At 39.7% G+C, this 65285-nt stretch overlaps 6 protein-coding genes, 1 non-coding gene and 2 pseudogenes across 11 annotated transcripts in view; 2 read left to right on the top strand and 7 right to left on the bottom strand.

Moving 5' to 3' along the window:
- Positions 1–9185: 9185 nt before the first annotated feature.
- Positions 9186–13869, bottom strand: LOC133726070 (probable terpene synthase 9). Of its 3 annotated transcripts, none has more exons than XM_062153536.1 (7): positions 13457–13865; positions 13015–13285; positions 12530–12911; positions 12152–12370; positions 11888–12026; positions 11535–11786; positions 9186–9679 (listed from the first exon to the last, which is right to left on the bottom strand). In XM_062153536.1, the coding sequence occupies exons 1-7, from the start codon at positions 13727–13729 to the stop codon at positions 9386–9388; spliced, it is 1830 nt and encodes a 609-aa protein (XP_062009520.1). In that variant the 5' UTR covers positions 13730–13865; the 3' UTR covers positions 9186–9385. The 3 variants fall into 3 exon arrangements, with proteins under 3 accessions (XP_062009520.1, XP_062009521.1, XP_062009522.1); XM_062153537.1 differs by lacking the exon at positions 9186–9679 and adding an exon at positions 10128–11116 and having other exon boundaries at positions 13457–13869; XM_062153538.1 differs by lacking the exon at positions 9186–9679 and adding an exon at positions 11022–11120 and having other exon boundaries at positions 13457–13867.
- A 977-nt stretch (positions 13870–14846) lies between these two features.
- LOC133732757 (respiratory burst oxidase homolog protein B-like) lies at positions 14847–31915 on the bottom strand (annotated as a pseudogene).
- On the top strand, positions 22032–27704 carry LOC133726069 (uncharacterized). The gene is made up of 6 exons (XM_062153535.1): positions 22032–22219; positions 23028–24404; positions 24898–25605; positions 25737–26527; positions 26641–26718; positions 27258–27704. Exons 1-6 carry the CDS (start codon positions 22150–22152, stop codon positions 27495–27497), a joined length of 3264 nt encoding a protein of 1087 aa, XP_062009519.1. The 5' UTR covers positions 22032–22149; the 3' UTR covers positions 27498–27704.
- A 1493-nt stretch (positions 31916–33408) lies between the features above and the next one.
- Positions 33409–38139, bottom strand: LOC133732747 (probable terpene synthase 9; annotated as a pseudogene).
- Positions 38140–40047: 1908 nt separating this feature from the next.
- On the bottom strand, positions 40048–41601 carry LOC133726068 (STOREKEEPER protein-like). Its single transcript, XM_062153534.1, has one exon. The coding sequence runs from the start codon at positions 41525–41527 to the stop codon at positions 40262–40264; it is 1266 nt and encodes a 421-aa protein (XP_062009518.1). The 5' UTR covers positions 41528–41601; the 3' UTR covers positions 40048–40261.
- A 13422-nt stretch (positions 41602–55023) lies between these two features.
- Positions 55024–60427, bottom strand: LOC133726067 (formin-like protein 3). Of its 2 annotated transcripts, none has more exons than XM_062153532.1 (7): positions 59826–60427; positions 58286–59066; positions 57768–58200; positions 57488–57678; positions 56878–57113; positions 55558–56720; positions 55024–55284 (listed from the first exon to the last, which is right to left on the bottom strand). In XM_062153532.1, the coding sequence occupies exons 1-6, from the start codon at positions 59988–59990 to the stop codon at positions 55587–55589; spliced, it is 2940 nt and encodes a 979-aa protein (XP_062009516.1). In that variant the 5' UTR covers positions 59991–60427; the 3' UTR covers positions 55024–55284; positions 55558–55586. The 2 variants fall into 2 exon arrangements, with proteins under 2 accessions (XP_062009516.1, XP_062009517.1); XM_062153533.1 differs by having other exon boundaries at positions 55024–55274.
- Positions 60428–62597: 2170 nt separating this feature from the next.
- Positions 62598–62670, bottom strand: TRNAA-AGC (transfer RNA alanine (anticodon AGC)). Its single transcript has one exon. It is a non-coding gene; the product is annotated as a tRNA-Ala (tRNA).
- Positions 62671–62694: 24 nt separating this feature from the next.
- LOC133726064 (pentatricopeptide repeat-containing protein At3g12770-like) lies at positions 62695–64938 on the top strand. Its single transcript, XM_062153529.1, has one exon. It carries the CDS (start codon positions 62821–62823, stop codon positions 64933–64935), a length of 2115 nt encoding a protein of 704 aa, XP_062009513.1. The 5' UTR covers positions 62695–62820; the 3' UTR covers positions 64936–64938.
- Positions 64939–64968: 30 nt separating this feature from the next.
- The window catches only part of LOC133726065 (beta-amylase), a 3779-nt gene continuing 3462 nt past the window's right edge, over positions 64969–65285 (bottom strand). For both annotated transcript variants that reach the window (XM_062153530.1, XM_062153531.1), the window contains exon 8: positions 64969–65285. This exon is cut by the window's right edge and continues 35 nt beyond it. In XM_062153530.1, the coding sequence (XP_062009514.1) occupies positions 65114–65285 (172 nt within the window). In that variant the 3' untranslated portion in view covers positions 64969–65113.

The following is a 65285-nucleotide window of genomic DNA, read 5'->3' as shown; positions in this document are numbered from 1 at the left end:
TTTGGCACAAAATAATCCATTAATCATCGATGTGAATAATCCATCTCATGAGAATATTCCGGAATATGGTTATGTCCAAGAGACATCATTGGGGGACGCTCCAATGTCAGAACCAACTCCAGAGAATAGAGAGATCTCCATAAATTACACTAGTGTACATGAGATGATGGATAGAAATTCTATGGCGATTGATGATGCATTTGCATATCATATTGCAAAAGGAATTATAGAATATGATGATATCGAACCTCGCTCTGTTGAAGAATACTGTAATAACCCGAAAATTAGAGTCAACTATAGAACACTATATTATTAGTTATATTCGAAAAGTCTTACTTTGTTTTGAGTATTTTCTTTTTAGAAATCAATATCATCACATACCGCACTGAGAAGATATGTAATTTTTTTAATACTAGACTTCTAGTAAACTTATCAAAATACCTTAGTTCGTATTTCTTGTGTACACTCGATATTTATTATTGAGCTCAATACTATTATCTATATTATTTTTGTGATGCATGTCATTTTAGTACTAATTATTGCTATTTTTACCTTAAGAAAGCACTAAAGTTCTTTACTTATTAATTGGGTAAATGTGCATATGGATGTGTGTGTACATACATACATACATACATATATATATATATATATATATATATATATATATATATATCTATATATATATATATAATTAGCAAGCTGATTTATGCTTTCTTTCTTTTATTATTTTTTTTATTTTATCTTTTCCTTTAATCATTTAACCTAAATAGTGATTAATCACTCACCTTACAATATTAAGTCACTTACTTATTTTATGCTTATTTCTAGCCTATATAAACACATGATCTCTATCATATTTTTCCTACAAGCTTAACAATCAAGTGCAAAACTGATTTGAAGCCTCCTTAGTTGAAGAGAAAACTCAAGATTCTCACACAAATCCTTCACTCTTTTTCTCTTAAGAAATTCCCTTTTTGTCAAAGAAGTCCAAGCTTGATTTCAAGACCAAAATCTTCACCTCACCTTCTGAGTTTCTTAAGTAAGTACATGAATACATTTCTATATTCTTTTGTCTTTAAGATTTATCAAATTGCATAATCAATGATAAAATGGAAAAGGATCTGCTTTGCTGCAAACCCGTATTTTCGTATATAACAAATTATGTTTTGTCAAAACTAATTACAGTATTAATTTCCTCATCAAAAGTTCTTCAATTTAGGCTTTTGAATCACTCAAAAAGGTTAAGAAATGAAGAAGTTATGGCTAATCAAAGTTTTCAACTTTTAAACTCGCTGGAAATCTCATACAGCCATCACAACTTCAAAAATTCATATCTCCCTCATTTCTTATCCGTTTTCTACAAACTTTATATCAATTTGAAGCTTAGGACCTCTACTTGTGATCTGGAAAGTTTGAGAATTAATGGTAAAATACACCGTACGTAAAGACTTAAACATCAAAGGGCAGTATCAAAAATATTGGTTTCTGCACTGTTATGGTTCTTCACCATTTCTGGACTATGTAACTTCGAACTGAATTACATGACTTATACCATTGAATTCCTTGTGAAAAACCCTTAGAAATGGTGTACTCATTTGACTAATTCGGACTTGTGATGGACAACATAACACATCTTGAAGTTTGATGACTCTAATTGGAGAAAGATGAACATGGTTGATGAACTTCAATGGATTTGGACATAAGGACTGAAATACTAACTATAATTTAATTTTGTTAAATTGTTTATAGTTACTTATTTAATGCTTGTGCTTTATTATTACCTATTTTACTTGATTTCAATTATGTATAAGTTTCTTTTTAATGTTTATACTAACTATAATTTAATTGTTTATAGTTATTTAATGCTTGTGTTTTATTATTACCTATTTTTACTTGATTTCAATTATGTATAAACTTCTTTTTTAATTATGTTGTTTACTAGTGAATTTACTTATTTGTGATATACAATTATGTTATACATGTTTTCATATGAGATTATTCCTAAGTATATGTATCTATATGTGTGAGTACATATACATATATTACGATCTATAATTCATAAAGATTGTATTTTGTGAATTTGATTATGTCCGAAAAGTACAGTTGTGAAGCCGGGTGATTAGTACTACCCCGTGCTTAAGTGAATTACTGGTAAAAGTGTTTTGTGTTATGAGAAGTTAGCCTGGGCCCTAGTCCCTACAAATAGTGCACTATTATACTCTTAGGAAGGGTGCTTACTTTGAGTATACATACTTGGGTATAGTACGTTGGACCCTAGTATGCTGCGGCTTTCCCGTACTTTGGGTATAGTACGTTGGACCCTAGTACGTGGATTTGTGATTTGTTACCAGTCAACCTGGCTTACTTGTGCTTTGGGTATAGTACGTTGGACCCTAGCACTTGTATTTATGAATTGTTACCAGTTAATCTGAAAATTCACTAAGAAGAGAAGTGTACTTATATTATTTTGATCAAATATCTATTTGCGATATATTATCAATATGTTATGGTGCTAAGTGAAAAGAGAATCGAGCATGCATTGCTTTGAGGTTATTTCATATTAATGCTGCAATAATTGTTGGTTCAATAAGGAGATGTGATTATGTGATTTATTACCAGTCTCATAAACCATTCACACGGATGAATATATTTGTATATATATGTGTGTGTGTATTGTGTGTATACATATACATATTTAAGAATTCGTATGAACATATAAATGGTTCTTGGTACATTTTGAATTGGTTGTCCATATTTGATTTCTTATTAGACACATTAATATAAGAATGTAAGTTGTGTACTTATTGGGCTTGTGTTGCTCATGATGCTACACCTTCTTGTTTTCAGGTATTGAGTAGATGCTTGGGGAAACGGGATGAACCTACTAGATAAAAGAATGTTTTTCTATTACTATCTCAAGAGAAATATTTTGTTCAACTTCAGTATTGTAAAAATAATAATTTCAATTCCTAATAAAAGTACTATTCAGACATGTATATAATTTCTTTTACTTTCTATTGACTTATTCAAGAAGAAAATTTTATTCGTTTTGACTCACGTCACAAATTCACGAGCCATATTTCAGTACAATATTGGCCTTGGATTTGGGGGCGTGACAGTCAACGAAGAGCAGATTGGCCTAAATGGAAAGATGCGATCCAGGTTGAATTGGATTCACTAACAAAGAGACAGGTATTTGGGCCTGTAACGCAGACACCCCCAAGTGTAAAGCCTGTTGGCCATAAATGGGTATTTGTTAGAAAGCGTAATGAGAAAAATGAGGTGGTAAGATATAAAGCCCGCCTTGTGGCGCAAGGTTTCTCACAACGCCCTGGAATCGACTACGAGGAGACATATTCTCCCGTAATGGACGTTATAACGTTCCGCTACCTTGTCAGTTTGGTAGTTTCCGAAAAACTTGACATGCAGCTTATGGATGTGGTTACAGCATATCTCTATGGGGATCTAGATTCAGAGATATATATGAAGGTTCCAGATGGACTTCAACTACCCAAATCAAGTGGCTCTAAACCACGAAGCGCGTTTTCAATAAGATTAAAACGCTCACTATATGGATTAAAACAATCCGGACGGATGTGGTATAACCGTCTAAGTGACTACTTGATTGGGAAGAGATATATTAACAATGAAATATGCCCATGCGTGTTCATTAAGAGAACAAGTTCCGGATTTGCAATCGTAGCAGTTTATGTCGATGACATGAACCTAATTGGAACTCTAGATGAGTTGAAGGAAACTGCTAAATACTTGAAATCCGAATTTGAGATGAAAGATCTTGGGAAAACACGGTTTTGTATCGGTTTAGAACTCGAGCACCGTAGTGATGGGATTTTGATCCATCAGTCTGCATATACTTAGAAAGTCCTAAGGCGCTTTAATGAAGATAAAGCAAAGCCTGCGAGTACTCCCATGATCGGCCGTAGTCTTGAGCCCGGAAAAGATCCGTTTCGTCCAAGGGATGAGGACGAAGAACCATTAGAGGCCGAAGTGCCCTATTTAAGTGCAATAGGCGCATTATTGTACTTAGCTCAATGCACAAGACCGGATATCTCATTCGCAGTGAACTTGTTAGCTCGACATAGCTCTGTGCCAACAAGCCGCCATTGGATTGGTATAAAGACAATCTTTCGATACCTAGGAGGTACGATTGATATGGGCCTATTTTATCCCTACAGAGAGAAAAGGAATGACGGAAAGTTGGGATCGGACCCCAAAAGGCAAAACGCCCCCGTCCATAGAATGGCCGCCGGCCATGTTGCCGCCGCCGCTCTTGGTGGCCGGCGTCCTCCTATCTCCCTCCATCAAAACGACAATGATGTCTTGATGGGTTTTGTTGATGAAGGGTACCTCTCTGACCCTCACAAAGGTCGCTCCCAAACTGGTTATGTCTTTACCATAGGAAGCACTGCGATATCTTGGAGGTCTACGAAACAGACCCTTGTTGCTACTTCCTCGAATCATGCAGAGATTATTGCTCTACATGAAGCCGTTCGTGAATATATATGGCTAAGGTCTGTGATTCGACATATTCAAGGAAGTTGTGGTTTGAAGTCTACCACAGATGAACCTACATGCATTTATGAGGATAATGCAGCTTGTATTGAACAAATGAAGTTAGGTTTCATCAAAGGCGACAACACCAAGCATATATCGCTTAAGTTCTTTTATAATCAGCAACAACAATCACTTCTAAAGGTTGAAGTGAGTCAAATCCGATCAGAGGATAATGTAGCGGACTTATTCACTAAGTCGTTACCTAAATCCACCTTCGAGAAACATGTGAAGAGCATCGGATTGAGAAAGTTATCCGAACTCCCACGATTGTAGCAATCAGGGGGAGATATCGACATCAGGGGGAGTTATGATGTCTACATGTTCGATCTCGAAGAGTGAAGGACGTGTTGTGCTCTTTTTGTCCTTCGACCAGGGTTATTTTTATCCCACAGGGTTTTTGTTACCCGGCAAGGTTTTTAACGAGGCAACGGATGAAGCGTCACCACCAAGTTTGAAGCGGCACAAGGGGGAGTGTTGAAGGAATATCGATTTAGTGTGCCTTATCAAACTAGGAGTAGCAATAGGAGAGAAGGTTCTAGATTTCCCAATCCTACACGGATTGGTATTCCTTGTAACATTAGAACTAGCACTTTGTAATCCCTATATATAGGGCTCCTATTCTCAATAATAATACACATCTCTCTCTACAATTCTCTCTCGAATCTATTTTACTTAAACACAAACGTATATAATATATATATATAGCAAACTGCAACAACTCTATCTTTTTCTCCCCTTTTCTGTCTTTTCACTCCTCTTATTATGTCGTCCCCTGACTCTCCTCCTCACCTTTTCTACCCTTTTCTCCTCTTTTCTGTCTTTTCTCTGTCGTTCCCTCCTCACCTCTCACCTCTCTTTGCACATCAGCGTCGGTCTCTCAGCTCTCTCTACCAAGTCACTCTCTCCTCTCCTCTTCGTCTCTGCTCTCATTTTCTCAACTTTATTGAGGTATGAATTTTTTTTTATGAAATTAGAATGTAATTTAGGTTAGAATTTGGGTATTTCTAGATTTCTTGATGTAAGTAATCAAATCTATTGATTCCTAAAAAAGAGATTGAATTTGTATTATTAATTTTGGTTTGGTTAAGTTTGACTCTTACATGGTACAAAGTGATTAAGTCCGTCTAGTGATGACTCTTTTTGTTCCCTCTAGTTGAATTTGTATTGACATTAAATATTTAACTTTGAATTGCTTTAATTTTCTATTGTTAGATTTGGGTAACAAAATGCATTTTGTGAATAATATTTTGACAAGTGTTATGTAATTGAGATATTCTATCTAAATGAAGTAGACTTCGCCAAATTTTTAAGAATAATTTTTCTTCCCAGCATAAGGTAAATATAGCCCACCTCAAATTTAATTCCTGGTTCCGTGCCTGCCCCTCATTTGTGACTTCAAACTAATATTCCAATTTTTCCTTAATTTCTTGAATAGGTGAAACAATTAAGGTTATGGATCTTTGAGTGTAGAGAGCCAAGCCATCCGGCATTCAAGCTAGGCTTAGGTGCAGCAGCACTTCTGGTTCTTGCTCATGTCATTGCTAACTTGCTTGGTGGATGCAACAATTGCATTTTCTCTCAAGAAGAGCTCCAAAAGGCTCCTCCTAATAGACAACTCTCACTCGCATGCCTCGTCTTCACCTGGTATATATGGTTAATTAGAATTAATTTCTAATTAATTAAACTAAATCACTGTTAATTTCTCGTTCTTAATCTGATCAATGTGTTTGTGATTGATGATGATCAGGGTCATTCTAGCCGTTGGATTGTCGATGCTGGTGATAGGGACTTGGTCGAACCCTGAACCACAAGTCAAGAGCTTCATGTGGTTTCACACACCATGACACCATCATTTTCTTTCCATTGGAGGCATCCTGTGCTTTGTTCATGGCCTGTTTTGTGTGGCATATTACATTACTGCCACTTCTACCGACTAATTAGTGATTAGTAGCATTAACAAAGCATGCTTTAAGGATTGTTTGTGCTTTTCTCAACTTTACTAATCCATCGCTTTCTGTTTCCTAACTCTGAAATGACAATTCTTCCCTCCGGTGAAACTTCTACCATTTGCGATATTCTCGACTATGTGTACACTGCTCTCTTTCATTTTTATTATTTAACATACAACTTCAAAGAAGAATTTGAGTATAAGAAAATGTTCTTAATCATTACAATTTCGAACAAAACTTCGACCTCACCCGTAATCTCAAACTAACTATACTAAAGATGGGAAAAAACACATTATTGGAGGTCTTAATATATTCATAACAACGGCAATGATGGCTCTCGCTATGAAAAATGTTGGTCTATTGGGACACTCCATGAATAAATAAAAACACATTATTGGAGTTCTTAATATATTCATAACAACGGCAATGATGGCTCTCGCCATGAAAAATGTTGGTCCATTGGGACACTCCATGAATAATAGAGCATTTCATAACTTACCAAAGACACTCCAACTACAACGAACATAGATTGGGAATTTTTTTTTCCTACTTAATTAACACTAGACTTGAAAGAGAATGCCAGAACTAAGTAACTAACTGCACGATGGGATCAAGGACCGCATACAGAAATTGAACCAAGTTACTTTTGATCAATTGGTGGTGATGGAGCAAAAAGCATGAGATACACAACTATTTTAGGATGAATAATTTTACATGGGGTACATGCAGAAAGAACAAATCGAAAGATGTATATAGAATTGTTCATGCAAGCTTTCGTATTATGCTTCCTTTCTTCAATATTAGACTGATGATAACGATTTACTTTATTTTTTGTTACATCGGAGGCAATTAAACTATTGACCACGACTTCCCATCCTCTTCCATAACTTAGGCTAACCCAAAAGGCTTTATTTTGTTTTTTTTTTTTTTTAATAACTGGTATTTCATTGTTTGCTACTCCTCTCCTCAAAGCTAACTTAGTTCTCCCACTATAAATTGCTTAATCTAGTTAGATGCATGTCCTCCCTTTATATTCTACGGTTTCATTAATTAATGATCAAGACTTGAGAGTATTGGGAATCAAAGTATTTCATCATAAGAATGAATGTAACGTGTCTTAATCGTAGAGGTTCAATTAGTGAGATTGATTAGAAAGCTTAGCTGGTTATTATAGTATAAGACTTGCTTAGTATTTTATCTCTTAACCTTGAGTTGTAATTTTCTAAATTTTCTTTGTAACTAAGACAGGAGCTTAAGGCCATTCATGGCTTCCACTTTGCGACTCTCGTATTACAACATTGCTCAATATAGATACAGGGTTTAGGGGTTTTTTATGGGAGGGCCGCCGTTTGGCCCCTTTCTAAAAACAATATAGATATACCACAAAAAGTGACGTCACTGTATATAAAAAAAAATAAAAAAGTGTGGTCCAATGTTTTGGACGTACGGTGGTCCTTCACCAATGTTTTGGACAAGATTGCAAATTTGCAACTCCTTGGAAAGCAAATACATAAAACATCTATAAGAATAGTGATTCACTCTAGAGAGAGAAAATTTCGAGAAAATTTCTAGAGAGAGAAGGAGGACCCTCTCTCTAGAAATCTTCTCTATATCTGCCATCATTTTGAGAGTCCACCGCCACTCCCACCCCACCCACCACCACCTCCACCACTGCCTCCACCACCTTCACCCAACCTCTCTACTCTACCAGATCTGCCTATTTCTTCATCATCTACCAACTTCCTCTCTTTCCTCACCTAAGATTTCCGGTGATGGAAAACTCCATGTTCACCACCATCTTCACCTCCTCTCCATCCCACGGTTTCTCTTTCTCCACAGACCAATCTTTCTCTCAAGTCACCAGATTTTTCTCTCAAAGTTCTACCACCAAATCTGTTCATGCTTTCTTTGGACGGGATTGACTATGGTTGTTTCCAGATCTGCTTACTTCTCTACCACATTTAGGCAAGCTTTCGCCCGTTGGCGGATTTTTGTCCACTTTACAGAGTTTGTCCTCATTGCTCCGGCAATCACACCCTCTACGGTTACTTTGTTTCTCTTGGGCGTTCTTGAGCCCTGTGTGTGTTCCAATAGGTGGAGGAGGCGGCATGGTTCGGTTCCACGGTGGTGGCTTCTGTTCATGGAGCGGCATGAATTCGGCGGTGGTAGTCCTTTGCGGCAGTGTATTCGGTGGCTGTTTGATAGGATTAGGGTTTGTATTTTTTCTCTGGGCTTTTGGTGTGTAACTGGGTTTGACCCATTATCGGCTTTACTTTATGTTTTCTGGGCTTTTGTGCCTCATCTGCTGGGCCTATGTGTCTCTTTATGTGGGCCTGTGTGCCTCTTTTGCTGGGGCCTCATGTGCCTTTTTTGCTGGGGTCTTATGTACCTCTTGTATTTTGTTTGATCATTTGGATCTTCTAATACAATCATTGACAAAAAAAAAAAAAAAGAGTAGTGATTCACACACACTTGGATAGGCCATATTAAAAAAAAAAAAAATTATACTAACAAGGATTAGGCCATATTAGCTCTTCTGTAGCAGTCTAAAAGGGTGACCAGCATTCACACAACTCCAAAGGAGACCGCTATAACCGGGAGCCCACCGCCCGTCATTTGCTAGACATTTATTAAACCAAACAAACATACACACATAGGAGGGGGACCAGATCAAAACCTCCCTAAAAGGTGAGATAAAACCCACACAGTACAAAATAAGAGTAGCACAATGATGAAGCCAAAACCGAAAAAGTGTAACAAAGCAAAGAAATACGAACAAGTCTGAACTAAGAGAAGCGATAATTAACTTGTTGGGACTTGTTGTGCTTATTACAAGTTAAACAAATCTTTCGGCGTCATGATCATCTGAGGGGGATAGGATTTGCAATCAAAGAGATCAAACGATCCTTAGTCACCCCAATTGAGTTTCCAATACCATCCCCGTGTTCAAAAATGCAGTGAGCAGTCCGAGCCATATTCAGACACATGTTTACAATAGATTTTGGTATGCTAGGTTTGGCACTCTCTTGGTTCATTTTCTTCCATGAATAGCTGATTAAACCCTTTATGTAATCCTGTGCTTCTTCTTCCGATACGCCTTTTTCTTCCATGTAGCACTGAATGGATTTCGCGACATCACCTCTCTCACCCTCAGCCTTTAAGCGATTAAAAAAAAAAAAAAATAGTACAGACTGTCATGTTTTATAAGAGAGTCTCCACATATTATATTATAAGAGACTATGTACATACATTTGAAACATTATTTTAGATGGAATTTAATTCAAGTTTGTTATCAGATTGACAGTATTGTATGTAGAGAAAACTTCAGCTACCGTCCCCAAACTATGCTGCCAAGGCCAATTTGATACCCGAACTCTCAAAAGTATCAATGTGATACCCAAAGTCGTATTTTGACATCAACGTGATACTTCCGTTAAAAATCTCTAACGGTTCCGTTTGTTTGCTGACGTGGCAATTGCACGTAACCCTCCAAAAAAAGTGCAATGACCAATTTACCCTTTTTTTTTGTTAATTCATTTTTTTTCTTTTCATTTTTTTCGTTTCAATATTTAAAAATTTAGAGCTGAAATTAAAATAATGAAATGCTTTGAATTCTGGGTTTGATTTTATGTTAGTTTATGTTTAAGAATGAATGTGCTTCAGGGTTTGGTCATTGATTGTGAATGCATACCAATCCCCCACTCTTTCCAAAACCTCCTTCCCAACTAAACCATAAACTTCAACTTCAACTAGCTCTTTGACGGAAATCCCAGTAGTGAATAGAATAAGCGATTTCGAGTTGCCTAGCCCGTCTTTCCCGTCGCCGGCTTTCTCCATTTCCGGAATCGAAAAGGTCTACAGTGCCTGGACATGGGGCGCTCTAATACTCGCCGTAATAGCTTCCTTCGGCACCATCATCACTAGAATCAACTTTGTTATCATCCGACGGCTCCGCCACAAGACCGCCGAGCCTCTCTGCCTCCGAGAAGAAGACGATTTCTCCGATATCGACGACGACGATGACGAAACATATTCCATTTCCACGTCATCGTCGGTTTCCGACGAGGACGAGGAAGAAGAGGACGACAGAAGAGACGAAGATTTCAATGTCTCGGGAGCTGACCGGGGACAGAACCGTAATTTGAGGCTCCGCCGTGGCAGAAGCTTCGCGGGCTTGAACTTAAACCGGTTCTCTTGGTCCGACTTCGCCAGCGGCAAGAGCGTCGTGAAGCTCTGGGACAACTTAGCTTTAGGATTGGACCTTGATGACGACAGCGACGACAGAACCGTCTCCGTCTACGACATGAACAAACAGAAGAAGATAAACTCCTTCTTCGCCGGCAGATTTTTCTACAAATAGAAAAATCTAAATTTTTAAATTTTTAAATATTCAAAGCACCTCCTCTTCCCTCACCTCCTCTTCGCTGTCGCCGGCGCTCTCGATCCTCCGCCTGTCGAACTGCCCCTCCGATTCCCCTCCCCTCCTTACCCTTCTCCCCCACCGCCTCGATCCCCTCTTCTTCGCTGTCGACGACGCCGCCGCTTCGCCATCGGAATCCACTTTCATGCACCGCAGGTGCTTCTGGTTCGATCTGCCTTTTTGTGATAGAAAGGAGAGAGGAGTAGATTGGGAAAGGAAGAGAGAGAGAGAGAGAGAGAGAGAGAGAGAGAGAGAGAGAGAGAGAGAGAGAGAGAGCGATCGATCCCAGAAGGAGAAGAAGAAGAAGAAGAAGAAAAAGAAATGAAAAGAAAAAAAAAGGGTAAATTAGTCATTGCACTTTTTTTAGGGGGCCACGTGCTTGCCAGGTCAGCAAACAAACGAAGCCGTTAGAGATTTTTAACGGAAGTATCACGTTGATGTCAAAATACGACTTTGGGTATCACATTGATACTTTTGAGAGTTCAGGTATCAAATTGACCTTGGCAGAATAGTTTGGGGACGGTAGCTGAAGTTTTCTCTTGTATGTATACCACCATAATAAATTGATATTACGCCAATCTGATATATACCTTGGAAGTGCCCAAATCATCGCTGAGTCGAGTCATGAGAGATGCCCAATATATCAGCTGAGAGCCATGGTTATAGGACTCAAGTGAAGCTTTTGTTAGTTGGGATCCTTGCGTTAACAAATAAGCATGGAGCATTGCTCCAGGGCCACCCACTGAAGTCCATGAATTCTTTAAATACTCTTCCAGAGTTGGTGTGTATCGGCCGTAGAACCACCGTGCTTCCACCATATAGGCTGTACAAAGATTAACCCACTGCATGCAGAAAACCATAAAAATGGATCAATTTTGCTTATTGATTAGTTTATGAAATTAACCTTTTGAATGTGGTTTAACTATAGGAGTTAGATAATTACCTCGTTCTTAATATAAGGGAGGGTGTTTAAACCATTATTTGTGAATATATTATCAGCCAATTCATTGCCAAACTCGAGCATGGCAACATAGATTGGCTTCATGTACTCGGGAAGTTCCTCCGTTGCTTCCATATTCCATCTGCATTGAAAACACCAGAGACAAGAGAGAAGCCTTCAGAAATCATGAAAAGTGACGTTAAGGCCCGTGATTAGTATGAGATCATCACTTCTTAACTTAGACTCTCAAGTTACTAAACAACTTACTGAATTACTGCATCTGTAAAGCACTCAAGCTCATCCAGGAATCCATATACATCATACATGTCATCAATGACTGTTAATATGCACACAAACTTGGTGAGGCCTATCCTGCATTCTGAGAACTGGGGCTCGTGACTAATCCCCATTGCCCACAAGTAGTTCTCCATCAGTCTGTCCCTTGAGAAACTTGCCTTCGATTTAAAATCCAACTCTCTCCACCACCTGTACATACGTGAAATTATTAAATTATTTGCTACGCGACAATGTTATTTGCTAAACAACAAAACTCGCACCACAAATTAAAACAGGAGTCAACTAATAGTCATTCTGGCAGCAGAAGTTATATAACATTTCCATGTAATTATATGATGCATATCTTGCCTAGAGAGCTCTTTTATCTCAATTTGATATACTGATTGAACAAGATTATAGTCCAATTTAGCCAACTCCAGCAGTGCCAGGTTCTTAGAGTCGTCCCTTATTTGGTAGATATCGATGAAGTTCAGAGCTTCTATCCTAGGCATCCTCCAGTGTACAGGGCTTTGCAGTGATTGCTCTACTTGCTTCAGTAGATTATCGTCGTTCAATATTGTTGCCATGGATTGTTTCAAATTTTTTGAACTAAATCTCTTGGCTTCCTCTAGAACATCTTCTCCTGGCATTCCGAGGTGTGAGGCTTCATACAAACTCAAAAGTCCCTCCACATCGTTGCTTAAGCTATCTTTGAAGCTTCCTTCTCCACTTCTAAACTTGTTAAACAAATCTGTTGAGTTTCAAAATAGCATTTCAGATATCTGGAAACAGGACATTGTCGACATGTACGTACATATGGTTTTTATATGCATGTATGTATGTAAATTAATTACCTGAGCTTACTGATATACCATTTTCTCTTAGTATTTGAAATTGCAAGGCTGCTGTATGAAGGTCATTTGTGGTACTAAGGGTACTAGTGGAAGAAAGAAGAGTAACAAGAGCTGCTTGGATCTCCTTTCGGAAGTGGTATGCTACTCCCAACCGCTGCACCGAGGCTATAAGCTTCAAAATGGAGCAAGCATCGTCTTTAGTACTGGATGCGACTAAGGCTTTGGCTACATTCTGCTTTAGACCCTCCCACCGTGTGGCATGTGATTCATGCTGCATCAAATTGACAAAACATGCATTAATTAATAATTAAGCACATATTACGTGAAGGTAATAGGAGGTTGTTGCATACAGAATAGTAGTGGATTGATAACACATTCTGAGTAGACCGAGTACTGTAACTGTGAACCCAAGTAATATACATTGCAAGAAAAGAATACGTACAGTGTAGTGAGTCGTGAAGGAATCGATGAGGTCGGGACCCCAAATGGTTGGATGGTATTGAGCTAATCGGCGTTGAGCTGCAGGAGGATGATCAATGACCTTTGATGATGATGAGTTTGAGACAATGGCTTGTCCTCTTCTTGTCTGATACGCTTGTACCAGCAGTGCTGGAACAAGCATTCTTGGATGACTAGTTCTTGTGAGCTTTCTGAGCAAGACTGAGGGAGAGGAGGAGGAGGAGGAGGAGGAGGAGGAGGAGAATACAAGATTCATTGCTACTTTCGATTTAGAATTGATTTGGAAAGCAATAGAGTCGTCTACCTGCTTTTATATGAGTTACATTTGGTTTTATATAAATAAATAATTAGAACCTTTTTTAAGTGTGGGAATCTAGTTTGTTAATATTGAATGTTCATCATCTAATCTGAATTAGAACCATAGAGAAGCATATATGATCTTCGGAAAGATTTCATATGCATGAGAATAATATTGCGTATAGGTCGTTTTACACGTTTTGTAATGAACAGTGTGAAATCATAGTGACATAACGATCTTTAATCAGAGTACATCTTCACATGTTCGACAAAGAGACTTCCATGGACCAAGGTCCACCTGCACCTAGGCAAAAAAATCAGATATTTTGCCACCAAATGCCCCATTCTGCCCTTCATTTTGCCTATGGTCCACCTACACCCAAAAAATCAGATATTTTGCCACCAAATGCCCCATTCTGCCCTTCATTTTGCCTATGGTCCACCTACACCTTGGTCCATATTAGAATTTTTGATGTTCGAAAGGAAAAATAAGAAACACAAGTTCTTCAATATAATTATTGGGGTTTCTTGAACCATGTGTACTGAGAAGTATAAATGACATTTGCCAAAAACAAGACAAAAAAGGACGTATAATAAATGAATTTTGTTGCTTTGTTCAGTGTGTGTGGGGCCCTTTTAGTGATGATTCATTTTTTTAATCATTTTATGCCAGGTTCGATGTTTCCACAACATGCCAGCCTTTATAAAATGACACCTGGAGACGTAACTTCATCTGTTGGAAATCATTGGCAAAAATTAATTGGAGAAATAGGATCCTGATCAGCTGTCTTCAGGGGCCACTAAGATGAGTCGATTAGTTCAAGATATTTTTTTTGAACAGTGAATAGTTCAAGATATGTTATCTTCTGTTCATGTCTTTATGAGGACCAGAGAAAATTGTCTGTGATTAACCGAGTTTTGCCAGAGATCAAAATATCCCTGGTATAATTTTTTTTTTTTTTTTTTTTTTTTTAGAGAATTTGGATGTCAATCCATTGATGAATATAGAAAATATTACATATAATAGCTCCCTCAAGAGAGGGCTACGACAAGATTGAGTCATTCTTAGGGAGCCCTTAGAGGGCTAAACCTGAATTGGAACAATAGAATAGGACTACCTAAAATGCAAAATTATCCAACATCACCAGAAGTAACTAATAACCTGACACTAGGGAAGGTTCCGGAACGAAACTAAGAACTAACCCTAGTATTATTCACTGAACCCTAAGATCACCCTATGGCAGAGGAGGATCCTAGAGAACAATGCTAAAGGAAAAAACCTAAACAAATCTAGATTTAAAACCCTAAACAGACTGGGCCCAAAACCAATCAAGCCAGCCCCTAGACAATCCAACAAGAAGAAAGCCCAAGCAAGGCTAGCACCCCACCCTCTGACCCTGACCCTGACCCATGTCTAGAGCAACCAGGATACCAGCCGCCGCCTACCATCGCCACCTGCACCGCTTGGACACCCGCCTCCGCCTACACCTGCATACCCCACGCGTGATCCAGATCAGACGATCGACGAGCAACTGCCCTCCGCTAACCAACGAAACCAGATCCAACGAATCATATCCATGAGGACCACGACGGCCCAGCCACTCCCGGCGAAACTACCTCCTCCACCCCCCCCCCCCCCCCTAACGTGCCCAACCTCACCTACGCCACCAACTCACGAGCCTTAATCTAGGCTAGAATCGATCCAGCCGACATGCCGATGCGTCGAGACGCTTATTTCTCTCCCAAACCCCACCTCCCACCCCCAGCAGGGATAGCAGATTGGTGCTGAGACTAGGAAGACCCGTCCAACGACGTCGCCTTGGAGACTTGCTGTCGGACGAGCACAAAAAAGAGTGGAGGCTGCTTCTCGAGAGAGAGACGAGAGAGCAACCCCTATACTATGGTTTCCCCTGGTATAATTCTTGATTTGAAGAGAATTCATTACTTTGAAGTTTTAGAGGTGTCTGAAGTGCCTGAAGTCTAGACCGGTCAAGCTGGGTTTTTCTAGTCATAATGAAGCAGGGCTTTTCTAGTCATTATGTTGTTGATGCTATTGGCTTTTCCGGTGGTTTGTGGATTCTTTAAAATGCAAATTTGGTTAGTAACGATTCTTTTTTTAATAAAAAAAAATAAAAATTATAGTAAGTAATCGAGGAATTAACTAAAACGACGTTTGACTGACTATACTCTCTTCGGGTGAGATTATGCAAATAAAATGAATTTAATTACCTGAGAGAAAATGTATTTGAGCTCAGATGTCCAGTCACCCAATGTGCGAATATGAACGCTTAGATAATCGTCTCCGGGATCGAGCTGAAGTAATCAAGAAGGGATGCCTATAAGACACATTGATCGTTATAAATTATGACGATAACTAAATAAAAGTCTAAAATGATTGCATATTAAGAAAAAATATATATCAATGGCTCTACTAGGGTTTCTCTTTTGTAGGGTTGCTCTTTCGCTCAGCCTTGTTTGATTGCTGTAATTTCTTTCCCCGATTTCATTCACGACTACGATGAGCTCGATCTGTCCATGGTCGTTCTTGGATACTGGGACGCCCGGGTCTCCTCGCTCCTATGCATATGTGGTTGAGAAACCAGCAGTCTCCATAGCAAGTCTTTCGCCTCCTGAGATCCATGATGGCAAAATGACTGTCACGATTTCTAAAGAAGGGTATCAAGTCAGTCTGGAAAAGTGTAAGCACATGCTCCTGGCTCGCCTCCATTTAGTTTCTGGGGAAAAGTATTCTCTTACTGACATGCGCAAGAATTTGTCCATTGTTTGGGTTGAGATTGGTAATTGGAGCATCATTCCAATGGGGAAAGGGTACTTTTGCTTCAGCTTTTCTACAGATGATGTGCTTTCGATGGTTTGGGGACAAGGAGTGATTGCCCTAAGACCTAGTGTTCTACGCTTTATGCGTTGGACGCCAAACTTCTCGCCGGCCATTCAACGGAACACCAACGCACAGGTGTGGGTGCGCTTGTGGGATCTAGGGCTGCAATTTTGGGAGCCAATAACACTGTTTGAGATAGCAAACGAAATCGGGGTTCTAATGAAAATTGATGAGAATACTTTGGAAAGGAAGTATGGGCTTTATGCTAGGGTTTTGGTGGACGTGGATTTGTCCTCGGATCTTCCTTGTGATTTGACTGTTCGTAGAAAAAACAGGGAGGTCGTTGTGGTTGAAGTTGAATATGAACGGCTCCTGATACGCTAAAAGTAGCACGTGTCAATCCCCGACAATAGCGCCAAAAATTGACACGCTAAAAGCAGCACGTGTCAATCCTCGGCAACAGCGCCAAAAATTGATATGCTAAAAGCAAGCGCGCAATTTAACCCTGCAAAATGTAGTTGTTAGTATAGAATAAGTAGGGATCGTTCTAGCCGGGGATTGAGGATACACCTGTAATTGCAAAAACAAATAAAGAATTAAAATAATAAAGTAAAAAGTATTATTACAAAAATAAAACAAAGAATAGAAATATATACAAGTTAATGTAAAAGGTCCTTGACCCATAGCCCCAAAATGAACAAAAATTATCCCATTTACCCCACCAACAGATTTTTGTTCCCACCTACCCAATTTAACACCAAATGACCATTTTGCCCTTAAATCAATTAATTAATTACATCCACGGCCACTCTATCTCTCTCCTCCTCCGATCCGATCTCTCTCTCTCTCTCCCCCCCCCCCCATCCAAAATCTGATTCCGGTGCCGGACATATCCAGCCACCCTCGAATAGCGCCTCGCTCAGCCCCACCGCAAATCAGTCCTCTCCGGCGAGATTCCCCGGAGCATCTCCAACTTGCCTTTTCTCTCTCCATGCTGGCTTGTCCAGGACCACGCCTCCAACCGCCATGGCCTGCACGTCGTCGGCGCCGGCAGTCCAAGCTCGAAGACGACGAAGAAGCTCCGATCGAAGCTCCAGCCACTCCGACGTTCGATTGATCGGCGATCCCGAGCCTCCGTAGCCTCGCCGTCGTCGCTGTTATCGTTACGGCACTCACCGTCGAGTAGTTTCCCAGCGCCACCATGATCGACGTTCTCAGTGCAGCTAGGTTGGAGTTCCAGTTCGTGCAGCAAGCTTGGAGGTCGCTCTATCCATCACCGGCGGCGAGTTCGTGTTGCAGCCTAAACTTCGATTCTGGTGTGCCTGCTTGTGTGTCTCTCAAACTCACCCCATCTGGAAATCAAACAGCACCGTTGAGCTGGGTTTCTCACAGTGCAAGTCTACAACCGGCGAAGAAGGAAGAAGAGAATGGAGAGCAGCCGGATCTCTCACAATACCGGTGGGTGCCCAGATCATTTTCTGGGTGCTTTTTTTTTTTTTTTTTTTAAGTAATGGGACAGAAGGAAAGAAACAAAATGTTTTAAATGTCTATTGGGGGGCAATAGACGTTTTTAAATTGATATAATCTCTTCGTTTTTTTCTTTAAACAAAGTTTTATTGTCTAAATTTTAGGAGATCAGTTCATTGGGGGTTTATGAGACGTCTATTAGGGGGCAATACATGGTTGATAGACGTCTATTGGGGTGCAATAGACGTCTATTAGGGGGCAATACATGGCTGATAGACGTCTATTGGGGGCAATAGATGGCTGAAAGTCGTCTATTGGGGGCCAATACATGGCTGAAAGTCGTCTATTGGGGGGCAATAGACGTCTATTGCCCCTCTATTGGGGGCAAAAAAACTTTCCGGTGAGATTTTCAGCAAATTCCGGTGGGCGGCAGCCGGTGACCGGATTCCGGGGAAAGTTGGCCGGATTCCGGCGGCCGGTGACCGGGCTCCGGCGAAGTCTCCCATGGTTTCTCTCTCTTCCATTTTCTCTCTCTCTCTCTCTAAGTAACAAAAGGGTGAGGGGTAAAATGGTATTAAAAAAAAATTAAAAACAAAAAAAAAATCTTAATGGGGTATTAGGGAAGACTCCCTTAGAGTGTATTGGGTAAGAGAGAATTAAAAAAACTTAATGGGGTAAGTGGGAAAACAATCCCTAGAAATGGGGTAAATGGACAAAACCCCTAATGTAAAAAAGGGGGATTAGGATTTTTAAAATTGAAAATTAAAATAAAGAAAATACAAAAACACCTATACAAGAATGGAATGCAAGGAACAAAGATCAAAACCAATTCCATGTAATCAAATTCGATTCAAACCCTATAATTGATCATCCAAGTAATGAGAAAGAAGTTGATCATGTGAAACATTCGAAGCAAATGATTTCCCATATTTTACTTTCCTTAACTAATTAATCCAAATGAAAGCACCTAGATCAATCCTATTAAACATGCAATCAAAATCTAGAAAGCTAGCTAATCAAAACATGTTCAACGCAATTAAGAAGCATATAGAAAGGATATCAACTTAAGTGTACAACCTAGTTATGAATAAGTTCACCCATTTGCAATCCTCTTCAATTGAATTCGACCTTTGTCCAAAGCCTTTACTACTTGTGATTTAGGTTCACAAAACTATTAGGTGAATCGTTTACCAAAATCTAGCACCAATTATATGCAAATCCTATAAGTGTCAACCCAAATAAGATAAACATATAAAAGTTTTTTGTCAAGCAAATTCAATCGAACAAACTCACATAAGCAACTTAGAATCACAATTATGGAATTCGAACATAGAAATCGGGCTTAAACTTTGCCCTAAACGTTATTGTTAACTACAATTCATAGTTCTACAAATCCAAACAAAGAAAACCAAAAGAAGTTACAAGGAAAAAGATAGAATTACACCGTGAAGGGAGTGGATGATGAAGAGCCTGAGACATTGATCTTGAATCTTGAAAGCAAGACTTCACTATCACGGCACAAGGTGGATGATGACGGCTAGGAGGCTTCATGGCTTCTTTTTCTCTTCTTCTCTTTGCTTGAAAATGCAGAAACTTGAAACTAGAGGATGAAGAGAAAAATGGAAAGGAAATGGAGAGACAAAGAAGATGAAATGGATGAAGGAATGTGTTTTTCTTCTTTGTTGTAGCCTCTATATATAGGCTACCAAGCAAAACTATTTGGCCTTAAACAAATGATGATGAGTTAGGTTTGAGCATTTAAACATTAATGGAATTTGTTAGGTTTGAATATTTAAACACTAATGGAATTTGTTAGGTTTGAGCATTTTCTGCTCATTTTTCCTTCAATTAATTCTCCACCAAGACTTCAGATTTTGCCCGTGACTTCTTCATATGAAATGATCCACCATGAGTGTAGATCATGCTTCCATGCCTTTAGACCGGAATTGCTGCTGGACTCCTTACATGTCCAGTTTTCCAGTTTTGCTTCTGCAGAAAATTGGGCTGACTGTTTGAAGGCCTTCCACTTCTATTTGGCTCTTGCACTCTTCATAAGAAATGTTTCTTAGGATGTCTAGAATGGATCTGGAAGGTTTCAGCTCATTTGAAGTTTATTTGGTCAGGTGGTCGCTCCTTCTTCCTTGCTTGGCTTGGTTTCTCCTAGCCGGAGTAGGAAAATGTGTAAAGTTGACATTTTTAGTGCATTTCCATTTTTCTCCATCATTTTATGGACCTAACACTTATTTCATCATCATCTACTCCAATGTACCAAAAAATAAAAATTGAATTAAAAATCGATTCGTTAAGGAATTAACTAAGCAAAATGTGAGGAATTAACTATTAAAATATCACATTAAAATGCTCCTATCAGCTCCCTGACTATTATCTCCATTGTGGCAACATAGGTCATAGGGTTTCAGCTTGTAAGGTAGTCCAGAAGCCTACATGTTCTATTCCACCAGAGAAGGCCGATGGGGGTCGTGGACGCTCGCGCAAGCCTCGTCGCTGCCGCCGGCATAAATCTATGAAGAAGTATGTTCCAAAACAATCAGTGAAAGAGACTGGGAAGCTGGTTATAGTTGACAGTACTCCTCCAGTAGTGGAAGATCATAGAGAGGGTCCTTCCTTTTCTAAGCAGACTCTTTCTCAGGTTCCTTGTCAAGTTCCTACGTTGGAGCCTACATTAGTGAATGGCTCTACAGATGCCACTGTCACTGTGGTTCAGGAAGTTGTGAGGCCAATTGGTTTGGCTACCGACACCGTTGTAGTGGCTATGGCTGAGAACTCAATTGATGCACAACAGAATGTTGTGGAGGTCACACTTCCTAATGTTAATGGACAGATTGAATAAGTTGGTGATGGTGGCCCTCGATGTGCATGTGAACGATGCTACTGGTGGAAATGGGAGTGATTTTTCTACTAGTGGTTCCGAGATGAATGAGGAATTTGATCATGATGTTAATATTACTTCTTTGGTTCGTATACATCCAGAGAGTTGGTATGAGGAGGCTGAACGTGAAGGCCCTTAATTGGCTAGTTTTCGGAGATTTTAATGCGGTGCTAGGAGCTCATGAAAAGAAAGGAGGCGCTCCGCCTTGTCAACGATCTTATGCTGAATTTCAAGCCATGTCAGACATTTGTGAACTTGTCCACGTTGATACTAAAGGGGCTGAGTTTACCTGGGTTCTTTGGCGTGGAGTCCAAGGTAATGTTCAGGTGCGTTTGGATATGAATCTTGCAAGTTTACCATTATGATTTTTGTACTCTACCTAGGAGTCTTGCAAATTTATGCTTGGTTTCGAAAAATGTGGTTGGAGCACAAAGAATTTCATGGTTTTTGTTAAGCATTATTGGTCTTCCATTCCTTCAATCGGTTGTCCCTTGTCAATGCTTCAGCATAAGCTGCGGGTTTTGCGAAAGACTCTTCAAAACTGGAACTGGGAGGTCTTTGGGGATATCCATGTTTGGGTCAGCTATAATCTTAATGCATTGGAAGTTCTACAACAAGAAATTGCTTCATCGGGGGGCTCTGATGATGATTTTGCTGAAGAGAATGAGCTTCAAGCCAATTTGAATAAATCTATAAGGTTGCAGGAGTTATTCTGGCGGGAGAAGTCTAGGTTAAGATGGTTATCAGAAGGTGATTGGAATACTTCTTTTTTGGGCTAAATACGGGTTACTACCCTGTACTTTGAGTCCGAAATCAATTCAGTCCCTGTAGTTTCAATTTCATCAAAAACACCCCTGAGGTATCAAATTTTGTCTAATCGATCATTCCATTAGCCATCTGTCAATTGGCATCGTTAATCAGCCTATGTGGCGTGCCACATCAGCTCATGTGGGACCCACCAATCAAGTAAATTTCCAAAAATGCCCTTGACTCTTATCTGACCCAGAACCCTATTACAGCCCCCCAAACCCAATTACCCATATCTTGTTTCGCGACTGACCTCCTAAAACTGTCCCAAATCCAGAAATCCTCACTGTCGTGCTTTCAAATTGAAAAAATCGAGAAGGCTGATTGAAGGCTCAAAGAAACAAATGCGTCTGCCTTGATTAGAAGAAGATTCGACATGGCCGGCAATGAGATCGAAGTTTGGATACCCAGAAAAACGAAGGGTGGAGATGATATTCCTCGTTACGGTGAGTTTGGTGTTTGGGGTTTTGGATTACGGTTTTGGTTTAAGATTTTGGATTACTGTTTGAAATCTGGTAAATCGAGGTTGGGTTTTTGAAATTTTGAAATTGGGGAAAAAGGATCTGGTGTGTTGGGTTTGAAATCTTCGATATTGGGATTAAAAGGTTTTAGGTGTAGATTTTGTTTGAGGTACAGGGTTTGAAATTTAGGATTCGAAATTTTGATCTGGGGTTTGGAAGGGTTTACGTTTTCTGGACCTGGGTTTGGTTTTAGGGTTTGATATCTTCTTCGGTTTAGGACCTGGTTTTAGGGATTTAGGTAGAATAGAAGTCTGGCAAACTTGAAGAAGTAGGTCCTTATGTAGTGGAAAAATGATTCAAAGACAAACATGTGTGGAATAGAAAACAATAGTTTCACCATTTCTAGAAAAAATGCTTGCTTTTTTCATTCAATTTGTCTCATTTGATAGACTTGGTGCTTATTCCGATTTTCAGCGACCTTATTATCAATATTATGTAGAATATATTATCAATATTGTTTGTTTGTGTTGGTTGGTGGCTAGGAGATTAAATTATGTTGGTGCATGTGAAAGCTGTTGGTATAATGAATGTGAAAGTTGTCTGTTTCTTATCTTTTGGTTGTGGTCCTTGTACTATTGGTTATAGTAATTGTTTATGGCCTTAGGGTGATGGATGTTTTGGTGGATATTGCCCTTTATTATTTGGTAGTATCCACTGAGCTCTTGTATAAGTGGTCCACTTTTGAAGGTTGACTGACAACATTTTTTTTTTCCTGTTTTGTGGTTTCATGCAGAACACCGTGATTACTTTACCATGAAGATTTATCATGGAGGGAACATATTCGGGAACAAGTATGTAGGTGGGAAGATCTCATATTATGATTACGTGGACAAGGATAAGATGTCTTTGACCGAGGTAGATAACATGGTAAAGGGGCTGAACCCAGATTATGGTGGGAGTAGGATAGATTATTGGTTTAGAATAGGTTCAGAAGATGATGCTTTGACCAAGTTAAATTCAGATTTGGATGTGATGACCATGGTGTGTTGTGTACCAGATGAGAGGTTAGTGATTCTATACCTAGATCACATATATGAAGGTGATGAAGAGGATAATGAGGAGGATGAGGTGTACATGTATCCAGCTGACTTTGACTTTATGTTTAGTCAGTCTGGATCTACTGGTGTGGTGATTGAAGAGCTCCCTGATGAGCCTAGACAGAAGCCGACCTGTGTGATTGAGGAGATATTTGATGATCCCAAGAAGCCTACTAATGAGACTAGGAAGCCAAAGAGAAGTACTGGTATAGTTATAAAAGAGGTTGATGATTGCACTCTTACGCAAGGCAGCAAGGTTTCTGATGCAAATCCGAAAGAGAAGGGGAAAGGAAAACTGTTTCCTGAGGCTAGGGCAGATGAGGTTAGTGGTTTAGATGAAGAGGGTTTACATGACATAGACATTCTTGACTATATGCAGTCTTTTGGTTGCATGCCTAGTCAAGAAGAGAGAGTTGAAGATGAGTTTGAGGAGGATGATAGTGAAAAGGATGAAGACTACATACCTGCTTTTGAGGATGAGGATTATGATTATGGGATTGTTGATGATGAAGATGAAGTGTTAGATGAACAGAATATAGGGTTGGAGGTTAATGCAATTGGTGAGTGGTTGGGACCAAGCATACATGGAAGTGAAACACATAATGTGGAGTTCGATAGTTGGGCGGAATTTCAAGATAATGAAGAGATGTTTGGAGTTGCAGATTCAGATGAAGAAAGACCTGGGCCAGCTTTGAATTCTGATGGTGAAGAGGATGTCATTTTTCCAGAGTTTAATCCCAAGACAGATATGCAAAATCCAGTTTTCTGTAAAGGGATGATATTTGGCACATCTGCAATTTTGAGAGAGGCTATAAGGGAGAGAGCTATTAGAGATGGCTGGGAGGTCTACTTCATTAAAAATGACAAAACAAGAGTGAGGGCTATATGTAGGGCACAAGATTGTCCATTTGAGCTCTATGCATCTAGAATGCAGCACGAAAGCTCTCTACAGATCAAGACATATGAGCATGAACACAATTGTTCTAGAAAGTTTGAGTCATGCATGTTGAGCGCTAAGTACTTGACCAAGCGCTTCATGGAAAGAATCAAGCTAAACACTGGATGGAAGACAGGTACACTTGATACTTCATTTATATTTTTCAAATTTTCTTCTAATTTTGTAGCAAGGATTGTGTTTTCCATTTGATGATGCTCCGATTATACATTCAATTTTTTTTTTCTTATTTTGGTGTACTGTTTTCCATTTCAGGATGCTCCTTTGGCCGGCTTTATTTTTTTTTTTTGCTTCTTATTTTGCAGCAAGGATGTTGGATTTGGATTTCAACTTTGTTTTGGTTTTTTTTTTCTTCTTTTGGTTTACTATTTAGTTTTCCATTTCATGATGCTACTTTTTTTTGTTTTGCTTTCCCTTTTATGATACTCAAATTATATTTTTTGTTTTGCTTCTTATGTTGCAACAAGGTTTCTGATTTCCATTTCATGATGCTCAGATTATATTTTTTGTTTTGCTTCTTATGTTGCAGCAAGGTTTGTAATTTCCTTTTGGCTCAGACCATGTCTTCTTATTTTTTGTTTTGCTTCTTATGTTGCTTTGCTTCTTTGTAGAGTCTTTGGCTCAGACCATGTCTTCGGAAGTTAGAGTGAAGGTCTCCAAGCAGATGGCATATAGAGTGAAGAAGGCAGCCATTTTGGCGTTGGAGGGAACAATTAAGGAGCAGTATGCAAGACTTAGAGATTATGGGAATGAGCTGAAAAGGGTGGACCCCTCAACAACCATTGATATTAAGTGTGACTTCAACAACTCTAACAAGGATCCGGTGTTCAAGAGGATGTATATTTGTCTTGGAGCTCTGAAAAAAGGATTCAAAGCTGGTTGTAGATCTGTGATTGGCTTGGATGGTTGCCATTTGAGGTCTGCTTTTGGTGGCCAACTATTGATAGCTGTGGGAATAGATGCCAACAACACCACTTGGGTAATTTCCTATGCCATGGTTGAAATGGAGAGCAAAGACAGTTGGATTTGGTTTTTAGAGCTTCTATGCAAGGACCTCAGTATAATGGAGGATGGAGCAGGTTGGACTTTCATCAGTGATAAGCAAAAAGGGCTTCTCCCTGCTTTTGAAGAGGTTGTGCCATCTGCCCACATTAGATGGTGTGCTAGGCATATGTGGACTAATTTTACCAAGTTATTTCCTGGGAAGGTGTTGAGGGATCAGATGTGGGCTTGTGCAAAGTCAACTACAATTCCTTTCTTTACAAAAGAATTGGATGAGATGAAGCTGCTCGATAATGAAGCATACAAATGGATGATGCGTGAGTTTCTGTTTTAATTCCATTCATGATGCTTCATTTATATTTTCTGTTTTGGTGAGCCATTTTGTTGTTTTTTGTTAACATTTTTGTTAACATTGAGATAATGGTAGCCTACTTTTGTTGTATTGCAGATGAGGACAGGCCGGCCAAGCATTGGTGTCGAGCACACTTCAACACATGTTCGAACTGTGACATTATGATCAACAATTTATGTGAGAGCTTCAACAGTTACATATTTGACGCTAGAGGAAAGCCACCTGTTAGTATGTTTGAGGAAATTAGGGGGAAACTTATGAAGAGGATACAGTTGAGAAGGGGAAAGATGCAATCAATGGTGGGAAATATATGCCCCAAGCCGAGAGATATACTAGAAAAGAACAAGGTAAAGGCTGCCACTGATTGTATTCCAAATCTGAACGGTGGTGACATTTGTGAGGTGGAGAATATTGAAGGCTCAAAGAATGTGGTTGACCTCAATGCAAGAACCTGCACATGCAGAAGGTGGGAATTAAGTGGTGTTCCTTGCAAGCATGCAGTCTCGGCTATATACCATAAGAGGCATAATCCGGAAGACTATGTTGCTGATTGTTACTTGATCAAGACTTACATGTCTATCTATGACAATCTAATCCAACCTATTAATGGAATGGAGATGTGGAGTAGAAGTGAAGAGGCCTGCATACTTCCTCCACAGTATTCAAGACAGCCCGGAAGGCCAAAAACAGTACGGAGAAGGGATGCATCAGAGAAGTTGGCTGGAAATGGAACAAAGCTTGGAAGAATCCAAAAGTCACTTAAGTGTGGGAACTGTGGAAGAGTTGGCCACAACGTGAAAACATGTCACAGGCATCTTCCTCCAAAGGATAAGAATGCTGCAAATAAGAAGAGGAAGATGAACAGTGGAGATGCTTCTTCATCTCAGGTCTTGGTTTACTGTCATTTCACAGCTTTCTGTTTATGTTTCTATTTCAAAAGTTTTAGTTTCTGTTTTCAGTTTTTGGGAAAGCTGATACCTACTTTTTGGAAATTTTGCAGCCTAAACCTGGAAAAAGGCCACCATCGAGTAAAAATGAATTGAGGAAAAAGCATTTACAAGTGGCAGAATATCAAAGGGTATGGAATTTCAATTTTAGCTGGTTAACTTTGTATGTTTTGGTTGCCGAAAAAGTTGTATTGGTATGGATGAGTTGATGAAAAGGTTGTTTGCAAGTTTGGATTAAGGTATTGATGTTCATGAAAAAGTATGTTGCAGATTTGGATTTCGGTTCATGTATTGTCTTTTAATAGTTTGAAAGTTTGGATTATAATATTGATGTGTTCATGAAAAAGTAGGTTGTAGATTTGGATTTGGGTGCATATGTGTTATCATTTAATATATAGTTTGAAAGTTATTTGGACTATGGTATTGATGTGTTGGTGAACAAGTAGGTTGAAGATTTGGATTTTTGGTGCAGATGTGTTGTAATTTAATAGTTTGAAAGGTGGAACATTTTGGTGCAGATGTGTTGTAATTTAATAGTTTGAAAGGTGGAACATTTTGTTATTGAAATATTCATGTAAAAGTAGGTTGAAGGTTTCGATTTGAGTGCATATGTGTTGATTTATAAGTAGTCTGATGCATATATGTTTGGTCATTGTTTATGTGAGTGTAGAAGAAGATGGCTGAATTGAAGGCATCAAGGAAACAAGGAGCCAAAGCTACTGCTGCCACAACTGCCAAAGCTGCTGCCACAACTGCCAAAGCTGCTGCCACAACTGCCAAAGCTGCTGCCACATCTACCTCAACAAGCACAAGGCCTCCAACTTCAACCAAAGCATCAAAGGGTCAAGCTCCAATAGCTTCCAAATCATCTCAAAGGATCAGGGACAATTCTAAACGAGGGGGAAAATAGGAAAGAGAAGTAGAATGTCACATTAGCAAGCTCTACCATTTTTTGTCCAACCATGTTTTGTGTAACTTGGTTGGTAGCTCTAATGCCCTTTTTGTTAACATGATTAGAGCTATTTGAAATGCAAACCTATGTTATGTTGCAAGCACATTTGAGCTGCTAAGTCTTTTGGAAATTTAAGAAACTTTCATGTTTCGTATGAATGTTGTTTAATTTTTTTTTTTTTTTTTTTTGGAATGTTGTTTAATTTATGGCCCTTAATTCTAACTTCAAATGTGTTCCCCTACAAGTTGTGAGTTTTGCGAAGTTGTCTTCCGAAGACAATACCTTTTGTTTGATGCTAATCAAGTATATTTCAATTATGGAGTATGATTTTTTTTTTTCAAGTGTCCAAGTTTTTGGCGGGAAAATTTAGGGGAAAAAAAAAAAGGGGTTTGGGGGGCTGTAATAGGGTTCTGGGTCAGATAAGAGTCAAGGGCATTTTTGGAAATTTACTTGATTGGTGGGTCCCACATGAGCTGATGTGGCACGCCACATAGGCTGATTAACGATGCCAATTGACAGATGGCTAATGGAATGATCGATTAGACAAAATTTGATACCTCAGGGGTGTTTTTGATGAAATTGAAACTACAGGGACTGAATTGATTTCGGACTCAAAGTACAAGGTAGTAACCCGTATTTAGCCCTTCTTTTTTTCATGCTCAATGTCGAGCCCGGAGGATGCGGTTTACAATTTCTTTGCTGCGTGATGGTGGTGAAGTTTATGAGGATCCTAACTCAATTCAAAATCACATTATTGATTACTATTTAGATATTTTCACTAATAATGCAGTTTCTAATGATCATGGTCATGTTGGTAGGGCTATTCCCTCATTAGTCACTGATGAAGAGAACTCTTCACTTACCTCAATTCCTACGGCTGAAGAAATTTTTATGGCAATGAAAGCTATGGTTCCAGATAGTGCTCCAGGTCCAGATGGTTTTAACGGACATTTTTTTGTTTCATGTTGGGACATAGTACGTGATGATGTGGTTAATGCAGTCCATTATTTCTTTATTAATGGTGAGCTGACAAGCTCCTTCAACTCTGGGCTAATTATTTTGATTCTAAAGGTTGATCATGCAGATTCGATCAAGCAATTTCGCCCAATTTCTCTGACGAATTTTGTTTTCAAGATTATCCCAAAGATTCTTTCTCTCAGACTTGCTTCCATTGCGTCTCGAGTTATTTCTCCCCAACAACATGCTTTTGTTCCGAGGCGAAGTATCTCTGACTGCATATTGACAACTTCAGAATGCTTTAATATCTTGGATTTAAAGAGTTATGGTGGCAATGTGGCGATAAAGGCAGATATCACTAAAGCTTTTGACACTCTCTCTTGGAGTTTTCTTCTTAATGTCTTTAAGGCCGTCGACTTTCATCAGAAGTTTGTTTTATGGGTGAGTGCTCTTCTTCAGTCTGCAAAGCTTTCACTCTTAATAAATGGTAAGTCAGTGGGTTATTTCTCTTGCGGTAGGGGCATGCGGCAAGGTGATCCTTTATCTCCTTTGCTCTTTTTCATAGCGGAAGAGGTTCTAAGCCGCGGCCTTTCCGAGATGGTGGGTTTAGGCAAACTTAAACTCATCTCTTCTCCCCGTGGTACACAAGCTCCATCACATGTCATGTTTGCAGATGATGTCATTATTTTTTGTAGAGGGGATAAACGTAACCTGAAGCAAGTTATAGGCTTTATGGAGGAGTATGGTAATGTTTCAGGGCAGATCATTAACAAGTCCAAGTCTCAGGTTTTTATTGGAAAGCATCTTTTTCATCGGCGACATTCAATCGTCTCATCTTAGGGCATTCCTCTTGGCTCAGCTCCATTTATGTATTTGGGTGTTCCTATATTTCATGGCAAACCTCGAGTGTCTCACTTTCAGCCGGTTGTGGATAAAATCTGCTTACGACTCTCTAGTTGGATGGGCTCGTTATTATCTATAACGGGACGGCTTCAATTGATTAAATCAGTTATATATAGTATGCTTGTATAGCTTCCAAGTCTATGAATGGCCAATTTCTTTACTACGTAGGGTGGAGGTATGGTGCTGAAACTTTCTATGGTCTGGTGCAATTGATAAACGTGGAATTCCTTTGGTGGCATGGAAGTCATGTTTTACTTCATTAGACGAAGGAAGATTGGGTCTTAAGCAACTAGTGTTGCTCAATCGTTCTCTGCTTTTGAAAAGAAGTTGGGAAATTTATTCCTCTACTGCTGTTGGTTGTGCTTTTATTCGGGCTAGATTTTGGAATGAAGATTCTATGCGGTGTTCTTATGCCGCTTCATCCATATGGCCCGGTGTGAAGAAATTTTGGCCTGTAATAATGGAGAACACTCAGTGGTTAATTGGTTCGGGGACAAAGATTTCTTTTTAGAAGCATAACTTCATGGGGCGACCTCTAATTGATTTTTTTTGTGCTCATGTTAGTGTGGATAATCTTCAAGGATGTGTGGGGGATTATATTATTAATGGTTCTTGGGTCCTTCCTGATCTCCTTCAATTTCACTTCCCTGCATTGTGTAAGTTGATAGAGAAGGTGCCCATTGCGGTAGACCCATCGGTGGAAGATACAGCAATTTGGTCTCCTTCTACATCGGGTGAGCTCACAACAAAAATAACTTTTCAATTTCTTCGGCAACCTCTTCCTACGGTGAATTGGAGTAAGTGCATCTGGTCTAAATTTATCATTCCTAGAATGTCTCTGCCTGCTTGGAAAGTGTTGAGGGGAAGAATATTATCCGATGATTTTTTTGCAAAAAAGACGTGTAGCTTTTGGCTTCTAAATGTGGTATGTGTGGTTGGCTTGTTTTACTGCTACTCTGTGGTTTATATGGCAAGCTAGGAACAAATCTAAACATGAAGTTTATGTGCTCCGTGTGTCTTATGTTTGCCAGCTGATCTCTGGGCACATTTAATCTACAAGTCGTATTGCAACTGGCAGCATGCATAACACTGTGAATGATCTTCAGGTTTTGAAGAGTTTTGGAGTTCAATGCAAGCCTCGCCGTGCTCCTAAAATTGTTGAGGTTATTTGGCATCCTCCACCCTTGGGATGGATAAAAATTAATTCTGATGGTGCATGGAAGCAAGATTCTGGGCTCGGAGGCTACGGGGCTGTCTTTCGTCATTACAAAGGGAATTATCTTGGAGCTTTTGCCTCTAATCTTGACATTCCAAGCTCAATCGCAGCGGAGGTAATGGCAGTGATTAAAGCAATTGAACTTGCTTGGGTAAGAGATTGGAAGCATATATGGTTAGAAGTAGACTCCCCTATGGTTCTTGATTTCATTCGCTCTCCTCATTTGGTCCCTTGGAAGCTTCGTATAGAATTGGGTAATTGTTTGCATCGAATGTCTTAAATGCATTTCAAATCTTCGTATATATTTCGAGCGGGTAATCAAGTGGCAGATGCTTTAGCGAATTATGGTTCTACCTCATCTAGTTTGATATGGTGGAACTTGGCTCCACCCTTTATCCAGGCACAATGTAATAGTGACTGTTTAGGTCTACCAAAGTTTTGTTTTCAGTAATTGGCTTGTATAGTTTCTTTTTGATTTCGGAGGTTGGCTTTGTCTCCCCTCCCTTGTATTCTTTTTTAGTTCAATAAAATCTGGAACTAAGAAGGCTATTTGCCTTTGCTTAGTTCTCCAGTTTCAACCCAAAAAAACATAAAAAAATGTCAAATCCAAAAAAATAATGATGAACAAAGTACCATTGAAATGGGAAAATAGCAGAACAATTTGTGTAAATGTACTATCCACTGGTGTATTTAATCCTTGTGGTTTAGACATATATAGTGCCAATACATTCCTGGGTAAATTGCAACCTGTAATAATTGAAATTCCACAAAATATTTTTGATCATTTAGGTTTTTGATAAAGCAATAATGCATTAGCTATTACTAGAAAGAAATTAAACAACTTTCAAAAACAGTAACTATACCTTTAAAATTTTTCATATCGAGACCTGAAAGTACTAAGTAAACACTCACATGCATACATTATAACTGGGAAAGCCAGATACATCAATGTCTGCGATGACCATTCGTGAAAACAAGCATGTTGTGATGAAGCAGAAAGTAACAAAGGGCTTTGCCATTTATAAAATTTGCTTCATTGGACTAGTACAATAATTTGAAGGAGTGCTTACTGTTTTCTTGTCCCATAGACGTAGAGAAAGTATCCATGGATAATAAAAAGGATGTACACTATGACAAAGAGGTGGTGGGAGTACCAGAAGGAATCGAACCAGGTAAGTTTCTTTATGGTTTTAGGGGGTTTTCTTAGTCGATTGCGACGGAACCAAGGTTGAGCCAATGTATATGCCATGAGCATTAACGCCACCATAACCACCCCGGTCCAGCCCTCGGTGCCCTTCATGAACCACTAGTAGTCGTCCGGCCGAAAAACGACTTCATCTTGTCATATTGATCATTAGTTGAGTGTAGTAGCATAGGGAAGTCGCATATCAGATGGGAAAAAATTCTATGAGTAAAATCATGGGTGTTGGTACGGTGCAATTAAGGATGTTTGATGGCATTGTGAGAATACTTGAAAATGTGAGGCATGTTCCCAAAATTGAAGAAAAGCTTGATTTAACTTTCGGAGCTTGATTCTCGTGGCTACAAATACACCGGGCATGGTAGAGTTATTAAAGTCTCAAAAGGTTTTTTGGTTGTCATGAAAGGTATTCTGGTTGGAAACTTGTACAATTAAATTGCTTAGAAGCACGGTTGTTTGATGGTGCACAAATGGTGATAGAACATGATGAATTTCCGGTCCAAGTATGGCATAGAAGATTGGCTCACGTGAGTGAAAAATGTATGGATATCTTGATGAAAAGGGCACTTATTCGATTCACCAAAAAAAAGAAAAGGGAACTTATTCTCAAGATGTGCTTTGGTGACAAGGAATTTTGTAAGCATTGTGTAAAACCTCATTAGAACTAGACATCAACATTCTTTAGTTAAGTTGATATTTTGGGAAGTTTAGAGTTTAAATAAATACTAACTAGCTTTCTTCACTTCATACCTGCTCTGCATTTGTAATAGTTTTTTTTTTTTTAAATGAAATAAAATAGCTATTGCAGAGAGAAAATAGTGGGAGAGAAAGTGGTGTTGTGGGATCATTTATTTTTAATTTTCTTAATAAAAATCTATTTTATAATTTTCATATTTACCTTTGTGATTTAATTTATTCTTAAATTTTTTTAATATTTCATGGTTAAATCTGTCAAAATTTTTGTTTTTTTTTTTTTTACTAACAAAACTGCTTCTCTTAATAATAGTATAAATAAATTGTATATATAAACTTGTAATCGAAAATGGTTTTATATATATATTGAAATCTGTTTGAATTTGAATTTCAAATTAAGTGGTTATCAACATGAATCCAATCTGACAAGGATAAGGAAGTTATGCAGCAATTTCTTAATGGATGGAACTTCATAACTGTTTTGTCTGATATAAAGGATATAGCATCGCCTGCATTGATCCCTGCTAGAACACCACACCTCAATCAAGTTGTCCCATTAACAATCAAGGGTGGATCTAGGAGAAGAACAATGGAAGGAGGCAGTGAATCGATCTGGTTAGTATATCTACACACCCTTTATCTTTGATTTCAATTTATATCGTTTACTGCCATATATATGTACTTACTGTGTTATAGGATTGCAATGATTTACGCATCCTAAATTAGGATCAGAACAACATATCAATCCTATATTTGTTATAGTTGATTTTTGTTCATGTAAATATACATGTTATTCAGTTTACTTCTTACACATTGTGTATATGGGAAGCATCATAAGCGAAGCTTCAAGGCCGGGAGGCGGGAGTCACACTAGTAAATTCATATTTGAAACAGAACTACAAGTCGAGCAAATTCATATTTCCCTGAAACTGGGGCCTGCTACTCAGTTATTCAAGCCATATCTATACATTACAATAATTCTTTTGTGTCTAATTACACACCAAACAGGTTATTGTGTGACATGATTATCGTCATCAATAGGGATAGGATTTGCAATCAAAGAGATTAAACGATCTTTAGTCACCCCAACCGATGTCCCAATACCATCACCATGTTGAAAAATGCAGTGTGCAGCTAGTCCGTGCCATATTCAAGGACAGGTTTACAATGGATTTTGGTATAGTAGCTTTGGCACTCTCTTCATTGATTTTCTTCCATGAATAGCAGATTAAGCCCTTTACGTATTCCTGTGCTTCTTCTTCCGATATGCCTTTTTCTTCCATGTAGCACTGAACGGATTTCGCAACATCTCCTCTCTCGTTCTCAGCCTTTGAGCAGTTGAAAAGACAAAATTAGTACATATGGTCAAGTCTGATAAGACAGTCCAACATATTATGTCGTCAGAGACCAACATTACGTAAATTTTATTCATTGAATTTGTGAAGTTTGATTCAAGTTTGTGGTTCAGATTCCTAGTTTGACAACATAATATGTCGGATATCACATAATAAAATATGTCAGATCCATACGGATTTGATATATATATATATATATATAATATTTATCCAGAGCGAGGCGGCCGAGGCCTCGCTCTGAAATTAAAGTGCGAGGTTAGAGTTTAGGGTCACTTTTCGGTCTCATATTCACATCTCGACCGTTCAATTGATGATCATCTCTGCAAAATTTCAACCAAATTGATGATCTTTAAGGTATCTAACTCGCTTAAACTAATTGACGAACTCAATCTGTACGACCATCAATTTGGCTGAAATTTTGCAGAGATGATTTTGCCACATGTACCTAAAAACTGAACGGTCGAGATGACCCTAAACTCTAAAAGCGCACTTTAATTTCAGAGTGAGGCCTCGCTTTAGATAGAATCTATACATATGTATACACACACACCTTAGAAGTGCCCAAATCATCGCTGAGTCGAGTCATGAGAGATGCCGAATATATCAGCTGAGAGCCATGGTTATAGGACTCAAGTGAAGCTTTTGTTAGTTCGGATCCTTGCGTTAACAAATAAGCATGGAGCATTGCTCCAGGCAGTGGCGGATCCTTATAGGGGCGGGTGAGGGCCATGGCCCCCCCAATGTTTTCAAATTTCTTTAACAAACCGTGTATAACATCAATAAAGTCAGCAATTTTGTATATATATGGCCCCCCCCATTGCCCCAATTTACTAAATTAGTAATTTTTAAACCTTTTATTTGCTTTGCTTTTTAGGCATGGCCAGCCTTTGCTGTTCACGTTGTTGGTTTTTGTCATACAAGAACATCACGCTTAGTTTTTGTCAGAAAAGAATCTCATGCTTATTCATATTTTATTATTATAAGTGACTAAGTAGTCATTAAAGAGCAACAGTCAGTCACCCTATTTCAACTTCAACACATCATCTTCTAAACTTCTACAAAACAACTCTGCAAGGTCATCTACTACTGGTACAGACTACAGTCTACAGTGATCAATTATCAGTTCAATTTCAAACCACAGAGAGCTCAAGGTGAGTACAGACTTTTATTTATTGATTTCAGTTTTAATTTTTTATCGTATTCATTATTGATTTGGGTATGAATTATGATCATGTTTGGAAACTAGGCTCATGAAATCATGCCCAAACTGAAAACAATTGATTCATTCTTTAAAAGAAAAGAAGTTGAGGATACTGCAAATAATACAACTTCTGGTGTTAATGCTTCATCGAGTTCAGCTGAGCCTCCTTCAAATCCTCAAAATACTGAAGAACATCAATTGGAAAATCTTGGGCATGATTTTAATGACGTTGATATTGCTACTATTGAACGAGATCATGGAAAACGTTTGAAGATGTGGGAATATCCACCCAACAAGCGCGATGAGATTAGACGTGCTTATTTGAAATTAGGGCCATATCAAATTCACCTTACGGAATATCCAAAGTCTGGAAAGAAACATCCTCGTCGCTTTCAAGAGTCATGGTATACCCAATTTTCTTCTTGGCTTGAATATTCTCCTTTTGAAGATGCAGCGTATTGCTTACCATGCTATCTTTTTACAATGAAAGCAGCTTGTCGTCCTGGTTGGGACGTATTTAGTGTCAAGGGACGTATTTAGTGTCGTCCTTCCACAATTATGTCGGAGGTTAGTGGAGACTGAAAGGGTATGTAGATATTATCTTATTGATAGATTAATTCGTCTTATATTAACTCTTCCAGTATCTACTGCAACCGGTGAGAGAGCATTTTCGGCGATGAAAATCATTAAAACAAGGCTTAGAAACAAAATGGAGGATGATTTTTTGGCAGATAACTTGGCGGTCTACATTGAGAGAGAAATTGCTAAGAGCTTCAATTCTGATTCTATACTTGATGGCTTTAGTTCTATAAAAGAGCGTAGAGTACTATTTAAATAATTTTTGTACTTCTGAGTTCTGAAATTAGTTGTATTGTGATTTTATGGACGGGGTTTAGGTTTCAAGTCCCCCCACTGTACTTAATTTATGCAACTAATAAAATAGGCGTGGGGATGAGCCTCCTAGCTTGACTGGGTTCCAAACCCCAAAAAAAAAATGTTATTGAAGTCTTTTTTTTTTTTTTTTTTTTCCGGCCCCTCCAAGATTCGGCTCCAAGTTCCGCCACTGGCTCCAGGGCCACCCACTGAAGTCCATGCATTCTCCAAATACTCCTCCAGAGTAGGTGTGTATCGGCTGTAAAACCACCGTGCTTCGACCATATACGACTTACAAAGATTTTCCCACTGCAATACACAAACAAAAGTTGTATTATTTGGATTCTCTTTTTCTAATGAATTAGATTCCTCGTCATTTAGTTTTATATTTGAGGAATTATATAGTAAGGGCAACTAACAAAGATGCCATACTATTTTGACTTTGACTTTGACTTTGAACGTGATTAAAAGACTTTGACTTCACCTTAATTATATAGTAAAGGGAAACTACCAAAGATGCCTTACTATTTTTAATATGTATAACAGGGACTTAAGTAATAAGTACGTACCTCTTTCTTAATATGAAGAAGGGTGTTCAGACCATAATTTTTGTCAGCTAAGTCGTTGCCAAATTTGAGCATCGCAGAATAGATTGGCTTCATGTACTCAGGAAGGTCCTCATTAGCCTTCAAATTCCACCTGTTACAACAACAAATTAAATTAGGATATATAATCCATTAGTCTTTGATTAGTCTATAAACAACTTACCGAGTTACTGCATCTGTAAACAGCTCAAGCTCATCCAGGAATCCATGTACATCATACATGTCATCAATGGCTGACAATATGCATATGAATTTCGTGAGGCCTATTCTGCATTCTGAGAATTGGGGTTCATAATTAATCCCTATTGCCCACAAGTAGTTCTCCATCAATCTGTCCCTCGAGAAACTTGCCTTGGATTTGAAATCCAGCTCTCTCCACCACCTGCACATAAGTGAAATCAACTGGTAGTTACACACATTTGTCAAACTATGAATCTTGCACCACAGATTAAAAAATAAGTCACAAAATCAATCAATGTATCTTGCCTTGAGAGCTCCTTTATCTCCATTTGATGTACTGATTGAACAAGATTATAGTCCAATTTGGCTAACTCAAGCAGTTCCAGGTTACTAGAATCATCCGTTTGGTACATGTTGATGAAGTTTAGAGCTTCTATCCTAGGCATCCTCCAGTGTATGGGAGTTTCTAGTGATTGTTCTACCCGCTTCAGTAGATTATCATCATTCAATATTGTTGCCATGGATTGCTTCAAGTTGTTCGAACTAAAACTCTTGGCTTCCTCCAGAACATCTTCTCCTGGCATTCCAAGGTGTGAGGCTTCATACAAACTCAAAAGTCCCTCCACATCGTTGGTTAAGCTATCTTTGAAGCTTCCTTCGCCATTTCTAAACTCGTTAAACAAATCTGTGGATTTGCAAAGTAACATGTCAATATCTGGCAACAGAATGTCACTTGCGAGTGTATATGTATGATTTTATATGCATGTAGGTATAGTTTATTACCTGAGCTAATTGAAATACCATATTGTCTTAGTATTCGAAATTGCAAAGCAACTGTTTGAAGATCAGTTGTGGTACTAGTAATACTGGAAGAAACAACAGTAAGTATAGCTGCTTGGATCTCCTTTTCGAAGTGGTATGCTATTCCTAACCGCTGCATCGAGTCTATGAACTTTAAAATAGAACAAGCATCGTCTTTAGTTCTCGATACAAGCAAAGCTTTAGAAACATTTTGCTTTAGACCCTCCAATCGTGAGGCATATGATTCATGCTGCAACAAGAATAACGCAAAGTGTTGTGAGTTCATATTTCATAACACTCTTATTGTGTAGCCTGAGTATGTGTCGAACAAAGTAATATGAGAAAAGAGTTACGTACAGTGTAGTGAGTCGAGAAGGAATCGATGAGCTTGGGACCCCAAATGGTAGGATGATATTGAGCTAGTCGGCGTTGATGAGCAACCGGAGGAACAACAATCTTGGATGACGAGTTTGAGAAAATGGAGGAGGATTGCTTTGTTGCTGTTGTATGATGTACATGCACCAGTACTGGTGCTGGCATTAGCATTCTTAAATAACTAGTACTAGTGAGTTTTGTGAACAAGAATGAGGGAGAGGAGCAGAACAGAAGACTCATTGTTCCTCTTAATTTAGGATTGATTGAAATCCGTGGAGCACACTGCCTGCTTTTATACAAATGCTTCTTTGTTTTTCTCGAGTGAAATATATTTTACAATTGGGAACGTTCTCAACGTGATCGGGACTTAATTAATTAGGTAATCTGTAAAGCTTATCAAGCAGTGCGGATAAGACACCCAGAAAGATATGGCCATTAACCAATTTGAAAGTGGGTTTAAAAGGCATAGTGCAAATCTAGAATTGCGTGAACATCATCAGAAAAAATCAAAAAACCAAAGAATTTTTTTTTTACAATACTTTTAAGAAATACCATCACATTATATATTAGTAAATTGATCATCAAGTTTTACTAATTGGTTTATCATCTTACCTAGGTCACATAGTTAGTTACACAGTCACAGTTGTGGATCCATTCAGGAAACCTATAAACTGAATTACAAATGAAGATAATGAAGTTTACGTTTTGTCTATGAATCATCATCTTAAATATCAAATGAAGTGGGTACAGACATAAGAGGCTAGCAAGTAGGAGCAGATGTACCAAAGAAGGATCAATAATTATAAGTGCTGGTATCTCTGATTCAAACAATCTTGCAAGAATGTATACATGAGTATGAAACCTTTGGTAGCTTATTCAAAATCTTAGCCAAACCAACTTTTTCTCACAAGTAGAATGCCTGAAGTACTGCTCTGCCAAAATTTTATCTGAGCATGCTGAGTCATATAAATCAGCTCAGAATGAATGTAGTAACAGAGACTACTATGGCAGAGTGGCCAACTAAACCGAAAAAGTTGTTTAGGAGGGAGCTCAGCTCAAGGAGAAGCAGAAATATTCATCGGGGCAGAACTATCAAGCTAGAGCATAGTTGTAAACCCTAAACCCTAAAGCTGTTTAGGAGGGGGCTCAGCTCAACAAGTAGCAGAAATATCAACGCAGTAGAACCACATCAATAATGCTAAAGCTAGAACAAGCTCAACTATGGTAGAGTTGCCAATTAGAAACGAAAAGAGGGAGCACAGCTCAACAAGTAGCAGAGTTATACAACTGGGCAGAAGCACCATCAATACCGATGAGAGTGAGAGCACGACACACAAAATGGACTGAAATTGCACTTTATACAGAGCTCTTGGAGCTCTTGGCTATTTAAGAGAAAAAAAAGGCCTAAAAATGTGCCTAGGTCTAACTCAAGCATCCTCAAACTTCTGATTGAGGGCACAACAAAAATTCCATATTTAAGGGGTTAGTAGCCAGCATATTTGAAATCATGGACTTTATACACACCGTCAACCATCATATTATTAGCTTCTGAAACAGAAGCCAAATACACTAGATTTCGCCTGAAAATTGGGCCAGCAAATACAACACTAGAATGACATGAATGACAAAGAAAGCTCAATCTAAGCATCATGAGCCAGCTTCTGGCCAGTAGAAAAGTCCTCTTTGCTATCTTAATTACCCAACAAGGGATCCAAAACAAAGGAATTTAAACTGCATAGTGAAGGCAAGATGAAATTTAATCAATTAAACCAAGTCAAATTGTACCCGAGTCCTGTTTTTTTACAAGAACTGGAAGGCCGCCTTAAAGTTTTACATGGGACACATACATGCGCCACAAAATATGGCAAAGCAACATAGGGCAGCAAGTTATGTGATCCCGCCTCCAATTATGGGACTATAGTATGCGAACAATCGACACCCCTTTTTGAAAGGGTAGAAATCTTCCCAAGAGCATATAAGCTTGATATATAGGTCAGATTAGTTCCCATTTTCTACCCTGGAATTAGGGATTAGGACTACAAATAACCAAGGGGGCAATTTAGCAGAGCACAAACCAGTCAAATAATTAAAAGGATGGCAATATCAAATTAGCAATGAAGCTAAAGTGCAAAAGAGACCACTACAATGTCAGGGAAAACTACTTAGAATTATAATTATAGGCAAATAAGTCTCCAATTCTTCATGTAACAGATGTATACCAAGGCTAATAGCAAAACAAAACTTGAGAACCTCCATGGATGAAACAAAACAGTCCCACCATCAGAAACCTGTACTAAGTTTTCAACTCAAAATATTATCATAAACTCCAACAAAACCATAAGTTATACCTCCAAGCAAACATCTAATCCTTCCGCGACTTTATCCCATCCAATAAAAGCTTGGCCTGTTCATGCATCAAATCAAGCTTCTTGACAGATAACTCCATCTCTAAGACCTGCAACTTCCTCCACCTATCATCCAACTCTTTAGCCTTTGAGCTCCCAATTGAAGGCATTTTCTGACTCATAACTCTCTCCAAACCCTCCCACCTCGATGAGCAATTTCCAAGCTCCAAAGAATCACTCAGCGATGGGTACTTGGACCAAAAGTCATCCGGCTCAGCCTTAACTCCGCCATTAGCAACATTCATCTCCTCCGCTTTTACTTTCTTCTCCACACTCCTCTCAGCCCCAGCATCCGAAACAGGCAATGCCAAGACTGTAGAAGAGTTGTTGTTGTTGTTAGCCTTGGCACTCTTCCTCGGCTTCTTCCTACTGTTCTTTGCACTATCATCTCCCCCATTAGCCTCAGCACCCCAAATCTTCTTCGACAAATCAAACGACTTCGACTCGTGCGCTTTCGAAAACACCGGGCCCTCCCCATTCTCGCCCTTCTCAGCATTGGTATGGTACTTCTTCTTCAACCTCCTGGTCTTATCCATCAACTGGTTCTTGCTGACGTCAGCCTTCAAGCTTCTCTTCAAGAACTCATGGAACGCGCCCATATTACTAGACGGGTCGATCCCCTTCTTGGCCTTGAAGTCTATCATCCCCTTCAGGATCGCAATCTCATCGTCCTCGCCCCAAAGCCGACCCTTTTTGGTGTCCTCATCGTCTCCGCCGTTGGCGCCGCCCTTCTTCTTCTTCGAGTCATTCGGAGTCGGATCGCTCTCGGCCGGGCGCTTCGACCCGGGAGCGGGCTTCGCCGGAGCCGGAGCGGACTTCTTGGTGGGCTTGGCGGAGGAGGAGTCATTCACGGGCTTGGAGACAATGGGCTTGACGGTGAAATCGGAAGCGGATGGAGAGTGGTTGATGTCGTCGGACTCGGTCTCCGACCCGGCGGCGTCGTCGTCGGAGGAGGAGGCCGATTCCGATTGAGGGTTTGGAACAGCTGATGATGAGGGAATCACAACGGGCTTCTTAGCATTCACATTCTCCTCTTCCTCCTCCTCCTCCTCTTCTTCTTCTTCTTCCTCTTCCTCTTCCTCATCAGATTTTTCTTGAACGGCGTCGTTTTGTTCCTCTTCTTCTTCTTCTTCTTGTTCTTCTTCATCCAGGGTCTCTGCGTCGGAGTCTTCCTCCATTGATGAAGCAGCGGGAGGGTCTTGGAGGAGGCGCTTGGGAGCCATGGGAGAAGAAAAGATCGAGTCTTCGATGATTCTTGAAGTGAGTAAAGAATTTGAGGTTTGGTTCAATTTGCTACACAGGGTATAGAGGCTTCTTATTATATATAGAAGTTGTAGTAGGGTTTTCACCAGGGATTTGGTGACGTGTCGCGTAGATATTGGAGTAAAGTGGTGGGACCAAGCTGCGTTCGTGTAATTTGGGTCCTATTAGGAAAACTCTTCATGTCCAAATCTGCCATCGATGGTTTTTTTCTTGGAAAACCTAAGGGTTGAAGTTCATGGGGAATTCAAATTTTCCGAATGGAATAGGAAATGAAGAGCATGAATTAGGATTGTTTTCCTTCTTTCTATACTGGTTCTAATTTCTACTATTTAATTACCAAGAGCCTCTGTGTTTAGGAAGCCCGTGCGGCCAAAAATACAAACGAGCTGTTAGCCCATCGTAAACCTGATGAGATAAAGAGTACTCGAAGTTTAAACAAATTATGCAACATGCCATTAACACCAGTATTAGCCATTTCTCCCAAAATCAAAACTGTCCCAAAATCAAAATCCTCTCTAAATCGATAAATCTAGGGCTCCGACGAAGCTAGGCAGTGAAGTGACCGGAGAAGCGACTCGGCAAAGATAGGCGAAGAAGCGAGGCGGAGAAGCAACGCGGTGAAGCTAGACAGAGAAGCGAGGCGGCGAAGCGAGACGGAGAAGCTAGGCAGCGAAGCTAGATGGAGAAGCTATTGTTTGGTCTTGGCTTGCAAATCTACCGACAAGGAACGTGTCGAAACTAGAGTTTATTCTCAGCCTGCAAATCCACCAAGGAGCAAGGTTATTATCAATTAAGATGAGTTGCTAAGCAGCGAAACTTGATGTTATGTGACTGATGATCAATTGTATGAGCATATTGAGAGTCAGTACTATTAAAATGCTTGCAATATGTGCAATCTATGATTATATGGACCCTCTAAAGATCATTAACTTTAGTTTCTGAGTGTCAGTAGCTTTAGTTTTTGAGATTTGCTTGTTCTGATGGAAAATGATGAGTTTTGTGACTCAATAGTACAAAATGAATTGTATGAGCTTTAGTTTATGAGATTTGCTTGTTCTGAAGGAAAATGATGAGTTTTGTGACTCAATAGTACAAAATGAATTGTATGAGCTTTAGTTTCTGAGGGTCAGTAGCCTTAGCTTCATGATTTCACTAACCCTATGTTTATTGTCCTCAAACTTGTGTTAGAAGAATAGCTATTGGTTCTGGCACTGGCTTTCGTAATTGAGTGTTTCGAATTGGTATGATGATGTTGTTGGAGCTTGATAGAGTTTACAAGGAAAACAGAGAAAACAGAGAAATAGAGAGGAGAATAGAAGCTTGTATTAGAAAGGGGTCGTGACCAGTTACCCAATTTTTATCTAAAAATTGCCCACTTGCTCCACTAAGAGTTTTTTAACCTCATTTACCCAATCTAACATCTATTGATTGTATTGCCCTCATATTCTCTCTCTTCCTCTCTCTCTCTCTCGAGACTCCCCTCAGCCTCTCTCTCTCTCTCTCGACCGAGACTCCCCTCAACCTCTCTCTCTCTACCGAGACTCCCCTCAACCTCTCTCTCTCTCTCTCTCTCAGAAGCCTCGGTGGACCGAGTGAATCACACCCAAGCCCTCGCCGGAATCCAAATCAGACTCCCATGGCTGCTTTTTCAATTCACTACGATATTCGTTGCGCCCTTCTTCTTCACTTGGCCACGTCATCTTCATCACCATCATCGTCACCTTCGCCGTCATCGTCGTCGTCCACGATTAGGACTCTCAGTCCCCACCGCATAACCTCGCGCGCCTCCTCGGCACGTCGGGTGCTGTCGTCGTTTTCCTCCTCGTCGTGGACGACGTTTATCCGCGTCAGAGCTTTCTCCAATGACCAGTCGAAAGAGGCCGTCAAGCTTCTGGAGAAGCAGTCGACATGCACCGCCGATGAGCTCCACCATCAGCCTCGTCCCAAATCCAATCGATTCTGGAGCTTCAAGGTCCGGCCATTTGCACCTGCAATTTCACAGTTCCGGCCGATCCGACAGCAAATCGCCGGTGCCTCCGTCCCCGGTCCATCAGATCCGGTGCCCAGTGCACTTTTTTTTTTTTTTTCATACTATGAAATCCGAGAATGGGGAAGGAAAAAAAAAAAAGTGAACATGTACAATTGAACATATAAATTGATCAATTGTGTATGTAGTGTATTCATTTTGGTTTTGGGAGTTTATGCAATTCACTTGAGGGCAAACAATATGATTATTGGGGGCAACAATATGATTATTAGGAGGCAATAATATAATTATTGGGAGGCAGTAAAAAGAGTATTGAGAGGCAATAATATGATTATTGGGAGGCAGTAATATGAGTATTGGGAGGCAATAATATGATTACTGGGGGGCAATTAATATGGTTACTGGTGACCGGATTCCTGTCATCCGTTGCCGGATTCCGGTGACCAGTCGCTGGAGTCTGGTCACCGGTCGTCGGAGTCGGCGCCCGACCACTGGTCACAGGAGCATAGCAAGGTGGAGGATGACTTCTCTCTCTAAGTGAGAAAGAAGGAGAGGGCAAAAAAGTCTCAAAAATAAATAAAAAGAATTAAAAAAGAATTAATTGGGTATTAGGGAAATAATCCCTTAGAGTGTTTTGGGTAAATGAGGTTAAAAAACTGTTAGTGGAGCAAGTGGGCAATTTTAAGCTAAAATTTGGTAAATGATCATTTCCCCTATTAGAAATGATAGTCTCAGTGTGCAATCATGAGCTGAAAACAGCTATATATGCTAGAGCTAGAGAGCACAAATTACAAACACGTGGCACATATCTGATGTGAAATATTAAGAGTAATATTGCTAACACTCCCCCTCAGCTTGATGGTAGGATGCTAACATCAAGCCGGAACATATGTGTAAGTGTTGAGATGAGCACAAAATCATCGTGAATAAATCTGCAAGATATCAGACCAGATGTGTGCTTCAGCCAGGAGGAATGAGAGGCAGTAATTGAAAAGCATTATCATGTGACAAGGGATGACAAAAAACTTGGTTGAGCATCAATGACAGCAGCATTGACTGAGATGTGGAAGCAGCAGCAATAGATTGAGGTGTGGCAGAAGTTGGTGAATGGAATGCATAGTGATGCCTATGGAAGCATTTTGCTGCACTGTGATCAGCAATCAAACAAATTTGACATGTCATTGAAGCACCAGAGCTAACAATTTGTCGGGGAGCAGATCTTTGCAAGCATGTTGGAGCAGTATGGCCAAATGAGTAGCAAATTTGGCATTTCACATTGAAAGAGCTGCTGGAGAGTGTGTTTTGAGGTTGTGAATTTCTATGATAGCACCTAGATGCAGAATGACCAGTCTTTTTACATAGCTGACACATGATTGAAATTGAGTAGCCTTGCTGTGAGAGACCTTCACCTTTGCTCATCTTTCCCTTCCTCGAATTAATCACACTATCTTCATTTCCTGTCTTAGCAACCAATATAACATTTACTCCAAGTTCATCCTTCTTTTCTGCCTTGTCCATCATTACCTGATCAATTTGTAATGGAAGCGTAGAATCCATTCCAACCAATGTTTCAGAAATATTCTGACCAATGTCTGCTAAAGCACCAAATTTAGTCATTTTCTCAAAATCTGTTCCCACCAAAGTCTCTCCTGGTGTAGAAGCTGAAGCACCCATAATAGAATTACTTAGCTCATTTTTATCATTTTGTTGTGAGAAGCCATTTTTCAAACTTTGAGAGTTGCCCTGTAGTTGTTGAGGACCATTATTGCTTTGTGCTCCATTGCGAATTCCATTAGCATAAGACCTTTACACTCCACTTTTTGCAATGAAACTTGTAGGTTGAGAGAAACAACCATAAACATATTGTTGTGTGGTACTGCAGTATGGTGCAGAAAGTTGTGAAAAACTAGGCTATTGCAAGAAGCTTGAATTTTGAGGAAAAGAAGCATTGTGCACTTGTGATATTCCACCATAGGTTGCAAGACTAGGAGTGAATGTAGAGGGAGTTGCTTGCTGCAACAAGTTACTATTGGTTTGCATTTGAGGCATATGAGTAACATATCGTTGATGCATACCACCATTGCTTCTGCAACTATCATCATGTGCCACAAATTCAGTCTTGGAAGGCAAAGACATAGACTTGTTAGCCTCTTCAAGGTTCAGCTTTAGCAATAAGCAAAAGAGACCTTAATTCTTGTGTTGAAATTGGGTTATGCTTAGCCTTGATTATGGTTTTCATGGAAGAATATATAGTCTGATGGAAAACCAAGAATAACAGAGACAATTATGTCTTCATCTGTCATATGAATCCCTACATTAGCCAACTGATCACAAGCAGTCTTCACCCGATCCAGGTACTTGTCAATAGAATCTGAACCTTTTTGAATTTTGTAAAAGTTGGTCTTTAGTTGCTCTTTGTTAAACCAAGAAGTAGAAGCATACCTATCTTTGAGCAAACACCAAAGTTCTCTAGAAGTATTACTGCCAACAACAAGAGAGAGAACCTCACTAGATTGTGTAGCAGCAAGCAAAGACATAACAGCATAATCGTTTTGCTTCCAATGAATGTATTATGCTGTTATTTCAGATGTGCCTTCTTTTTCTTCTGTGATCATATATTGAGAAGGACAGGGGAATGAACCATCTATAAATTTCATTAGGCCACAACCTATTAACATTGTCTCTAACAAAAACTTCCATGTGACATAATTAGAGCCATCTAAGTGAACTGGAATCAAATTGTAGAAGTTGAACAGTAGACAATTTCTTAAGTCAATATCGGTATTCATGATGATAGGCAACACAGATCAACACTCAAAATTCACCACTGATGATCTCCAATGACTAACTGATGAACATAACCAAAATCTAACAACTTCCAGCATATGCAATGTATAGCAACTTCACACTAGTAACATATAAAATCCAGCAAAATAGCTCTATGATCTTCAATAATTTCTAATACGATCTTGAACAAATTCGGATGAGGAGCTAGGATAACAACAAATTCTGCACTTTTCTGAGTGAACAGCAAGGTATAACCTTCAGTAGTGAAATCAAACACTGATAGTACTAAATCTGAGCCTTGAAGTAAAAGTAATAACAAATCCGTAGAAAGTGAGCTGGGGTTTCAACAAGATGTAATACCCCGAAAAATCCAAATTAAATTCCGTGGATTTTTTAGAAATGATTTCACGATAGTGGGAGCGAGTACGAGGCTCGGAGAAGTTGTGGAATTAGTTCGAACGATTAATTTTCGAAAACGAACGTTATTTAGGGGCTCGCGAAAGTTGACTTTTTATACGTTCAAAATTTGGGAAAATTTCCTTCATGAAAGTTGTAGAGCTCGTCGACACGATCGCGTGCATATGCGGAACGCAAAAATCGAAGTTCGTATGAATTAATTATGATTTTTTGAAAATGTTTCCAAATTAGTATAAAGCTTCCATTTTCGGAAATTTCCGAAAATATTTTCAGAATTTCCAAAAATGGAAGCTCGGAGCTGCAGCCCCTCCCCCGACCGGAAATCGCCTTCGATTTTCTTCCGGCTATTTCTTCCTCCTCCGGCCACCGATCCTCACCAAACTTCTTCCATTGGCTTCGTATGGTCCTTGCGCACCTGTCTGTGGCAGCCTTGCACGGCGGCACGGCCCCTAGCGGCGGCGGCGGCCCGGTTTCGATTTAAGCTCGATTTTGGTCAACGCCGGTTTTCTCCTAGCTCCGGCCACCAAAACTTCCGATCCTTGGCTCCATGAACTCCCCTCAACCTGCTGATCATCATACTAGGAGGATTGCACCTAGAGTGACCGGTTTCACGTTCCTCGGAGCTCGGTAAGTTTTCAATCCGAAACGAAAATCTTTCGATCGGTATATCTCGAGCTGTAGTGCATCATTTTGACTGATTCTTGAACCAGTGAGTTCTCCTTGATGTTCTTAACAACTCTCTAGAAGGGATCGAAGCCTGAAATTGAAGTTTTGACGTCGAAATCAAGCCTTGCCGGATTCTGCAAATTTCGCCGGATTCTGGAAATTTTCCGGCCACCTCGACTGTTTTAGGTAATTTCAACCACTTCCGGTCATTTTCAGCTTACATGATAGTTATGAAAGTTGTTAAGCATGATGAGAGGAAGAGGAGCAGCCCGGCCCCGACACCATTGGCGGTGGTCGGCGGCGGCTCTGCCCTAACTCCGGCGTCCCTTTTCCGGCCACCTCCGGGGGTCAAAAATATAGTTTCTGTGCATTTTTAGATTCTATATTTCAATACGATCATTTCGATATATTATACGCAATTTTTGGATATCGTATGATTAAGTTATGAATTTTTAAGTTTCGATCGATTTCGATCGTTAGATTTGTGATCTGTGAAGTTAGGACCGTCAGATGGACTTGTAGTTTTGATATGATGATCTTATGACTGTTCCAGTGGCTTTGTGTGGTCATGGGCGAAGATCCGACCGTTGGATCTTCGTATAAATGCAAAACAGTGATTAGGGAGGCGATTCGTGAGAATCCGTCCGTCGGATTTTCGTATAAATTTGTGAAGATGTTAGTAAGGACGATTCAGGAAGATCAGACCATTGGATCTTCGTGATGATTTTTGGAGGGTGATCCTAAGGGCGATCCGTGAGGATCCGACCGTTGGATCATCATTTAATTTCGATCCGACCGTTGGATTGTCGTTTGAATATGTTTTTGAGTTATTGGCTAAGTTAAGGTCATGTGTGATTAGGTGATTGACGGTCTTCCTTGGGTGAGCGGTTTCGGTGTGTATTGTGTTGAATTGAAGACGCAGCGGGAATATCGAGGTGAGTAAATCGCACATGGTTCATTCACGAACAGAAATTCGGTGATTTTATTTAATTGAGAAATTGTGGAAATTGTTTTATGAAAATAAATATTTGTTTTAAATTATATGGACTTGATCGACTACGGTCCATAGGTAAGTAAAATGTATTTAACTATAAAAAAATGAATTTCTAGATTTTATTGCATGTGAACTATAGTTGGTATTAGTGGTCACTCTTGTGTGGGTGACTACATATATATATATTTACGTGGAATATATATTGGATGATGTGATTTACTGAGTTATATTTTGAGCATTACCCTTTGGAATATGTGATTTATCTTAGATGTTGTGTTGTCTATGATAATGGGTAATTGAGTAAAGTGCGATAGTTGAGTCGTTGAGATTAATTAAATGAGGAGTCGAGTGAATTGAGAAAAGCAGTCATTCGTAAGGTGAACCTTGGCCCAGGTGACACTTTACGATACAGTTAGAGCTCTAGTCTGTCTGCCATCATACTGCTTGGGGGATAAACGAGTTATCATATGCCCTTGGGTATGACATCACATACTGAATGGGATGATTAATATAATTAATCATAAGCCTGTAAGTATGATATACTGAATGGGGTGATTAATATAATTAATCATAAGCCTGTAAGTATAATATACTGCATGGGATGATTTATATAAATAAATCATAAGCCTGTGAGTATATATTGAGTAAGAAGTTGTTTATTTTTGAGTAGTCATGATGAGATGTGAGTTGATTGATGCTTGAAGTGACGTTGTACACTTCAATTCTTATGCAAAACAAAATTAAAATGTGCTTGAGTTGATTGTGTTACTTTAAATCGTGCAATCCTTTCGTTTACTCATACGAGCTTTGCAAAAAGCTTACCGGGTTTGTATTGTTGCAATCCCGGTACACTATTCAAACGGTGTAGCGGGTAATCCTGCAGGTCAGGAGAATCAGGGCGGTGATCGAGCGGGTTAGAGTATTTGTTATAGTTTTACAGCATTTGTAATAGTGAGGTGAGTTAAGCTCATTGAGCCTTAGAATTTGATTTGGTGAGAGTGTGTTGTAATAATTAACTTGAGGATTTGATTTATTGTAATATTGAGAGGTGTGAAGTGTGGTTGTTTTGAGAAAAAAATTCAGGTTGTATTTATGTGAGTTGTATTAATTCATGTTTCGGATTTGGATTTGTTATTCAAAATCCGGGGCGTGACACAAGAATTGGACTTCTTTGAGCTTGTAACAGCAAATAGCTACTAGTAATGAAATCGAACACTGATTATGATAGATCTGAGCTTCGAAGATGTAGAGCAGTACTAGATCTTAGCAAATGTCAAAGAAACTTGAGTAAATATGAATTTCTGAGACTGATAGTAAATCCTAGCTTCCAGTAACCAAATTGAGTACTAATTATAGTGAATCTGAGCTCTGAACATGCAACACTAACAGTAAATCGCAACAAATCTGAAGGAAAATTCGACTAGATCTGATTTTTGCAAGAAGAACAGATCTGTTTCTGCTGAAAATTGAAGATGAACTGGATCGAGTATGTAGAAGCTTGAATTTGTGCTTGAATCACTGTGAAATCTCTGAACGATTGTGGTCACTGATCGAACCTGGCTCTTGATACCATGATAGAGTTTACAAGGAAAACAGAGAAAATAGAGAAATAGATAGGAGAATAGAAGCTTGTATTAGAAATGATAGTCTCAGTGTGCAATCATGAGCTGAAAACAGCTATATATGCTAGAGCTAGAGAGCACATATTACAAACACGTGGCACATATCTGATGTGAAATATTAAGTGTAATATTGCTAACAGAGCTTTGTAGAATAGAGAGGCTGATTCTTTTTCTTTTTTTTGTGGTCTTCATAATTGACATGCTCTATTGGAGAATGTTGTTGTAAGTCAGTATGGTGTAGCTTAGATAGGTCTTAAAATGTTTGGATACATAATGGTGCCGAATTGTATCGAGTTTATGTTCCATAATGATTACTTTTTTAACATGTCAAGACCATTCTTTGAGTGACGTCTTTAAGTTTCTGATATGCAATGATGGCCTATGTGCCTTTCTGTAGGTGATGGTTGATTTAAGAGGTTTGAGATTGTGAATGGTGTAACTGAAGTTAGAGAACCATGTGTATTGCCATTGAGGGTCAGTAACCCTATGTGTATTGCAACCTCATTTGATATATATTTATGAGGATCAATAGCTTTAGCTTCATGAGTGCATTCGCTTGATTGCATGAGGTATTCAACTCAAATCTATTATCGGTTCAGTTGAGCTTGCATTTTAATACAAATTTCTTAGCTTTACTTTAAGGGTAGGTCATTGCAATTATGTCTACCTATAGGCTCTGTGGATATTTGATCTTATTATAGCTGTTAGTATTGCTCTGTGGATTTTCTTAATCAAATTGAGAGTCAGTAAACTATTGAGATTCAGTACACTACTGAGTGTCAGTACTCATATATTTGCATTTCTCATTATACACAGATTAATAGCAATGGCAAAGAGGATGGTTGCTGCAATAGACCAAGAGGATGTACCGATTGGAACAAAGAAGATAAGAGCACAGAGACTGGATTACATACAGTATAAATGTAATCTGCATGCATTCTGGAGTTCTCGTTTTTTACTAAGCTTATTGAGGGTCAATAGCTTTATACTATGAGATGTGCTTGTTTCTTCTAATGGAACTTGATGGAGGGTCAGTAGCTTTATCATTTAATTATGGAAATTGATGAGACTTGATTTCCTATTTCTTTGTTTTTGTGGATGTGAGATACTTATCTTATACCATTTGGATCAGTAGCTGCTTTTGAGGATTTATCCATGCTATTAGTGTGCTACTGTCATTTAATAATGAGTTAATGACATGATTCTTTTTTTTTCCAGGAATTGAGGCTATGCAATTTTGGTCTTCCCGTTACGTTGGCAATTTGAGCAAAGTTTGTTCCCTTGAGAAAACCAAGGAAATTGTCTGGTAAGTTTATCCGATAACTCACTGTTTCTTAGTAGCATTATCATATGTTAGCACAATTCAACTTGAAGACATAAATTTAACTTTGTTTGTTGTTTATTACGCAAAGATTTATTTTGCAACGAAGGCGAATATGAAATTGTACAGAGGAATGATGTGAAAAAATTGTAAAAGAATGTGCAAGAACTATTAATATTTCTTCCATATTAACTATGAAAGATTAGATGAACTGCAAGCTGTGTTTTACAGTATCTGAATTGCTCAGACTCATTATCATCCTTATGCAAAAATACTAGGTTCTCATGTTATTGTGATACAATAGACTTGAAAAAATTATTTCACGCCAATTTGAGCATTTCTAGATACATAATTTATTCACCTATCACTTCAAATCTTTATATGTATATATACCTCAAAATAGATATGCTTATAAACCAAAAAGACCCAGACAAAAGAAAAAGTTTTCTTCACAATATAAACTAAAAAATTGATTATTATGAATTTATGTTGAACTGATTTGATAAAGAATCACAAAGAATCAAATATTAGATGCAAATATTATCTTGTATTAAGAAGAAACAAAAGGAAACTGACGTAAAATAGTAAAATTTTTCATTTTTTTGCGGATATTTTTTTTCTTGACCTAGCACTCTGCTAGGGTTTATCGTTGGCTTTCCCCCTTCGACAAATCTATCAGGATTCCCAGATCTTGATGGTTATGGCTATTGCTCGTCTGGTAGCTAATCGTTTCTTTCTTGTTTTTGCTTCTGTTTTCTTGCTCGGAGCGGCGCCTTGGTGTGGGCTCCCTGTGGTGACTGATTGGGAGGGTAGTGTTGCTGTTTGGAAGGCTGATCGACGACCGAGCGCTCACGGCGTGGATCTGGTTTGGCCTGAGTTGGACGGGCGAGTATGGGTTTTGGATCGGGGTCGTCAGACTTCCGACGGTGATATGGATTGTACAATCGCTTTGGTTGGCACTGGTGGTTCGCTGCAGGGTCGTGGGGTTGCCGGAGTGGGGTTGGCCCGACCAGTTCAGGGGATCGACCAAAGCGTAGAGGATTTTCAGGCTGTCCTGGGCGCCTCCGACCGGGTTCATCCCGATCTAGGATTTGGTTTCTTCACTGCTTGCGAAGGCACCGGAATGGATCGGAAGTGGGTTCGAGGTGATCAGGAATGGGCGCGGATTTGGGTGTCTTTCGATCCTGGAGATGGAACAGTATCGTCGGCGGTGACCCACAGTGATGGCGGATATGGGGATGGAGGTTTCCAGGGCGACGGTGCTCCTACTTGGGCTCTCTGGGTGGGTGATCGTTCTGGGGATGGGGATGTACAACGTGGTGGCTTTTTTGGCTATGCTAGTGATGGCCTGAAGGAGGTCAGTAGGGCCGGATTTGGGATCCCGACTCGCGAGGCAGGCTGGGAAGCGTTGCTACAGGGATTCAAAGAGGACGGCGGCGCTGCAGATGGCGGCGGCGGCGGTGTGGTGATGGAAAAAGCATATGCTTGGGGTGTCCTTAGCAAATGTGGTTGGGTCTGGGCCTTTTCATGGGCTTTGGCTTCCATCTTTGCTAGGGTTTGGGTTGCTTTTGTCTTTTTTGTTTTTAATTTTATTTTGGTAGATGAGGAGTTTGCACCCTCATCTACTAGCAATGTTTAAATTTTCATAGGTCGCAGAATCTAGTTAGTTCGGTTGTTACTTTTATATTTCCTTGCTTCTGAGCTACTAGATTTTGTAAGAATAAAGGTGCTTATTAGTCCTTAAAAGGTGGGTGTACCCGGGAGTGCGTAGGTTCTATGTTAGTATAGGTCCTTTGTATGTCCTACAGGACGGCTCTTTCTGTCGGCCCTTATGGGTGTGTCGTTTCTGGTACTGCTTGCTGAACATTAATATATCTGACCTCCTTGGATTCAAAAAAAAAAAAAAGGAAACTGACAAAAGTGTTTGGCTACAATTAGAAGGGTATTTTTGTAAAATACTATTTGACAGACTAACTTAAAGAGAAACAAAGTTTTTTTTTTGAGTTGAAAGGGTCAATCCTTGTATAAATTTCAGCAAGCAGTACAATAACGGCTTGCCCATAGGGTCGTCAGAAGAAGCCATTACATAGAGCACGCTATACTAGTACACTCCTCACACAAGCATACTACTCAGTACACTCCTAGCACACCCACCTTTTTTAATTAAGCGCAAACAAAGATAAGTCAGAGCTCCGAAGAAAAAATAAAAAAAAGACAACGGAACCCAACACTACCTTTGTGATCTTTCCCACTCAACCCAAGAAAAAAATAGACCCATCCTCTCTTTGAATAAAAAGAGAAAGGCCTACTAATTTAAACAACAAAAACAGACGCCCAAGGACCCAGAGCCCAGCCAAAATTGACCATAACCCTAGAGCCCAATAAGCCCAATGAGAAGAAACCCTAGCCTCCCGTATGATTCCGTCGTCGCCCTCCTCGTGGAAGCCGCCGCCGTCACCATAGAAACTAACGCCCCCAACGAGACCACCACTACCACCATAACGAACACTGCCGCACGTACAGACATGAACCTTGACCACCATCTGCATAATCACGATCATGGACAGACTGCATAATCGGATCCGATCCACAGTACCCCAGACCCGACAAGCAAGACCGATCCACCATCACCCCCCTCGGAGCCATGCAATCCCAGTAGTGCCAACCTGACGAATCTATGCGGCGATCACCACCATAAGCCACAGGCCGTACACCAATCCCCATCCTCGCATCTATCCTCCCCAGAGAATCCATAGCATTAGTGCTCCAATCCAAACTCAAATTGGCCCCAGACCCACCATCAACGCAGCTAGCACTGACGACGAGGAGAATTAGGCAACAACCTAGGAGCAAGGAGCCCTGTCGAGTAGCCCCGCCGACACCACCAAGAAAGAGACTAGAGAAAGGTGAAAGGACACCCAACGCAGTTAACAACACAAGACTGCCACCACCCGAAAGTAGCCGCCGTCGAGGAACCTCCCTTGCGGGAGTCAGAGACTAGAGCATCTTAGTGACGAAATTTTAGAAGGTCCCCAAAAACAGAAACAAAGTTTGCTTGCACGGTTTAATTGAATGCCCGCATGGATGAAAACAAAACACGGCCTGTGCACAGGAAATTTTTTCATAATGTGTATATGATGGTAATTTGCTATTTAATTAATTTTAAACCCAAATATTTATTGATTGATTACCAAATATACGTGCCTTTATGTGTGACTACGGAGATCGAATTGGTATTCAAACAAATCGAAAATGTTCATTTGGTCAGTTATTGACCAAGAAAATAATACCCAACCACCCTTTGATGTAAATCCAATGGCAGAGAGAATTATTATTAAGTTGAGGTGTTTTATTTTCCACCATTGGATGTAAATCTAAAAGTTATTGAGCATAAATTCTTTGGTCAGCAACTAACCAGGTGAACACCACTGCTTATATATAATTTACCGAATGTAGATATTCGACGGTAGATAGGTTATCTTTCATAACGCTTTGTGCTTAAACATTATTTTGTAGCTAATCAATCACCTAATGAAGCAATTTCCAAAGGGAATAAGTAAAAAACCAGTGTAACAAATTCATCACCTTTCATGAAATACAAACTCAAAAGTCAAAACTAGATGCATTTGGTTCGTATGAGAGGGTGTAAAATGACAAGGGGATAGCAAAAACAGTAATTAGGTTAGTGTTGTTTCCGATTTTACATTTACATCAGGTCTTTCTGTATACTTGAAAGTTGAAAAACATATCTGCCTTTGGATCATTGGAGTCCCTCTTGAGCCTGTAGTCTTTGTCAAAACAGATGATCTTCGACAACAAACAAATCTCGAAACTGAATTTTGTTGGCACCTTGCCGGATAGGAAACTCTGAGATGGATCAATTGTGGGAGGTAACTTCTGGTCATCATGCCACCTGAATACCACTAGACAAGAAATCTCAGTGATTACAGAGCTTGTAGTTAATTTACATCACAAAAAGGGAATTACTAGCGACTTCAACAAGCATTGTCTTCTAATATACAAAACAAATAGGACAGTTTCATTCTGCCTATATATTTATAGCACACAATTGCATTACTTGACATCAATTTACTTTTAATTTGCTTGCACACAGAGCCAAAGCATATGTAATATACATAATTTAAACAAGGAAGGGAAGCATATGCATGCTTTCCTAGTCTAAAACTCTTTTATACCTATTCCAAATGGCAGCTAATGAGTTGGCTCAAGTCTCATCATCTGAACTGAAATCGTCCTCTATTCGCAGTTCTGCAATTGCTGGAAAGAGTCGCCGACGAATATCTGAATGTTGCTGTTGAATTTCTGGCGGTTTTTCTGAACTTGCTTCTGTGGGAGCCTTCTCTTTCTTTTCTGAACTTGCTTCAGTAGGAGCCTTCTCTTTCATTTCTGAACTTGCTTCTGTGGGAGCCTTCTCTTTCTTTTCTGAACTTGCTTCAGTGGGAGTCTTCTCTTTCTTTTCTGAACTTGCTTCAGTGGGAACCTTCTCTTTCTTTTCTGAACTAGCTTCTGTGGGTACCTTATTCATTTCTGACTGCTTTTCTGAATTTGCTTGTGTGAGAGCCTCCTTCTTGGGACTTGCTTGTGTGAGAGCCTCTTTCCTGGAATTCGTCTTCGCTTGCTTCATTGCTTGCATTCTAATCTCAGCACATACCTTATTTAGTATTACCAAGAAATCACGTACAATGGCAAACAAACGAATGCCTTCATCCTTCATTGCGTTCCCATGAAAGTAATCTGCCGTGCTCTTCACAAGAGTCGTTATCCTCTTTTCTTCTTCTAGAAGAAATGTAGTTTCTCCTTCTGCACGCTCCAGAAAACTGGCTAGTGCACGATGGAACTCGCTGTCTTCATCCAGATTATTCTTCAAGTCGGTGTTTACAAAGTCTCGAGCTTTTATTAGATTTGTGCCAATATTTGAAACTGTTGCAGTTAAGCTATCGGCATCTACAACTGCTGCCTTTTTCACATCTTGAAGTTCATCGCTTAAACCTGAGACAACCTGAAGACCAAGGTTACGATAGTGCTCTGCTGATTCCTCACCAACCTCTTCAACAAACTCCTCTGTACTCATACTGGAGTTGGTCATGCTCCGGCTTGATTCTCTGGCTCTGCGGGCAGCTTTCATGCCCTCATAACGGATGATCTCTTGAACGACAAAGTGCAAGAGTGTGGTCTTGCCATCAGTTCCTTTTACATCAGCCAGTTTCAAGAGCGTATCAAGCCTAAATGCTTGTGCACCACCACGGTAGGTACCGTCATTCATCCGGTTGCCAGTTTTTAGTACGGCTTCCAAAAGTTTTAGGAATAGCCTGCTCTTCCTGAGCTTGCTGCAAGCAACCTGCCAATTAGATAATAATGAAACAATTAGTCGCTGTTATTACTAAAGCGATTCTTTTATGTGATTATCAAAAGAAATACAGAACATGAGTCACATGACTAACTAATAAACTAGGAGTGTTGTGAAACAAAATACAGAAGAAGTTCTAGTGTCTCACCTCTAAAGTTGCAAAGGATTCTTTAGTGTTAGAGACCTCCTCATTGAAGGAACACATGAAGAGCAGTGCCTCCATCCGCTTAAAAGCAAATGGTATCTCAACCATGACTTTGAGGAACCGCTCTGCAGGGCCTAGTAGAGCAAGATCACCTGTGTATAACCTAAGCTTCAGTTCCTCTTCTGAAGTTGGTGCCATCTTCAACAGGGTTTGGAGGAGCTCCACAGGAAGCTCGTTGCCTGATTCAGTGAATAGATGTAAGTCGATGATGCCTTTAAAGATAACAGACTCAAGGCTTAGGAGTTAAGAACTATACATGTGGTACAAAATACAAGTCCATTATCCAGGAAAAGATAATAAAAATCAGAATTCCTAGCGTTCATTCTAGGTAACTTGAAAATCATGTTTTGTACATATGGTGATTGACTTGATATCTGTTTTTTTTTTTTTTTCAACATTTCTTGGTACTTGTATAAATCAATAGAAAAACATAACAGAGGTTCCATTTCCAAACCAATACATTCTAAGGTTGAAGAAAAGTTGTTTAGGGGGAGGAAGGGATGAAAGGAGGTAGGGAGGCAAGGATTAAGGCAGGGGGAGATAGATACACCACCTTCTCGGAGGGCCTCAGCAACTTCTTCTGTTGTCACATTCAATGCTCGCAGAAGAATTGATAGATTTTGTGCTTTCTTTTTGTCAATAATTTGGATAAACTGGATTGCAGGTTCCGATGGTGAAACCTTTTTGCGCTCATTTTGGCTCTTTGTATAACCAAATAGAGACTCTATCTTCTCCTCATTGAACCTGGAAACAATTTGGAATTTAAATTGGAGTTTTCAAAATTAGCTTATCAGTGGAAAATTAGATTCATGATGATAGAGTTATAGCCTTACTGGAATGATCCTTCTTTGAGCTCATGCCAGACCATCGATTGATCAGGGTTGGCATTAACCTTATCCCAGAAGAATGGTTTTAACTTGGTCTTTCCAGATTCACTTCCAGCATCAGCATTATCGCCACTGTTTGCTTTGAGATGTCCTTTAGGTGGAATTTGGGTCTTACCAGCCATTGGTTTAGGTGCATTTTTGGGAGGTACTGGTGGCGGGCGAGGACGAAGAGGAGGCGGTGGTGGTGGTCCAGGAGGCGGAGGAGCTGCTTTTCCTGGAGGAGGTGGTACAGGAGGGTTTGGTGGTCCTGCTGTACCTTCTGACTTTGCCTCAGAAGAATCATTTCCTTTTTCATTTTTCATAGGCAAATTTCCCAACTTTCCACCAGCGTTGAACTCTCTGGTACTTGAACCTAAACTATTGGATATTTGTGAAGAACCTGCGGCGTTACAAAGATTGTGACTTGCTTTAGAAATTGAAGATAATCATAAGTCGTCGATAACAGAAATCTCAAAATAGCATACCAGAAGAAGATATATAGAGAAGAGGCCTGTCATCCTTTGGTACACTTCTCGGATTAACTTTTCTTCTCCTTCTTCTTTTCTTTAGACAGCAGCAGCAGATCGGCAGTACAACAAGCAAAATTATCACTACTGCAGCAACAGCAATACCAATTATTCTGATCATACTCATACTGCCATCCTTTGATGGTGGACCATTTGTTTTGGCTGGTTTTGCTGGTGGACTTTTTGTTTTGGCAGGTTTTGCTGGTGGACTTGAAGCAGCTACTTTCCCACTTGGTTTGGGAGGTGGACTTCCCTTCCCACTTTGTTTAGGAGGTGAAGGTGAAGGTGCTGGTGCTTCATTGTTATCTGACTCATCTGTAGGGCTTGGAGATAGAACTGAACGTGGAGGTGCTCGACCGCTAGACAACTTAGAAGCAGGACCTGGAGCTAGAGATGGAGCAGCGGCTGGTGCTTTTGACTTGGGGGAACCACTGGCCAAATATCTTCTAGGAGCAATATCCGAAGTTAAAAGCCACTCAAAGTGGTTGATCAACCAGTTGTTGCCGGTATCCCTTTTGCCAGGAGCATGAAACACAATGCCTTTCTTTCTTAAACAATCAACAAGTGTTTGTTTCACATCAGGAGGAAGAACTAAAATCGCATCGTGTATGTTGCTTTTTGAAAAGAACACTGTTTCCGAGTCACTGGCTGCTTCCTGTGGAATATACAAGTCAAGATCTTCCACCCCATCTGTCCCGCCTATTAATTCTTTCCTGCAATGGTACCATACCTGCTCCGCCTGCAATCAGAATATCTAGTCAAATAGATTTCATGATCATGCAATGTTTTGCGTTAGAATGAACAAATTATAATGGCTTCAATAAAACAATTACAGATGCTCTCACTCTTTCCCTTGCTGCACCTTTCATTTCCCCGGCCACCCGGCCAAATGCGGTTATGGCAAACATTACCATGATTGTTAGTTTTTCTATCTGAAAATTAGTTCATCCAATCTTTTGTCTGTCAACGTCATATAGGTCCCTTAAATGAACCGACTTCTACGAGCCATTTGCTCCTATAAAACCCCCCGAAAAACATCGACTAACGAAGAGCAGCTTAAGGGATACATTTTAATTAGCATATAGCTTGACGGCATGTATAACAAGAACTTTCAAGTAACCATAATGTGCAAATCGATCTCTTTATGTATTCATCAAAGAATATAACCGTGTCACCCAAATGCTTTTACTTGCTTTCCAAAGAACACATTGCAAAAATAAGAAAAACAAGTTTCTAATTTATATAAATGTGTTGGAGCACATCCCCTATCTTTCAATCTTACATGTAACTGACCAAGAACAAATTGTGCCCCATTCTTTTCATTACAATGACAAAATTTTTCCACAACAACATGATCATCCTAATCGAAAAATGGGTATCAAACAGGTTCAACCTTCAAACTCATAATCTATCTATATTCATGAAATGCAGAAAACTTGCAGCACAAAAAAGTATATTACCAAAAAAAAAAAAAAAAAAAAAAATCTGTGTTGCATACCATATCTTCATCTATCTCCTCCTCATGCGAAACCCAATCACCTCCATAAAACGTTTCTTTGGTTCTCCTGACGCCCTCTGAGGCCCCAATGACCAATGCACAGAGCAGAATCACGAAAACCGCATAACTGGCTCTTCTCATTTGCATCCCTTCCCAAATCACCATCCCACCTTTTCATTTCATCCTTTTCCCGCCAAACCAAACAGGAACGTTTCGACGGCCCACCAGCCCTTTTAGCTCTTCCAACAACCGCCGGGCCGTCCAACAGAAACGTTTTGGCTGCGAGGTCCGGGAACGAAGACGTTCTTCAGCTCAATCTGGGAACAACCCACGTCAAAGTTGTCATGTTGGGAAGAAGCAACAACAATTTGGAATCAATGGCTGTTGTATTAGGCAATATCCTCTGGTTTTAAACGTGGAAGAGGATTTACGTGTGTTATATGAACGCAATGCCTTCACGACCAGCATGCAAATGAATCAGAACGCAGAGTGGTGCAGAGGTCGAATCCAATCCAACCCAGAAAACCGGCCGAAAAGAAAAACCCAGGAGGATTTTTCTGTTGGATTTTTTTTTTTTTTTGAAAAATATGTGTTCTGTTAGATATTTTTCTTCTTAGGGATGTTTCTTGTTTTTCGGGGGGTTTAAGAGGGGAGAGAGAAAGAGAAGGACAGAGTAATGTAGATGTGCGGAGAACAATATGGGACGCCCATCAGCCCATGGTTGACATGGACTTTTTGGTCCTTTTCTTCCCTATTTTCTCCTGGTTTTTACAATTTTTTTTTTTGTTTTTCAACAAATGTGATCTCATGTGTATTAGAAAATTTTTAATCGAAAGATTAAGCAGAAGATGAAATTTCATTAATAACTAAAATGTTAACATTTTTCATGTTGTTTGTCCCGAAATTTAGTATGGAATCGAACCCAAAATCTAAACTCTTCATGCATACTAAGAAAATTGACGCAGTCGGAATGATCGGATTGATAAACTAGGTTTACCAGCAATAAACCTAAGCAAAGATTCTGGAGTCCACCAGAGATAAAAAGAGAATAATCTCAAATTTATTGATAAAAGATAATAGCTGCGTTCTGCAGCCTTAAGGCGGCTTATTTATAAGAAAATAAACCCTAGAGCGACTAACAATGAAACCCTAAAGCCCATGGGTAAAAACAAAAACAACCCGAAAATAACTAGGAAAACGAAAACACCGGAAAATAGAAAAATGCAGTTTTGAGGCCCTAAACGACCCCGAAAGCCCGAAAAAGGTCACAGGTCGTGGCAAAGCAACGAGTTTGATTTCTGGCGCGATTCCCTTTCCGAAAAGGTAAGGTGCGTCCCAAACGGACTCCGTGGAGCTGTTTCGCGTCTACTAGTCACTTTTCGTTTTCCTCCTTTAGCACGATCCAATTGTTCTTCAAATTGGGCAGCCATCTGTTCTGCATCAAAAATGCTTCTTTTGTAAGGATCTTAATTGTGAGCCAAATTTAGAGTTTTAAGCTGCTTCAAATCTAGAGGGAGCGAAACATAGGGGGTGGTGATTGATAGTTTGGCGTTGTTACTTCTTTATGAACTTTCTTGATTCTGCTATCTCTCTTATCTGTGTGATTTGTGTAGTGATCACAATCGAGAGCCATGTGTAATAAGTTCAATGGGTTAAAATTTCTTTTTGTGTTGTTTCCTTTTGAACCTCGGTTCATTTTCAATCAAACGGAAAGAAAAAAAAACGTACTTACTTCTTTTCATAAACTCTTAAATGAGTCATAATCTTTCAATCTCATAAAGAAAAGAGTTAGAATCTGATACGAAAACATCAAAGATAAAATAACAACTTTCATAATAAATAAGCCAATCACTCAATTCATGGTTGTAATTTTTTTTTTTTTTTTTTTCAGTGAAAGGATTTTTATTAACCAAACAGTATATTACAAACAGCAAAGCAAACTGAACAAACAACAACAGTTACAAAATACAACAAAAGCCTAAGCCAGCTAAGGTAATTTGAAAGTTCACTCACAGCTACATCAAGGCATTGCTTACAAGGGCTAACAGAAAAATCACAGGGATACAATAGGTCACGAGTACATTGAGCCGCACCATAAATAGTCCCCACTCTCAAATAACAAGTGGCCATGAGCATATAGCAGCGGACTAGTAGAAGCTTAGTTTACTACATAAGTTGGTTAACAACTTATCAACTGCATCATCGAACAACCTAGGAGTATAAACGGGTATCGTACTCGTCACATACAATCCATTAATCGTGTCTGTTCTGCTCACAAGATTGGCATTTGCGTATTATAAGAGGCACCACTCTAACCAAATTATAGCCACCTGGTAGTAAAGACAGCGTTTGAAAAGCTGTTTGCTTGCAAACCTCATACACTTCTGGCAATTTTTGTGGGAGATATTACCCGGGCCAGCACTGTGAAAGGCCGTGTACACCTTCTCGACGACGTTGAATGTCCTCTGAGAAGCTAGCCTTTGCCAACTCCATATCCTGTAACAGGATCAACAGATAATTAATTGCTTCAGTACAATATTCAAGTTCATCTAGCTCCTAATTAATTAACCTCCTTGGCTGGAAGTATATATATCCAGACTAGCTAAAACAATAGCCAAAGCTCAAAATGCCGCATACAGAAAATGGGAGAAAGATAACTAAATGGTGCTTGCATGGGGGAAAATTAGGGGCATTTTGGAATAATTAAGAAAAGAAGAAAGTAAAATAAAAAAAAAGGAATTGCAATGAGCAACATTTCAGCCAATGAAAATGTGGAGATGCGGGGTATCGATCCCCGTACCTCTCGCATGCTAAGCGAGCGCTCTACCATCTGAGCTACATCCCCATTGTTGCCATTTGGTTCGTGAACTTTGATCCTCTCATCTCAAAGAACCCCTTTTTCAACTGAAACAAACACCCGCCACCTTCTAGTCTTCCACAGTCTTTGTATTAATTACAACTCGTGAGGATTATACTCCAAACCTCATCAATCACCATGAACGGCAATACCAACATCAAACTCCTCAGGAGATCACTTTGCAGCACCACTGCCCATTTCATCCCACCCTTCACTTCTCTGCAATGTGGAGCCATTCTACAGTCTCTCACCAACACCAAGTCTCTCCCCAAAGGCCAGAAACTCCACGCCCTCATGGTCACTTGTGGGAATCTTCTACATAACACCTATCTAAGCTCCAAGCTCGCTGCTTTTTACGCCAGTTGCGGTGATATGGGCCAAGCCCAGCTGGTTTTTGACGGCGTTGTGGTTAAAAATTCCTTCTTGTGGAATTTCATGATTAGGGGTTACGCTTGCAATGGGTTTGCGTTGGATTCGATTGTCTTGTACCGTGAAATGATTGGTCTTGGGATAAAGGGAGATAATTTCACGTACCCTTTTGTTCTTAAAGCGTGTGGTGATGCGTTGGCTGTGGAAATTGGGAGGAGGGTTCATGGTGAGGTTGTGGTTAGTGGGTTTGAGTCGAATGTTTATGTGGGCAATGCTCTTGTTGCAATGTACTCAAAGTTTGGGTATATGGGATATGCATATAAGGTGTTCGATAGAATGCCTGAGAGAGATTTGACATCTTGGAACACTATGGTTTCGGGTTATGTGAAGAATGGTAATCCGAGAGAGGCTTTGGCCGTGTTTGAGAGAATGGGGAAGTCTGGATTAAGGGCTGATGGGACAACTTTGCTGGGAGTTGTTTCGGCTTGTGGTGAGGTGATGGCATTGAAGCAGGGGAAGGCAATTCATGCGTGTGTGGTGAGGAAAAGTGGTGAAGTATGGAATGAGTTTTTGACAAATTCTCTTATTGAAATGTATTGCAAGTGCAAGTGTGTGGCTTATTCGAGGCGGTTATTTGATGGGGCGGAAGTGAAAGATACCGTGTCATGGAATTCTATGATTAGAGGTTATGAGAGGAATGGTGATGCATTTGAAAGTTTAAGGCTTTTCTGTCGAATGGTTATGGAAGGTGCAGAGGTTGATGAAGTAACAATTGTGACTATGCTTACTTGTTGTGACCAGATCAGCGCCTTGCAATTTGGCATGTCTCTTCATTCATACCTTGTTAAGAAAGGGTTTGGTGCAAATGTCATAGTGGGAACTGCTCTTATAGACATGTATTCTAAATGTGGAAGTTTGTTTTGTTCGCGTCGTTTTTTTGATGACATGCCCAGAAAAAATTTGGTTTCTTGGAGTGCTATGATTTCAGGATATGGAGCTCATGGGAGGGGAGAAGAGGCTATCTCCTGTTATCATGAACTCATAGCAAACAAGTTTAGTCCTGATGAGGGGGTCCTTACTTCTGTTTTGTCAGCATGTAGCCATGCAGGCCTGGTCAATGAGGGTAAAGATATGTTTAATAGAATGACCCGAGAATACAAAGTGAAGCCTACAGTTGCTCACTATTCATGTCTGGTGGATCTTCTCGGCAGAGCAGGGCGCTTAGATGAAGCATATGAACTCATTAAGACTATTGAAGTAGAACCCAGCAGTGATATATGGGCTGCACTTCTCTCTGCTTGCAGGCTATATCCAAATGTCAAGCTGGCGGAGATTTCAGCACAGAAGATTTTCGAAATGAACCCAGAGGGAGTGGGTAGTTACATTTGTCTTTCCAATATCTATGCCGCTGAGAAGCGATGGGATGAAGTGGAAAGAGTGAGAGCCATGGTGAGAAAGAAGGGACTGAAGAAACCACCTGGCTGCACTTTTGTGGAGTTAGACAAGATGGTTCATCGGTTCTTAGTTGGGGATAAGTCGCACCCACAAACAGAGGATATTTATGCCAAGTTAAAAGACTTGAACCTGCGACTCAGGGAGGTTGGATACAAGCCTGATACCACTTCTGTGTTGTATGATGTAGAAGAAAAAATAAAGGAGAAGATGCTTTGGGATCATAGTGAAAGATTGGCAATTGCATTTGCCCTTATTAACACAAGACCAGGGACCACAATCAGGATCACCAAGAATCTTCGTATCTGTGTTGATTGCCACACAGTAACGAAAATGATTTCTAAATTTACGGCTCGAGAGATTATAATGCGAGATAACCATAGGTTCCACCATTTTAGAGATGGATTTTGCTCTTGTGGTGATTATTGGTGACTGATCTTTCTTCATAAAATATTTGTACATTCATTGCTTTAGAAACACAGATTCTTTTATTCAGAGAGTAGTCATCTGATATTGTTTTGGCATTGCTACATTATGCCAATTTATTGGTTATCCAGATCCAACAACTTATTCATGGATGGTTGCTTCTTTTCCGACTTGGCTGGTTATATCACTTAAATAGAGAAAAGACTTTGTTTATCAAATAAGAAAGTAGATCACCACCACCACCAGTGACACTCATATCAGTTTCTTTATCCCATGGGAATGGCTCCACTGGTTTTGTTGCATCCAGAAGATCTTCAGTTGAGAACTTTGGTTTTGAACGTTCCAAGGGACCTAGG

The sequence above is a fragment of the Rosa rugosa genome, chromosome 1, assembly GCF_958449725.1.
Source record: "Rosa rugosa chromosome 1, drRosRugo1.1, whole genome shotgun sequence".
NCBI classification, from domain to species: Eukaryota; Viridiplantae; Streptophyta; class Magnoliopsida; order Rosales; family Rosaceae; genus Rosa; species Rosa rugosa.
The sequence above is the reverse complement of the archived record's forward strand: the minus strand, read 5'-3'. Positions and strand labels throughout refer to the sequence as shown.

What these genes read in the sequence shown, in the direction of transcription:
- LOC133726070 (XM_062153536.1), bottom strand. Translation starts at nt 13,729, where the DNA reads ATGAATCTTGTATTCTCCTCCTCCTCCTCCTCCTCCTCCTCCTCCTCT. An exon ending in GAGATAAAAGAGCTCTCTAG is followed by an intron (nt 12,371 to 12,529) that starts GCAAGATATGCA and finishes ACGTATGTACAG; the next exon opens with GTGGTGGAGAGAGTTGGATT. An exon ending in ATGATTTGGGCACTTCCAAG is followed by an intron (nt 9,680 to 11,534) that starts GTATATATCAGA and finishes AATCGCTTAAAG; the next exon opens with GCTGAGGGTGAGAGAGGTGA.
- LOC133726069 (XM_062153535.1), top strand. Translation starts at nt 22,150, where the DNA reads ATGGCCGGCAATGAGATCGAAGTTTGGATACCCAGAAAAACGAAGGGT. An exon ending in AAACACTGGATGGAAGACAG is followed by an intron (nt 24,405 to 24,897) that starts GTACACTTGATA and finishes GCTTCTTTGTAG; the next exon opens with AGTCTTTGGCTCAGACCATG. An exon ending in AAGTGGCAGAATATCAAAGG is followed by an intron (nt 26,719 to 27,257) that starts GTATGGAATTTC and finishes ATGTGAGTGTAG; the next exon opens with AAGAAGATGGCTGAATTGAA.
- LOC133726068 (XM_062153534.1), bottom strand. Translation starts at nt 41,527, where the DNA reads ATGGCTCCCAAGCGCCTCCTCCAAGACCCTCCCGCTGCTTCATCAATG.
- LOC133726067 (XM_062153532.1), bottom strand. Translation starts at nt 59,990, where the DNA reads ATGGTGATTTGGGAAGGGATGCAAATGAGAAGAGCCAGTTATGCGGTT. An exon ending in TCTCTATATATCTTCTTCTG is followed by an intron (nt 58,201 to 58,285) that starts GTATGCTATTTT and finishes GTAACGCCGCAG; the next exon opens with GTTCTTCACAAATATCCAAT. An exon ending in TGCTGAGGCCCTCCGAGAAG is followed by an intron (nt 57,114 to 57,487) that starts GTGGTGTATCTA and finishes TCACTGAATCAG; the next exon opens with GCAACGAGCTTCCTGTGGAG.
- LOC133726064 (XM_062153529.1), top strand. Translation starts at nt 62,821, where the DNA reads ATGAACGGCAATACCAACATCAAACTCCTCAGGAGATCACTTTGCAGC.